General features: G+C 40.4%; 2 protein-coding genes across 3 annotated transcripts in view; both read left to right on the forward strand.

Annotated features, from left to right (window-relative positions):
• The first annotated feature begins 3546 nt into the window (after positions 1–3546).
• On the forward strand, positions 3547–29231 carry TPH1 (tryptophan hydroxylase 1). The gene is made up of 11 exons (XM_072985698.2): positions 3547–3752; positions 9662–9799; positions 13954–14137; positions 16553–16653; positions 17527–17594; positions 18838–19034; positions 19916–20051; positions 21818–21944; positions 23795–23890; positions 25389–25522; positions 27082–29231. Exons 1-11 carry the CDS (start codon positions 3627–3629, stop codon positions 27254–27256), a joined length of 1482 nt encoding a protein of 493 aa, XP_072841799.2. The 5' UTR covers positions 3547–3626; the 3' UTR covers positions 27257–29231.
• A 1179-nt stretch (positions 29232–30410) lies between these two features.
• Positions 30411–72089, forward strand: part of SERGEF (secretion regulating guanine nucleotide exchange factor) — a 127868-nt gene continuing 86189 nt past the window's right edge. For both annotated transcript variants that reach the window (XM_020811344.3, XM_072985699.2), the window contains exons 1-9: positions 30411–30520; positions 34483–34621; positions 37593–37748; positions 38453–38547; positions 39088–39148; positions 40865–40978; positions 42406–42468; positions 43127–43285; positions 56624–56790. In XM_020811344.3, coding sequence (XP_020667003.3) covers positions 30473–30520; positions 34483–34621; positions 37593–37748; positions 38453–38547; positions 39088–39148; positions 40865–40978; positions 42406–42468; positions 43127–43285; positions 56624–56790 — 1002 coding nt within the window. In that variant the 5' untranslated portion in view covers positions 30411–30472. The remainder of the gene's footprint in view (positions 30521–34482; positions 34622–37592; positions 37749–38452; positions 38548–39087; positions 39149–40864; positions 40979–42405; positions 42469–43126; positions 43286–56623; positions 56791–72089) is intronic.

The raw sequence follows: 72089 nt of genomic DNA on the forward strand, positions 1-72089 counted from the left end.
GACTCTAGGACGCGGTGCTCATCCACGTCTCCAAGCCATTGAGCCAGTGTTTGCCCATAGACAGTTTCCGTGGTCATGTGGCCAGTGCGACTAGACATGGAACCTTTCCACCATGGTGGTACTTATTTATCTACTCATATTTGCATGCTTTGGAACTGCTAAGTTGGCAGGAGCTGGGACAAGTGACGGGAGCTCACTCCGTTGCGTAGATTCGATCTTACGACTGCTGGTGTTCTGACCTTGCAGCACAAAGGCTTCTGTGGTTTAACCTGCAGCGCCACCACGTCCTCTGAAAGTTAGCCTGGGCTTAATTTTGATTATTGGATACATAAGGAGTTTAAAGAGTATTTATCTCAACACTTAGGATAAACAATGGAGAGGAGCAGGTGAGTATTGTATAACACTTCCTACATACAACTAGTCAACCCATTATTGGAAAAAAAAACTGGAGGAAGACTCAGTGCTACAGGATGTGACCCTCAGCATTACTACTGTTTATTGTAATGTGTTACCAGTTTGAACTTCATTTTCATATCAATGAGCAAACATTATATCTGATGGAGCTTTATTTTCTCACTGTTGACAGGAGCTTATTTAAAAGAAAAGCAAGCTAAATTAATTGGTTAGAAAAAGCAAGCAAAGTATATAGAACTGGAGTCCATGGTAATGACTTCTATACACATGAAACATCTAGAGATAACATACAGCTTTTTCCACACATTTATTATCCTGTGTTATTAATACTACAGTCTGGTAATATTTGAAGTGAATTCTAACCAGCAGCAGTACTGATTGTGCTGAGGACACCCAGTCATAAACTGAGAATCAGTTTCAGAACCAAAACATGGAGAACAGCTCCTTGCTAGATATTCTTTCTGCAGTGGGCAGAAGGTAGATCAGATCTCTTAAGTTATTTGTGGTAGAGAAGGATTTCTGACAATAACAGCACCTCCCTTACCAACTACCCCCCTCCCATTGCTGAGAAGCAATGCTTGGGAGAAAACCAGGAATGGATTTTTGTGTGAAAGGACGTGTAGACTTGTTTCTCAAACTGATCCTAGGTTGCTGGGGTCATGATGTCTTAAAAGCAGCTTCTCCTAATTTCTGCCCACTGGATATGCTATTTGCATTTGGTTCATATTGGTGGACATCAGGGTTTCTAAACAGATCCCACACCCTGCCCATCACCATAAATACATATGTGCGCATGGCTACAAATATGCATGCACAGATAGCATTTTTCAGCGCTAGTGATAGCATAGTTACAATGCTGTATGAGTGGAACAGTATTATGTCAGGAATCATTTTATAATCTGCAAAACATTTCCTCTTTCCTCATTTTTTGTTTTCACACAATATGCTGAGTATTTCACATAAAAACATTTTCTATTCTTAAATGGAATACACTTTCTAAAGGGAACACATTCTATAGAATTGAAAGGTCTGGTACATATGTTGTGTTGCATCTTGCATATAGATTTTGTTTTGTTGTTACCAAAATAATATTGGGAATCCAGTATTAATTTCAAAAAATATATGGGATTTTGCTGGGTGTGCACATTAGTCTGGTTGCAAAGAAAAAGTGAAATCCTTCCATCAGAAAGGATTTCCTGCTTTCATCTGAGCCTCCCTCCTGACTCTACGCAAAGACATTTGTTCTCTGAATGCTCTTTTCAAGGGCCCATGTGATGCTTTCATGATCTGAACTGGTTAGTCTTGGCTGTGAATTTTCCTTCTCCACATAGCCAGCTGTTCTAATGGTTATGGCATTTGGAACAAATATTGTGCTGAGTGGGGTGTACAAAAGACTCTGAAGAAGAAGAAGGACATTTGATGTGGGAGGAAGGTGTTAGGGAATATCACAATTTCTGTGCCTTATTTCTTTCACACTTAAAAATCATGCAATCCCAGGGGAATCCTATTATATGCTGTCAATTCACGTCTGGACTCACAGTGGCCCTATGGATTAATGACTTCCAAAAGATTATCTTTAAAAGCACAGGTCCTGCAAACTAGACTGTGGCTTTCTTTATTGAGTCAATTAATCTTAGATTCAGTCTTCCACGTTTCCAATGGCCTTCAGCTCTTCCTAATAGTACTGCTTTATTGAATGAGATTTGTCTTTTCATTATATATCCAAAGTAAGATACGTAGTTTGTCTACTATTACTATTTTATGATTAGTTACATACATTTATATCTTACACTTCCTCTAATAGGTCTTCAAGTCCAACTCTAACTGTGCACTACACTAGCTCAGTGTGATGATTATAATGATGTATATACTTTGCTCAGTGTCACTTATCTCCCCAGTAAGTTAAGTACTGTATAGGATTGATAGGAATTAAACCAAAGAACCCCAGAAGAACAAGTTACTCATGGATATGGAACAACACAACTGTATTCCAGATAACATCAATACTTCTGAGAGCTTCTGCATTTCTGTCTCTTAAAAAGGGATGGCATGTTTTGCTCTAGGGCCACTTGTGTTCTGTTTGGGTGGACATCCTGTGTTGAGACATTGGGCTAAATCCACTTATGATTACCAGTTGGTGGGAGATACATAAATATGGACTTAACTGGTCCCATTCACTGAATTGGACTATTCTAATTAGAACCGACAATTGGATTTAGCCTACATTTTGCGTAAAACCATCTGATCTCTTTACAGTCCCAACTTGTCAGAGAAAGTTGACAAAAGAGAGGAAGAAGGAAAAAGACTGAGAAATGAGGTGTAAGAGAGATTTGACTCCCATCACTTGCGTATAGATTTAAGAACCTCATCTGTGGCCAGCTGCAAAGTCCCTGATCATGAGTGGGCAAGCGTTATTTCTTCTGCTTTATTTGGCTGAGTGGTGCCAGTGATTCAAACACAAATCTAAACCCAACGACTAGTGTTCTGCCAAAAGTAGCACCAAGTGGCCTGGGCTTTCATTTCTTGATATACTGTATGTGGTAAATGATATGCTACAAAATAGGTTTGCCTTCAAGGGGCTGCATGACTCTGCCTTGCTTGTATGGAACACAGATTCGTTGTCAGTGGGGCTGCCATCATCAGTGGACAGGGCAGAGAAGGAACCCAGCCCTTGCCTGGAAGGTATTTAAGTTTGCTAGAAATAGTAGGATCTGGTTTGCAAAACCAATGGGAGCCATACTTTCAAAGTCACTGAGTGTGCTTGGACGTGTTGAAAGCTGCTAGCAAACAATTTACAGAATCAGGTAAAGGGAGATAAAAGCATATCACTGCAGTTACCACTTTCCCCTGGCAAGGTTCCTTCACCTTTAATAGTTGCAACAGTTAGATAGATCCCCAGTATTGCATCTGTTGTTGCTGCTGGCCCCCTTTCCCATCTCTGCCTGCCACACAGCTAAAACCTCAGGCCCAGAATCTTTCTGGCCAGCCCGACTGAGCGCTCCACGACCCAAGGACAGAAGGCACCGTCAGGCTGGCCTTTTCCTTCCCGTTCCTCCCCTTCGCATCTCCGGGATTAGGAGAGCCGCCTCCCCTGCCGCCGCCCCCTTTCTCTTGCCCATAAAGAGGCGAGCCCCAGGAGGCGCGCGGCAGAGCAGCCACCCGGTGAAGTTCCTCGCAGCGAAGTCTCTCCCGCCCCCAACACAGCTCCCATCATGTACTCCAGCAGGATTGAGGTTCCCAGGAGGGGGCGATCCTTCGACTCCATGAGCACCAGCTTCGATGAGAATCAGCTCAACAACGTGGTGGGGAATCTCTCGTCTCTCTCGGTCCTGAACGAGGTAGGTTTACAGAAGTTCCGTCCCTTAGATGTTTTCTTCGCCTTTCTGACCCTTTCTCGTAAACCAGGGATCTTCTGCACTGTTCTGTCTACACTGCAAAAGTGTCCACATAACAGAAAAGTTTTCTTTGTAAGATAAAAGTTTAGGGACAACTACTTAAACGTCCCTGAACAACTCCCTTCTTGAGTTTTGGTGCTGGAACTGAGATTTTTCCGTTTTCTGAGAGAGACTATACTGAAGATGAAGACGCGAAATCCTCTCTGGCTAGGAATGTGATAATGACTGTTTTAAAAAAGGTAGCTCGGGAATCATGAAGATTAGTAGATGGGAACTAATTATATAGGGCATCTTCTGCTTGCTGCAGAATTCTGTCCATTTAGAAAATGCAACTGGAAGATGACGCTAACATAAATGATCATAAGCTTTGGATAATTCTGGACACCTAACATACCCAATTATCAGCTTCCTAGAGCTGTAGGCTGCACCTAATTAGGAGCAGATGTAATTAGGAAAAGGTAGGGTTGATCCTTATCACGGATACCTCTATGGAAACCATGCCATGCAGTTTGATCTCTGTGGAGGTGGACTCTTCCAGGGAACAAGAGTAAGTTCAGTTTCCTTGGCCACAGACTCCGAAGGTATGATTGTCTAATCCCCTTGTTTTGTCCATTTGATACACACCAATCCAATGTAATCAAGAGGAGCAAAGCTTTGAATTAATGTATTATTAGGAGCAACATATATTGCAATGCATTACTTTTCAGGACAAGGGGATAATATATTCATAACCCCAGTGACTGGTAAGGATGTTACTTCTTCTGGATAACTATTAACATATGGTCATAAATTTTATCCATTACTCTATCAAGGACTAAATTCCTTCTATGAGGCATGGTGAGGGATTTTACACACCATTCTTCAGGTTTAGGCTATTCCCCCCTCCTCTTAGATGGGTCCTCACCACCACCACTAGAATTAAAAGGTAAGGAGCAGTGCAACGAGTAGCTGTGAAAATGGAGGCTAATGTTTGTGGAGGATCATTATAGTTTGCATCCACTGATTCTTCATGGTGGCTTACTGTGGCATCAGACATAATCTTCCATATTTGAACTGTGTGCTTTATGAAGGGCTCCGTTACTTGATCCACTTCCTGTGAATTCCAAAAGATTAACCAAAATGTTTGTATTGTAAGAGTGTGGAAAGAATCTTTTCCTACTCAAACTCTCAACATCAGTAATATTGTCAACCTCTATTATAAAACAAGCAGTGTTCGGATTTGTAGCCCCTAAACACAAACTTGCACACTTCTGTATAAAACTGTAATTTGAGCCCTCTGAGCTAAACGTGGTTTAAGGTTTTGTTCACATAGAAGATGAATCCACCTGTCCCTGCACACGGATGAAAAATAAATATACTGTATTCTATTAGTCAGCAGTTGGTTCTCCCAAAGGAGTAAGAAATGAAAAGGAAGAGGATATGAAGCGTAGATCAGGTTATTGACTCCCAGACCCTGGGGGATCTGCCAGAAAAAGCCTTTATCATATCTGCTACTTTCCCTATCTATTTACTTATTTATTTAAAATACCTTTACCCCACCTTTCTCATTAAATAATACCTAAGTCAGCTTAGATCATTAAAAGACAACATTTGAAAGCTAAAAACAATAAATATACAAATATTCAAAAACAATTAAACAAATATCAAGAATGGTGACTAAAATCAATACTAATATACATTTGTATCTATTATATATTGGCCCCAAACAAAAAGATGGAGAAAATGCTGTGATACCATTCAAACCATATTCAAAACAACAATTTCAAAGCTGCCTGTTTCTTTGAGAGCAATGCAAACTGTAAGTGCAGTCTTTATAGTAATCATCTGCTAGCAGCTGACATTGGCTGGAATATGCAGTGAGCTGGGGTTGCTAAGGTTTAGTGGTGCTTTGGGAACATTTGAGAGACAATGCCGGGAAGGGTAGCTTAGGAGGTAAGAAGGAGATTTACCTTTGCTGAACTTGCTGTTGATGTCAGCAGTTTGAGGATCCTCTGAGATTTTGAGCTGATTAGGGAGATGGGGGTCTATGGATTAGCAAACTAACTTGATACTTGCAATTAGTGAGCTGTCCATCAGTGGCTCTCAATGTAGTTGAAATCTACGCTGCAGGCTGGACCTAACACTAGGCAGCATAAGACAGCTCCCACATGTGGCTAATGCAGAGGTGGGGGGAGTGGACAAAGTTGTGTGCCCAGTTGGCACTCCCTAAATTAGCTTGCTGCCTTCATATACACAGAGGATTGCTCCATTGCCAGTATTTAAAGAAGATTCACCATGCAGTCTGATTGGGTTTCATAGGTGGAATGCATGGTGCCACTATCCCCAGAAGCTCTTGGATTAACCCAGTTTTCACGGTCGTTGCCATTACTTGTTCATTCTTGCTACTGATTTTAATGCCAAGTTAAACCAGTTGTGATGCATCAGTGTTGTTACAGGTTCATAAAATTAAATCCTGGCTAGTTCCTTTATTGCTGACCATAAAACTACACCTTTTGGAATCTATTCAGGCTGAACTAAACTTTTGCCAAGCAGCAGAAATTCATAATTATGTACTGTCAAGTCAATTCTTTCTGAATCTAGAGTACTCAGAAGTGTTTTACACTTCCCTTTTCATATTCTCTATCTTCTGAAAAAGTCCAACTGCAGGCTTTGAGCATTTTTGCTCAAATGAGACTTACATCTATTTTTCCTGTGATTACTCTGTAATGCAAATGTGAACTCTCTATTAGAATTAAAAGCAGACTTAGGCCACCTGAAAGGCCAACATATTTGTTCCAAGGTACAGTTTAATGGGTTCATATCACAATCCAATCTATAATCTTTGAATTAAAGTCTACTTTGGCACTTATTTGTAATCCACATCAAGTTCACTTTCCTGATGCTGGCTTTACAACAGCTGCCTTCTTTTCTCCGACTACAACCTTCTCACCTGGCACAAGCAGCACCAAGGCATCTCAGAGATTCTTTTTAGTGTTGTGTGTGAATATAGTATTAACAGTCAAGATTTTGTTCTCAATAAGCTGGGTTGCTTTTAATTAACGAACTAATTAGCTCAGAAACCTTACTCATTTAGATTACAGCTCTAGAATCCCCCAGCCAGCCATGGGCCAGAAAATTCAGAAATTGTAATCTGAAAAATTAACTTTTCTGAGGTAAGTTAGTTAGCTGTTGACTAAGTCACAGGATCTCAGGTAAAGACAACTGTTTCTATAATAGATCAGTGAAGACTTTTTTTCTGTTTACTTAAAGCTAATCACCCTGATCCTTTTGAAATCCTGAATCTGCTATAAGCATTATCATTATAATGTGAAATGTCAACACATCTGGGCATAAGTGACTATCAGGAAGGATAAAAAAGGCATGGAGGGAAGAAAGACTTAATATGCATTAGTGGAAGTGGGAAAGGAGGAGGAGGGAGAATAGCTCTACATAGAGACACATAAAGGTTTACTTTATGAGCATGGAAGGCTCTTCTGAGGTGCTCCTTGGATTCTTTGCCTTCAGGTGTTTCTAGATCTTTTTTAAAACTGTAAACTTAGAAGTATAGAACAGGGTCCTGTCAGTGATCTGTGTGTACATACATTAAATGGTGCAGGTCATTGCAGTGAATTGCTGCTAATTAACAGAGTGTCAGTCATGTTACTGGTTATATGCATGTTACCCAATCACACATGTTCCTCTTAGTGTGGCTGCTGATTCATTAGTTAGAAGCAGTTTGTCACAGTTAGTTGTGTAATTGGACTTAGACATGGGTAATGACCATAATTCTATTATACTGTATATAAAAATAAGCTGGTAGAAGGTTGCCCACTTTTACGCCAGAATGACAGGAGGTGCTTCTTTTGTTAGCCCTGCTATTGTTTGTTCTAGGCATGAGGGTTTCAGATGGACATATGGAATGCACATATTGTAGGCTGGATTATATTAATTCTCTTTTTATTGGGGTAGCTGTTTCTCTGAAAAAGTAGTTAAATGGGTTGTCCGTAAAACAATGGTACAAAAAGAGAAAAACTTTGACTCTGCACAATCAAATGCCTTATTGGCATCCAAGATTCCAAGCTACGTATGTGTATGTTTATGACAAGATAAGCTTAGAGTTCATTTTGGGGAATAGACCACCGTCTCATGTCAGGATCACTGTTCTTGGAATTTGATTTTAACCATCACATTTCTATCCCATCCTTCTTCTAAAGAAGAATGCATAAAGACACTTATGACCATCATAGAACAAAATACGGTAAATACAGATGAAATAAGGGAATTGGATAGGTAGGCATAAGGAGAAATTAAGGAAGTGGGCTAAAGTAATCATTGTCCTACAAATTAAATGTGTAACACTTCCAGCAGTCTTTCAGTTGCAATTGCTGTATTAGTTCTTGTTGTTCTTGAAAGGCAGTTTAAAGATATAGTTAATAAAAGAAATGAAATAGTGTCAGCATTCAGCATTTATAGGTTGCTGTGCTGTAAACATGATTGCCTATGGAATGTGATGCTTCAGTAAAAATCGAACAAAAATCAACATTCATTTCAGCTGTGTTTAAATGTTGGCATTATTTTCATTCTTATTCTGCAGTATTTCTTTTATTTTGTTTTAGGGCACTAGCCATGACCCAGTATAACATTAAGTGGATTTATGTCCATTGAAATAAGGGGGATTAAGTACACCTAACTCTGCAGTGAACTTTGCTGTAAAGTACTGTAATACACTTTATCACTTATTATTTGCTGATGCTGGTTAGACTCATAGGAGCATGAGCAGTTTATAAAATGGCAGTTTTATGATCCACACAGAATATGTCAATCACTTACACTTGATTGCACTTTAATTAACATAGCTCTTGCAGGTATTTTATAGCACAACGCTATGCATATATGGTCAAAAGTAAATCAGTGTATTCAACAAGACACAGGATTGCAGCTTTAATTACCATTTTAACTATGAGTACAATTCTGAGTCTGTTACCAGTGAATGCTTTCATGGAAGTAATTCCTGCTGAAATAATTGGAAGTTACACTTAAATACATGTGAATCGGGGCACATGGAACTTTCACATATGACACTGAAGAATGACAAATGTCACATATTCTATGATTATGTTGAAATAAAATGTGAAAGAAAGCATTTTATAAGTTGAACCTATAGCCATATGTTCACAGATGAGGAAAATGCAAGAACGGATTTAAGGATTTTGTGTAAATCAAGGTAAATCTTAAATCTGGCATAACAGGGATGAGTCTTCCAAAAGTGATTTATTATGACCATAGGTCCATATACATCTACTTTGGGTTGCCATAACTTCTAGTGATCTCAGTAGAACCAACTATTGTGCAAGGACAGTCAAAACTGAGCTGTAATATTTCATACTTGTATTCATTAATATAGGAGAAAGTCCCATTTCGAGATTTACTTCTGAGTAGACATGGGACTGCATCAAAAGTCCCATTATTTATTTTAGGCATATGGCTAAAGGAGAAGTGGCTCTATAAGTTTTCTCATAAGTCTTCCTTGTGGAACTGACCCTTGGATGCTCACAGAAATATCTGAGGGATGTCCAGTTCTGTCTATGGAATAATTTCAAAACATCAGCTTATCGGGTCCAGTCTTAAGGCTGTAGTTCTAGATGTACTTCATGGGAAGCATGGGTCATCAAAATATACTTTTTTAAAAAAAATTGGGATTCAGATGCATGAAATAATGACTATTACCACTGGGAAGGATCCACTGTAGAGTTCTGCTATGTAAATCTCTTTGAAATGAACAGGAGGTCTGACATTTGTTTTAAAAAAGCAAGTTCTTAACAACTTTTATTATCATTGTTTTTAACAATGATTCCCTTACTATTTATTTTCAGATCTACAAATCAAACTATACTATGAATGAGGACAATAAGGAAAACAAGGACAATTCTTCTGAAAGAAGTAGAGCTGCTGTCATTTTCTCTTTAAATAATGAAGTTGGAGGACTTGTCAAAGCTCTAAAACTCTTTCAGGTAAGCAGTTGCTGTTATACATTAGAGGCGCAGTCAAGTAGTAACTGCATTTGTAACAGCGGAATACACTATGATTCTGTCCTGTATGCTTTTCACACACTCCAGGCAATTAAGCATGGCCTACATTTATGGTATTCAATATGTGAACTGGATAAGCGGTGGAGCAGGATCTAAGAGACTTGGGATTGAATTCCTGCTCGGCCATGGAAACTCATTGGACGGGTAGTAATGTTAAAACCACTCCTTAAACATTTAACTTGAAAACTCTCTTTGGGTTGCTATAAGTTGGATGCAACTTGATGGCACATGGCACACATATAGAATTTTGTCCCGTAAAGGAAGATGTGATTAGACACCAGAATCTGATGTGAAAAAATAAACTCCAAGCACCTTCTAAGAACTTAGGGAAGAGAATCAAATAAAAACACTGCCTGAAACCCTGTTGCTTAGTGTAGTAAGTTGCAATGCACCCAAAGGTTTAGCTATCTGGCTGCATAGCCAGAGGTTCAGAGTTTGATTCTCTATTGTGCTTCTTGCAAGAGGAGCTAGGTTGTGTAGTCATGGGAAAGCTGCACAATCCTAGGGCCCCCGGAAGAACGAATAGTACACCACTTCTGTGCAGGATAAATCAGAATTGACTTGCAGGCACATAATTATTGTTATTAATGAGCCGGCGGGGTGTGCTGAGTCATCTCTTAAGTTCCATTGATTCAAATGGACCCACACTAGCTGTGATTCACTATGCTATGCAACAGGATTGTAACTATTGTTTTGCTTTCAGATCAGAACTTGGAAATATTTATTTATTTATTGAAAATATATTTACCTCACCTTTCTCCTTGAAAATGATCCAACATGGCTTATAACATTGAAAAACAATATTTAAAGTGGTAAACAATGATTATACAATGGTGGTTAATGTCATTAAAAGGCAATATTTAAAGCTAAGAACAATGAGTATAGCATCTCATATTAATAAAAGGAAATATTAAAGCTGAGAACAATAGGGATACAAATATTTTAAAAATACTACTCTGAAAAATGAAAAAAAAATGGAAAACACAAGTAGTACTAAAAATCCAGTCAAAGCGACAACACATTAATAATCCATCTAAAAAATCACACATAGGTAGTTACTGTATTTTTCTGTTTATAAGACAACCCAATGTATAAGACAACCCCGCCTTTTCTAACCGCAAATTAGAAAAAACAGGGATCAAAGGGCTCCCTTTTTGCTAAGCCCCGTGCCTTGGCAAAAGGCAAGGCAAGCGGCTGTCAAAGTGACTGCCGCTTTTCTTCGCCTTTTGAGAAGGCATGGAGCTTAGCAAAAAAGGAAGGGAACAACGCCTCCCTTTCCTTTTTGCTAAGCCCTGTGCCTTCGCAAAAGGCAGCAGTAAAGAGCTACCTTCCATATATAAAATGACCCTCATTTTTTTCTCAAATTATTTAAGGAAAAAGTGTTGTTTTGTACACGGAAAAATAAGGTAATTACTGAGGAAAGGCTTGCCTGAAGAGAAAGGTCTTTGCCTGCTTGTGGAAGGACAACAAAGATGGGGCCAGTCTGTCCTCCTTTGGGAGGGATTTCCAAAGTCTGGGAGAAGCAACAGAGAAGGCCCTCTCCGATGTCCCCATCAGACTCACCTGTGAAGGTGGCGGGACTAAGAGAGAAGCCTCTCCTGATGATCTCAACACCCAAGCTGGATCATAACAGGAGATACAGTCTTTGAGATAGCTTGGACTCAGGCTATTTCAGGCTATTTAGGGCTTTATAGGTTAAAACCAGCACCCTGAATTGTGTTTGGAAATTGATTGGCAGCCAGTGGAGATGCTGTAACGGGCATTATGTGATCCCTGCATCCAGCCCCAGTCAGCAATCTGGCTGCTGCATTTTGGACCTGCTGAAATTTCCTGACAATTTCCATCAGCAGCCCCACATAGAGCGTGTTACAGTAATCTAGCCAGGAAGTATCCAGGCCATGTCTCAAGAAATGGACATGGCTGGCACACTAGTTTCAATTGTGCACATGCACTCCTGGCCACAACCTGGGCATCCAGGCTCAGGAATGAATCCAGGAGCATCCCCCAAGCTGTGCACATGTTTTTTCCCCAATGGGAGTGTAATCCCATCCAGTTCAGGTTGCATCCCTATTCCTTGATCTTCCTTTTGACTGGCCAGAAACATCTCCATCTTGAGTAAGTTTCAATTTATTCACCCTCATCCAGTCCATTACTGATACCAAACACTGATCTACAGCTGAAGCAGCTTCCATGGATTTACGGTAGATGGCAGGGAGAAGTATTGCCGGGTGTCATCCACATATTGGTGACACCGAGCCCCCAAATTCTGGGTAATCTCTCCCACTGCCTTCATGTAAATGTTACATAACGTAGGAGACAAAACAGAGCCATGAGGGAACCCACAGGTCAGCAGCCAGGATGTCACACATGAATCTCTCAGCACCACCTTCTGAGTGCTCTCCTCCAGGAAGGACTGGAGCCACTGTAAAATGGTGCCCCCAAGTCCCACTACAATTTCCAGAATTTTTCAGCCACTAAAGCCATGCTGTCTGGGGATTTGGGGAGTTGTAGTCCAGACTTTTCCAAACTCTGGTTCGGACGCACACTGAAGACTTGCAAATCAGGGGCACTTTGCGTATTTTGTAGAAGTGCAGATTCAGGATGTGGTGATTCATTTCACTTCCTTTTGTCACCCACTTTCCTGGAGGATGGACAAAGAAGGTGAGTTGTGTATTTTCTGGGAAATGAATTCTCTGACTTGCTCATCATGTGCCCTGCATCACATCACACATGATGCAAGGCATTATAATGGTAAATATTACCTCATTTTCTTTCCCTGAATAGTAAAATGTCTCTCAATGCGACTGGTAATTTAATGCCAATAATTCCTTTCTTTGAGGCAAACCATATGCCAACCTCCGAAACTAGTGCTTCTCAGGTGAGAAAATTGCTAGGATATTACGACAAGAAAAGTCAGGCCTGGCTGCTGAGAAGAATAATTTAATTAACACCTTTAGGGGAAAGGGCTCATAAATTGCACCTGTTCCATATTGAATGAAAACTATCTTACCTTTGTCTGAAAGACCTAAATGGGATTTGGGGATGTGTTGCAGATGGCAGCTTGAGAACCTAAGGCCCTGGAATAATGGTTGTTAGCCTTTGGCTTTATTTTGGCTTTGATTCTCAGAATCTCTGAATACTGGTCCTTCTGGCTGGTGCTTTGGGAGGTGAAGTCCAAAACATCTTGGATGACCAAAGTCTGAGTACTATTGCTCTGGAGGATGGGGGAGAAGATATTATACAACGTGAGCAATAAATACATGATAGCCAAGAAAATGGTGTCTGAAGAGGCAATTCTAGAGTTTTATTTTTGTTATATGCTCCTTACATTGTATACCACTGTGCAGAATAAAAACAAAATTAACTTATTTAGAAAGATTTTCTAGGGTATCAAGCTTTATTCTTTGGCATGGGTACTATATTCATCCTATGTGTTAACATATGGGTTGCTGAAGGCTATAACCCCCATTAGACCTATTTAAATTGATGAATGCTAGGAATAGTTCAGAGGTAATGAAAAATTACAGTTTCCTGTTACACAGAAGTTCTGCACCCCCTAAATAAAAGCAAGGAAACAGTTTCCTGTCACATTGTTAGAGAGAAGATGGCAGAATCAAACTGAGGCATCAGATCGTGGCTTGTTTTCAAACCATTATTTAAATAATTCCAAGTTTCCCAGTTTGAGCATGTGCAGTTAGCAAACATAGTTAGTTTAAATGCTTCTCGTCTGGGACATTTTGGAGAAGGGAAGAGTATGCAAACTCAAGATGTATCGTGGTACATTTGCAGTGAGAAACGTTTATTTCCTATTATATTTGAACATGATCAAGGGACATACATACTATGCTGTACACTCACATTATGCAAGCTAATGATTATGCTGAATATGAATGATTTTATCACAAGATTGCTTTTACTGTGGTGGGGATGCATTCAAAATATACATTATTTCTGTGGTGATTAGTAAGGCTGAATAAATGTATGCTTACTAAATAGGCACCAGAAAAGAGCTGAACGCAGATGTTGCTTCTCAGGGGCTGTTTAAAATCTGACCCAAATGCTCTCTCATCCATCAGGAGAAACATGTGAACCTTGTGCACATAGAATCTCGAAAATCCAGAAGACGAAATTCGGAATTTGAGATCTTCGTAGACTGCGACAGCAACAGGGAACAGCTAGATGAAATCTTCCATCTGTTGAAATCCCATGTCAATGTTGTGTCTGTGAACCCAATGGACAATTCCACAGTACAGGAGGATGGTAAGGATGAAAATAAGAAGATGACTGGTTGGAAAGCCCTGTACATTAAAAAGAGGTGACCCCCCCCCTGCCCATATTTATTAGGCTGGGTTTTAAAAACCAATCTGGTTTGCTTTTCCTCCAGAAAGGCTTCTGATTTTTCTCGTGGAAAGAAAAGACAGTAAGAAGAGCTGAAGAAAGGTGTATTTCCATGATTAAATTTTTAAAACTAATTTGTATAATCTCTTTAGAATGGAGGAGTAGTGATTGGGTACCAGGAAAGTAGGCAGGGTAAACATATACTGTACTTTGGGAAATATTCATACTTTTTTTTAAAAAAAACCTCAAGCACCAAATGAAATTTAAAAAAAAAATGCATTGAGTCAATTGTGGACTATTTATGACCTCCCTGAAAATGGCAATGTCCCCATCCTGCATAGGACCCACATACCAAAAGCCAGAGCATGCCACCTGCTTCCTGGTATTAACGGCTTGCTGAAAAATGGCATGTGGCATTTAAAAAATCTCCAAATGTTATATTCTAATGATGATAATGATGACATGATATCAGGCTGAGCGTTCAGCCTGGAGGCAGGCACTGCATCACGGCCTCTCCCAATTCGAAGAGACCCTTGCCCAGCAGGCCGAGGCAAAGAGGAAGTCGCAAAAGCAGCAAAAGCAGGGAGCCAGACAGGGGACAGATTGGATTTGTCTTCAGTGTGGAAGGGACTGTCACTCTCGAATTGGCCTTCTCAGCCACACTAGACGCTGTTCCAAATTCTCCATACAGAGCACATTACCATAGTCTCTCGAGACTGAAGGATGCCTATGATGATGATATCAAGTCAATTTAGACTTACAGTGACCAGTTTCAGGGTTTTCTACATAAAGAAATGCTCAGAAGGTGGTTTATTGTTCCCTTCTTCTGGAGACACCCTGGGACTGTGCAGCTTGCCCAAGGCTACACAGGCTGGCTTTGGCGGAATGCCCACTGGCGAATCGAACTCCCAGCCTCTGACTCCGCAGCCAGATTCTTCATTTGCTGAGCTGTTTAGTCAGTTAGATGGTATATTACCTGGGCTGAAAAATACTCCAGTAACAAAATCTAATAGATTTAACTTTCATCCCAGCTTTTAAAACACACCTTGATGGGTTCTCTGCTTGTGCCACTCTCTGATCTGAATTAGCATATGTGCGGGAGGCAGTTGCTGATGAGTAGGGTGTACTGGTGGCATGTGTGGTGTAGAACAGTGGTTCTTAACCTTGGGTTACTCAGGTGTTTTTGAACTGCAACTCCCAGAAACCCCAGTCAGCACGGCTGGTGGTGTAGGCTTCTGGGAGCTGCGGTCCCAAAACACCTGAGTAGCCCAAGGTTAAGAACCACTGGTGTAGAAGCAGCAGTAAAGATAATGGTTTAATGACTGGAGGAGCCTACCTTAGGAATCATAGTTATGCTTGATGAGGTTAGGTAGTCAGATGAAAAGGAGGGCAGAGCGTAAGCCCCTTTGACAGCTGGGTATAAGAGAGAAATTCACTCCTGCAGTTTCTTGTGCAAGCTACATCTGCAGAAATCACTTCTTCTGCCCAACAATTAAAGGTGCAGGAGTCCTCCCTCTTTCATCTCTGGCCTTGCCAGATGTGTTGTCGTTCTGTTTCAACAAGGTCTGGAAAAGGATTGTGCCGAATTCGACAATTTTGATGAAATCAGATTATTCATAACTCCCAAGACTCACTGAGAGAAGAAAAACACTTCAGCTCGAGAACTCACACTTTTGCATTTACGAGCATTTTGAGGAAGTAACGCAAAAATAAGAATAGCAAAAGTGCACACAGACACGCTATACTAAGAAAAATGTGCGTGTAAGCTGCATATTTAGATAGAGCTAATCAACTTTTTTCTTGAGTCTCCCACTTATGTGGCATCTCCATATTCAGGCTCACATTTAGAACACATGTCTTAGTTTTGTTCTTATAAAGCTTTTAAAAAAATCTCTGTTAGAGATTTTTTTGTCCTTTCCAGCCATTTCAATATTTCACACTCAATAGTATTTTAAGCCCATTGGGTTTATGAGAACCATCCTGTAGGTCGATCAGTTTCTTTGGACATGTGGTATCACGGAAGAAAATAGGATTACACTGCATAAGGTTACCGTAGTGTCTTCTCTGCACAAGTACTGTGTCTGTTGGAGAAAATGCTAAACAGGAGGCTTTCTATAAATTTAATACAAGCAATAAAATCCACCATAGTGCCAAGTTATTTTTAAGAGAAGAGGAAGTGCTCTGTGTTGTGCATAAGAGAGATAGGGATATATCTCATTCTTTTGCCATAAACTTCTAGATTTCACTCGAAGCTGTCATAGCTAGCTATAAGAACCATTTCCTTTCCCAACCAGGATCATTTTATTAATAATGATGTGGGTTTTGCCTCTCCCCTAGTTATGGAAAATATTCCTTGGTTCCCTAAGAAGATCTCGGATTTGGATAAATGTGCAAACCGTGTTCTAATGTATGGATCTGACCTTGATGCGGACCATCCAGTGAGTAGAGTTGTATTTGTGTTTTTGTCCCACTGTTTTAAAGAGTTGATTCGACCATTTACTTACTTACGGAAACCTATCTTTGGACATCCAACACTTTAGATCTGTGCTCCACTTGGCAAAGCTTGCTACATATCCTGCTATACAGAATACTGAAGTTTCATAGAGTTGGTCTGGGGCTGAACTAAAAGTATATGCTCTGCAGATATGTTGGAGGAGGAAAACTTGGGAAGAAATGTGACCTCCTACTGCCACTGCACAAAAGGGCCAATATACCCTGTTTTGACAATAGCTGTTTTAGCCTTCGCTCCTACTTACCAAGACAGGCATATTACAGTGCTAAGCAGTGCTTACTTGAAACAAACCTGAAGCAACTCAAAATCAGGAGACGAAAGAGGCTGATAGTTGGGAGACAAATGCTCTTTGCTTCTGCTTCCTAACTTATAGTCACATTCATAATCAAAGAGCAAGGACCAGAAAATTCCATCCCTTACTCCATGGAGGCAGATGTTTTTAGAAGACCAAAGGATATGAGACAAGGAACAACACAGTCCCTCTACTTTGCTTCTCCATGATTCTCATTACTTCATTTTCAGTGGAGCTTATGCAGAGGGTCTGAAGTTTCTGGAGCAGACTCTACATCAGTAAAGTGTTGGTCCCTGCTTCTAAGTGAGAGTGTGTGTAATGCAGTTCAAAACAAGTTATTGTAATCATGCTGTGTGCATTCTATGCAAAAAAATACTCCTGAAAGCTCATCTCCCTCCCCCCCAGCTTATTTGACAGGCAGAATGAGCCCTCCCTTCACCCAATTTTGGTATACACGTGTTAATCCAAAAGACTCACCTGAGGTTTTTCTCTCCATTTCACTCTTAGGGTTTCAAAGACAATGTTTATCGCAAGAGACGGAAATACTTTGCAGACTTGGCTATGAATTACAAACAGTAAGTGTCAATGCTTGATTCCCTTGGCTGAAGGCAGAACAGCAGGCCTGGGTTATGGGTTTGTACAGACGAGAGGGCACTGGGGAACCCCGAGAGAATGTGGTTTCTTTTGGTGGGGATATGGGATGATAGGGATCAGACAGTGCATGAGTGGGAAGGAAAAGAAGAAACTTTTGCTTCCTCCTGTTTCATTTATTGTTTTATTTTATTTGTCTTATTTACAGGTTGCCTTTCTCCCCATAAGGAGACTCAAAGCTGCTTGCAGTATTAAAAAAAATAGAATTAAAAACACATCAAGTTATATGTTAAAAACAATTAAACTATAACAGGGATTAAAATACATTGAATAAAAACATGTAAACTTTTAAAAACTTTCTGTTCTAAAAACTGCATTCAGGGACTCAGTCGTGATTGTGAAATGACTGAAAAGGTGGATCTTCAGCTGTTGGTGGAAGAATAAAAGGGAGGGGCCAACCTGATAAAGAACAGTGACGTTCAAAATCTGCTGGAGCAGTCATTCCCAACTTTAGATCCCCATATGTTCTTAGGCTATAGCTTTCAGAAATCCTGGCCAGCAAGCTGGTGGTGAAGACTTCTGGGAGTTTTAGTCCAAGAACATCTGGGGACCCAAGGTTGTGAATTACTGTTCTGGAGAATATTGGGGGTTCCTCTGAAGGAAGCTTTCGAACGTTGTTTTTGGACTCCAATTCCCTGAATCCCATATCCATTCTGGTTGGGGGATTCTGGCAATTGTAGGCCAAAACAATAACATTTATTAGTGCAGATCAAAGCTCTTGATATATTAGGATTCATGGACTACCTCTAAAAAAATAACTCAACTGACATCAGGCTGATGTAACTGCAAACATGGTTTGCCATGGTCTCCTAGAAATCCCAACCAAGTTCCTTCCAAATTGAGAGATGCTTCTGAAATAGATAAGTGTTAATTCTCTCCCCCCCACCCCCCAGTATTTGGTAATTTAACATCAAAGCTGGCAGAGCCCAAACTCAAAGCCCATTGGCTGATTCAAATTTGCAAGCAACAGCTAGCTAAAAGTAGCAGGAAGGACCCAGAGACCTTTGGGTAGTGTGGGCAGCATATAAATAAAATAAAATAAAATAAAATAAAATAAAATAAAATAAAATAAAATAAATAAATAAATATTTTCAAAGGGGAAAACATTTTTTTTAATTGTAGCAAATGTTTATGAAATTAACTGTATATTCTGATTTCCTATTATAGTGGTGACCCAATCCCAAAAGTTGAATTCACAGAGGAGGAGATCAGGACTTGGGGCACTGTATTCCGTGAGCTCAATAAGCTCTACCCAACCCATGCCTGCAGAGAATATCTTAAAAACCTACCTTTGCTAACCAAATACTGTGGGTACCGAGAAGACAACATACCCCAGTTGGAGGATGTGTCATGCTTTCTCAGAGGTAATAGTCAAATGTCTATCCAATCAGATGTCTTTGCTTAATAGAACAGGCAACCATTGAGGTAAACCACATGATCTATGAATAAAATGCTCACATTGATGTACAATAGCATGATTAGAGCCATTAAGTAAGAAATAACTGGGAAATAACAATGTCATTTAAAAAAATCTGACATCACCAGATTTCACAGTATTACAAAATAAAAGGGTTGCCTTAAGACAGAATTGACTTCATGCCTTGTGATTATTTTATTTACAAAAAAACCAAATTGTAGTCACGTCACACAATATTATGCAGAGGACACGCTTTTCTGTAGGTCCCTCCAAAACTGTAAATATCTAATCTAGTCACCTAATTGTATGAATTAAGGCAGTTTACCAAACATTCAGAAGACATGTCTGATGAGTAATGAACAAAAGTGAGAGAAGGCCACTCCATAGGAGAGAGTGAGCAGTAGATAGACTCAACAGATACGTGACTTGTTCTAGATGAGTTCCGTCTCCGCAGCCTGGGTGTGGCACTGGAGCCAGGATTGCTTCCCAATTCTTAAGCAGTAGCTATGGGCAAGTGTTTTTTTTATTATTTTTTCATGTGTCACTTAAAATTGATGTGCCATTATTTCTAATGATATTTAAGACAACCTGTGATCTCAGCAGTGTGGGAGTAGCTCTCCATTCCACAGTGGGGAGGTTAGGTACCCCCTTGCTTGGGCCTTAGACTGTGTTTAGCTTTCATAAAGCTGCAAATATGCACTCTCAGATTAAATCTGAGTGTCACCCCTGTTATCATATGCTTTAATCTGAAGATTTATCTGAGTAATTTTAAATACATAGTATTTTATTTCTCATAAGTGCATCATGGTTCATGTTTTGGTTTTGCAGAGCGCACGGGATTCACTATCCGCCCAGTCGCTGGCTACCTGTCACCCAGAGATTTCCTGGCTGGCTTAGCATTCAGAGTATTTCACTGCACTCAATACGTTAGGCACAGCTCGGATCCCCTTTACACACCAGAACCGTAAGCAACCAATTCTGTCCCTGTTCCAACTAATATGCATTATTATCCTTTTTTGAAACAAAGTGTACATAATTTGATACCAAGGTGTCTAATGTAAGCCTTTATAATAACATTGTGAGTACGGCTATAGTAATGTCTCATTTTGAAATATGGAAGTCATATCCAGTTTATGTCAGCACTCATGAACTGGCAGTAGCAGACAGGGAAGTGAGCTGAGTTCTTTCAGGTGTGGACTTTCAGTAGACTAGCTGTTGTAAGACTAGCTGTTTTCACTTTGGTATGACAAAATAAAAAAAAAGATTAGAATTTTTCTGATCTTCTTAATACAGATATGACACACTAGCATAACTTAGGAAAAAATGCATCTCCCAGAATCCCACAGGCAGCATGAATAAATTCTGGAGACAATTTGTAAGTTACGTCTTTTCATAACTGTCAAGATGTGGTAGACTATAATTCCCCAAAATCAGTCAAACTGGTTAGGAAGTTCTGGACCATTGTAGAGCCCCAGACTAGGGAGGATTGTTCTGAAAACATGTAAACTAGTTGAGTTTAGCAGGTTCATCACCCTATAGCACTGCACCCAATACGTTAGACACAGTTCAGAACCACTATGTGAATGAAATCTATCTGAAAACATGCTCAGTTACCTACATACCAGTAAAATAAACTTGGGTCTCCTTTTGGCACAAACCCTGGATAGAAAGTAAATAAAATCAAGACCCTGGGATTTTAAAGTATACAATTCATGGATACCTGTTACAGGTCAAAGACAGAGGGATTTCTATGGCTTGTCATGTACTTTTACATATTGCTAGAACGAGGGCTGAGCTCGGCAGTGAAGGAGGCAGCAGCGTTTTCTCCTGGTTGCCTCCTTATTTTATTTTTAACCCAGTCTTTTAAACCTTTTACCTTTACATATTACTCTATGTCTCTGTGTGATACCATTTCCCCCATGAACTGGCTAGGTGAGCATGTGAAAAATGGTTCATGTTTTCTCAAACAGTTGACTTTCCATATGCCTATCGAATTTGTAAGTCAGCTCATGCAGTTGACAAAGTAGAGGGTAGCACAACAGAAGCTTATTTCCCCCCCCCCAAAAAAAAAGTATTGCTCTAAGGCAAGAGGTAGGGTAAAGGGTAAAGGTTCTCCTTGACAATTTTTGCCCAGTCATGTTCGACTCTAGGGGGCGGTGCTTATCCCCGTTTCCAAGCCATAGAGCCAGCGTTTGTCCAAAGACAATCTTCCGTGGTCACATGGCCAGTGCGACTTAGACACGGAACGCTGTTACCTTCCCACCAAGGTGGTACCTATTTATCTACTTGCATTTGCATGCTTTCGAACCGCTAGGTTGGCGGGAGGTGGGACAAGCAACGGGCGCTCACTCCGTCATGTGGATACAATCTTACGAATGCTTGGTCTTCTGACCCTGCAGCACAGGCTTCTGCAGTTTAGCCCGCAGCGCCACCACGTCCCCCACTTCTTGAAGGCAAGAAGACTGATACAAAAAAACCTCCACAATCCCTCACCATTGACCAAGCCGGGTAGGCCTTTGTGGAGCTGAAGTTCAAAATATATATGGAGAATTAAGCATTCCCTACCCTTGGTTTAAGGGACCAAAGGATTTTTGGAGGCGTTTGCCCCCCCTTCATGCTTCACAATTCTTCTCTTAATACCTCATTTTATCAGATGAGATTGCTTTTATGAAACAACTGAAAGAATCGGACTGCTTGGGTCAATGTTGGTTTGTTTTCCCTACTTTCTAGAGATACCTGTCATGAACTTTTGGGCCATGTCCCTCTTCTAGCTGAGCCCAGTTTTGCTCAGTTCTCCCAGGAAATTGGCTTGGCATCACTTGGAGCATCTGATGAAGCTGTTCAAAAGCTGGCAACAGTAAGTAGAAGATGGTGCTCAGTGCAACTTGCTCTGTGGCAATAATATGGCAGCATACTCCATTTACTATGTCCCCATTCAGCGACATCATGTATTTTGAAAAGGTACAAAAACAGAGATTAAATTTTGTATGTATATAGTAGACTTTGAGATCCTGCTGAGGATTATGTGAACCAGACAAATTAACTTATTTTAATACCATTAATTAACGGTGTCTCACTAAAACTAATGAGACCTACACACATTCTATGCTGTGTAGGGGTCACAAGATTTCTCTTATTTTTACCCACACAGAATCAAATAACACATAATGGTGCTTTCCAAATGTTAATTTGTCACAGCAAAAACAAGACTTGTGTCATACCTTTTAAGACATCCAAATGGCTGCTGTAACCCTGATTGTTCATTAATTAAAAAATTGTTACAGCTCTGGAGATTTCACGGACTCTGTCTAACAACAGCCAGAAGTACAACTTTGCAAAGGCTGCTCTTCTTTTTTCATTACAATTTTACTTCTATAGGGGGATTATTAGATACAGTATTATATTTCTGCATTGTAGAATATGGTTATCCCAGCTTTGACACTTTTGAACCTTACTTTGATAGAAATATTCAGTAACCTCCTAGGACTGTCCACTCAAACCCAAAAGACCATGAATCCTGTTGTTAGATCCTCTGTCTCTTAGAGCAGTGGTTTCTAACCTTGCGACCCCAGATGTTCTTGAACTACAATTCTCAGAAATCCTGGCCAGCACAACTAGTTCTGTAGGCTTCTGGGAATTTTAGTCCAAGAATATCTGGGAGAACCATTGTCTTAGAACAGGGGTGTCCAACCTTTCACTTTACCTGGGCCACATTAGAAGATGAAAATTTGGTTTGGGCCGCACATACATTTGGTTTGGGCTGCATGAGGGGGCAGCCCTAGCCGTTCTCCACAGCCCCGCCCCAAGCACGCTTACCGGCAGCTGCGATCTCAGACAGCAGAGGCTGGCAGCTTCAACTCCGGTGGCTTTATGGGGCCGGGAGGGGGTCCACCTATTGATGGGGATGGTGCAATGCAGTCACACACACCCCTGTCCCCTCCCCTCCCCTCCCACTCCTTCCTTCCCTCTCTCCCCCTCTACTGTTGTGACATGCCCCGGCCACATTCTGGCCACAAGTGCCGGCAATGCAACTTGAAACTTTGGAATTTCTTTAAAAATAAAAAATTTCGCTGGGCTGCATTACGAGCTGACCTGGGCCGCATGCAGCCCTTGGGCCGCAGGTTGGACAAGCCTGTCTTAGAACATCCAAATGTGTTGGAAAACAGTTTCACCTACATTGTTTCTGGATTTGTAACACATAAGGTAGATGAGAAGTGGCTAAAAGGGATGGATGGGGGACAGAGGGAAAAATCACCATTCTTGCAAATGAAGTTGTGAACTAAAAAGTAGAAGATAATTTAAAATCCTGTTGTCCTCACAAAATAACTATGAGGCAAAATGACCTCTCTGTATGGAGGAAATTTCTGTTTCCCAGTGTGATCCTTTAATATTGTCATTACTCAATGATAAGCAAAAGTGCAAGGGACTCTGGGAGACTTTCAAGAGCCTGGGAGTTTTACATTTACATTAAGTGGGTCAAAGGTAGAAGGATGTTCCTATGCACAGGGAAATCCCATGCAAAAGGGAATGTCTCTTGTTTGTTTGAAGCAAGGAAAGTGAAGCGTGTTTCATGCATTTGCTGTAAAAGCTTGAGTTTTCATGTTATTTATCATTATCAAAGGAAGCATGGAAATCTTGAATATCATCATGTTACATCTCTGCTTAAAGGTCATTGTCTTCCTGAACTCACACCCTTTTCTTTCTCAGTGCTACTTTTTCACTGTGGAGTTTGGCTTATGTAAACAAGAAGGCTGGCTGAGAGCCTATGGAGCTGGTTTGCTCTCATCTATCAGTGAACTAAAGGTATGTCCTGAAGCACTAAGTGTAACACTCTTTACTTGAGGCAGGGCTTTTTGTATGAACCTGTCTCCCATGGTTACCACATGAAACACTGGAACTGGCCAGTCTGAACCTGCTGTGCCAGTATTAAGGAAACAAAGCAGCAAATACTTAACTGGCTTCCAATGAGTTTCATGGCACTGGAGAAAAATTAATTGCTATTTGACCACAATTATGATAATTAATTCTCACTTCTGGGAAGGAAACAGAGAAGTAAACAGGTTTATTCAGAAGTCAAGTGAGTGGGTCATAATGTGGCTAAGTGCCAAATGATACATTACAGAGAGAGTACCATTAGAAGAGGGAATACCTTAACTGCTGAAGACATATGGTCATCACGGATAGCAATATGTTGTCCCTCTTACCATTTCTAAATTACTTTGTTTTGTGATTAACTAACCATTGGTAGGTTAAGAGACTTCATTTGCAAGTCTTATCTTTCAAACATGAAGATGTGCAAGAAGCACATTTCTTGAAATCTAACATGATTTCAGATCCTAATGGCACCATATCTGTAATGTGTAGTTTGGCTATCAAGTGCCTATCAATATTTAGTTACTAAGTATTTTTCAAAAATCTAGCTATGTTAGACAAGCTATTTTAGCTTGTGTAACAAAAAAAATGAAAACTAAAGAGTTGTGGAATCAGAAAGACTTTCGTACAATACACTTCCTTAGATACATGGATCATAATAAACCATGTTTTTATATATTTGGAGATTGCAGTAGATACCAATAATCTAACTGTGTCTGAGGATTAAAATACACAAAATATCAGAATAAAATAAACCTGTTAGTCTAAGGCACTGCAGATCTTTTGCTCTTAACTATTGTTAGTTATGTCATCGACAAGATAGGTATTTAACTGTCCCTCTAATAGTATGCAGGGTATCTTAACAGCCAAGAAACTGTTACTTACTACATAAAATCTGCTAATGGCACTTCCCCATATGCTTTTATCATACACTTATCCTGTTTCAGCTCTCCTATGTTTCGTCACTGCATCTTCTGTCATCGTTTTTGTTGTACCAAAACAAACAAACAAAAAACAAAAAACAACCCCCTCCCCCCCCCCCAAAAAAAAACCCTTAAGGAAGAAAAGATGGCATGATGGCATTTGTCTGGTAGTGTTAGGAATCCATTAACTGCAAACACAATAAGCACATGAAATTGCTCATGCCAATTAGGATAAAATGGTCATTAATTACAATTCCATGAGATCTAGCATGATGCTTTATATAATAAGATTCTGCTGAGTTTCTATAAGAATGGCAAATGAAGCTCTGCAAGGGTGCAACTTCTTAAGGATCGCATAAATGAGAGGGGAAAAAATATTACTTAACATCCAGGCTCCAGCTACAATTTAATTTTGCAATTTTCAACCACTTGCTACATCTCAAGATTTGTTGTCTCCAGTACATGCCCAACTTAATTCCTGCCATTTTCTTTTGCCTTATCATCAGCACGCACTCTCTGGAAATGCTAAAGTCAAGTCCTTTGATCCAAATGTCACCTGTAAGCAAGAATGCATGATTACGACATTCCAGGAGGTTTACTTTATTTCTGAAAGCTTTGAAGATGCAAAAGAAAAGATGAGGTAAGTTGTTGAGCATCACTGGGAGAGCGGAAGATGCCTCTATTTAGCTATTTCCTTTTTTAAAAAGGGAAAATATTCTCCTCATCACTGTGAAGATGGTGTGACTAAGCAGTGCCCTGCACCGGCTAGGACTGGGTCATCATTCTGAAAGTATCCAGTTCAAATGTCATCTTTTCACATGTTAACTGGCCTTCGACAAATCACTGTCTCTTGACCTTCGCATCCCTCATGTGCAACTGAGATATATAATAATACTCAACAGCCCTGCAGAGCTGTTGTAAACTATACAGAAGCACTGTGTAAACGCTGTCATTGTCTACAATAAATATATTTGCCAGTGCAGTTTTGGGATTTGCTGAAGGCAGCTTCACGTCACATGGCTCTACTATTTTATGCCGGCTGGTAAAAAATACAGCTGAAGATGTGGGAAAAACAATACCTTCCATTACATTTATGTATGGTTTTGAGGTTGGTGGTTAGGTTCTCCTTATATCGTAAGTCTACTTGTAGCTGACAGTATGGATGCCTCACTAGTTCTGGGCTACGCATCACTGGAATTCCTGGACCCTCCAGCCTGTTGTGCTATCACTGGGCAAAGAGCCTTTTGGCCATCTCGCTAGCTTTTCTGGGCAGTAAGGCACGAACACCCCCACTATACCCTCTCATGCTTTGGGTTAACCTCCCATTGTCCCCTCATTCTCTTCTTTCAGACTCACTTCTGCTTCTTAAAGCCAGGAGCCAGAGGTTCTGCTATTTCTCTTCCTTGCCCTGAGTTAACGGGTTGAGTACTCTTTGTATGCCTCTTTCTAAGGCTACCAGGGGCCTCCCCGTTTGTGATTATTCCTGGCATCAAGGACAGGGCTCTGGAATGCACAACCTGCTCGATATTGCTTGTCTCTGGCTCCCATTATCTGTAGCCAATCTAGCTAGTGGTGAGGTTTGTCAGAAGCTGTAATTCAATACATCTCAGGTTCAGTAGCCTCTGGAGAGCTACATATCCCCTACTGTTTGCTCTGCACCAAGGAGCCTGATCTCTAGAAGGCCCGGGCCTCACATGCCTCGGTCTGGACCTTGGAGCCCTGCCCTCTAATTTTTACAGCAATTTTTTTTCAACTGAGAAAGCTCTCATGTCTTTCAGTGCACAAATTAAAGGGCTCCTCAGGTGGTAGAGGCCCTTCAAACCAAGGCAAAATTGTCCCATGCCCCTAGAGGGCACATGGGGACTTTTTTTTGGGGGGGGGAAAGAGAGCTTGGATGATAGAAGTCCCATTCTGCCTATACCCCTGTTCTACAGGTTCAGTATTTTTCTCAGTGCTGTTGCAACATTACCAGTGGATCCCCACAGCCAGCATCACACTGGTTTTCGCCATAAAATGATTATTTTTCCCTTTCTCTAATGGGTTATAAAGTCCAAATCATTTTCAGAATTTCTGCATAATTCTTATGATACTGCAATGCTATATTAAGAGGAATAGTAAATGAATGAAAGCTACATTACAGTATTAAGGTTTAAACTGATATAAAAATATTTTTCTCTCCCCCCCCCCCAATCTGAACAGAGAATTTGCAAAGACTATCAAGCGTCCCTTTGGAGTGACTTATAACCCGTACACACAAAGCATTCAGATCCTGAAAGACACAAGAGGCATTGCTAATGTGGTCAATGAGCTACGGCATGAACTGGACATTGTCAGTGATGCCCTCAACAAGATGGGCAGGCAGCTGGGAATCTAATCTACCTAATGACCATCAGTCTGCATCACAGCTATGGAATCTGTCTTCAAGACAAAAACACTTTTTGTGTGTCATGCGGAATGCCATGTTTCAAAAACTAAAGGTGAATGAAGGGGAAAATTATTTTGATGAATCTACGGCCTTCTGGAAGCACTCATATCAATGATTACACGCTACTTTCTTTTCTCTGGTGCCCATTTCAGTGATTTGGAGGGGCATAATTGTTTCTAAAATATTGATAAGAATAAGATTCACTACAATGAAAGCTTGGTGATCCATTTAGTCAGTTATACCGTAACCAGTGATGGCTGTGCACATGCAAAATTGGAGTGCACATTCCATTTCTCCATTAAGACTACTGCACTGCCTCCAAATGTGAATATACTTGCATATATGGGACAAAGAATTCATAGTATAGGGACATATAGTATAGGAAGCTGTATGAGTGCTGGATGATGGGTAGCTGACGCTCAAATGGCATCCTTTTACTACCACGTAAAGTGCATGCTTATGTACTTCTTTATTAGCAAATATATTCACATTTTGGGTTTTTGCATGCATACATTCTTTACTTGGTAATTGTAAGATTAACTGAAAATTTGCTTTTGTGAACAAATCAACAAGTTTAGGTAAAACTGGAGTTATCTCCTGCAATTAGTTCAGATATTATACGTACTAGTTCATGGAGACACTTCACACATTTGGTTAGGCATCACGAGTTGTATACCCAAGAGAAATTCTTGTTGTGAACCAGCATTTAGGGACAATGTTATATGAAAGCCTCACATAAATCCTCAAAACCTGAGCTCAAAACTGTGGGCTTGAGAATCTCACACAGCTGGATGTGAATTGCAGAAACACTGCAGCCAATACTTTCACATTAAACCTATCTAAGAGTTGTTTTATACTGATGCCTATCAAATTAACTAGTACTGAGGTTCTCTAACTCCATCTCAATGACTCAATTAAGTTGTGAAAAACATTATGACATCGCCAAAGATAATAATGTGACAGTGGGCTGGCAATTATTCTTAGATCTTTGTCGAGCTCTAAGTCTGAAAGTCAGTAGCAATGTGCTGGTTGGTGCCTTATCCATGTTATGACCTTGCTTGGCAGCAGCTGAACTGGGGACGTTTCTGCTACACTCAGTTCCCCATTGTGTGTTCTGGGGAGCTGCAAGACACATAGAGAATAGCAGGTGCCAGAAACAAGATGGTGGACTGGTTGGCTAACATCAGGTTGCTTTCTGGTATAACCTTTTGCTATACAACCATATGAACAACTGGCATTTAGTTTAGTTGCATGCAGAAGATCCTAGGTTCAACTTTTTCTCCATTAACACCAGCTAGAATTCTGAGATACTTCTCATTAAGTCCTAGAATTATGTAATTTCAGTGTAGCCATTACTCTGCTAGATGGTCTCACTCATTATAAGACAGTGGCCTACGTAACATATGTAGTTGTCTGCTTTCCATATTATGGCTAGATTGTTCTTAAGATGACAGCGAAATTGTGCCTGATTTTAATCTTTTGTTTAGCCATCCCTTTGAAATTGCATCTATAATTGATTTGCTTTTCACATTTTCACAGACCTTACTTTTTTGGATACTGTAACACTTTGTCTTAAACCATAATTTTATTTAGTTCTTTAGAATTTGAAGTTTTGCAAAAAAGTGAAACCAGGGGCCTGGTTTTCTGGATTCTTTTGTCTGTGTGTGTTTGCATTCTGATTCAAATTGGAGTATTGCAATTGTCTTTGAAACATCCAGGAATCCACTTCCAATATGTGTTGTCACCATATGTAAGCATTTATATTCAATTTTTAGCATGTGTAAACTTAAGTCATATGTGTAATTCCAGAGTGATTTGCTGTGGTGCTGGAATACTGAAGAATCCAGAGTACTGTACTTAGTCAACAACTTTGAAAATGTCAACAGTATTGTCAAATACAAAATACAGAAAGCTAAATGACGAATCATGCGTGGTTTATTTTGATTCTACTGCTTTAAAGTTTTTGAAAACTCCACTTTTATATAGCACTGCTTCATCACACCTGTGATTCATGAACATTTTTGTCTCATTTTTTATATAACTCTTCCTCCAAGGTCAAAGTGGTGTTCACGGTCTCCTTGGCTCTCATTTTACCTTTGCAACAACTCTGCGTGATGGGTTACGCTGCTGGTAATTTCCCCTCTGCTAACTTCTTCAAACTTAGTGTAATAATTAAAATGGAATTCTAGCTACTTTTCAGAAATGAGCCTACCACTCATCCTCCACACCTTCATGTATTGATAGGTGTAATTTGACACCTGCATACCTACCAGTGATCTATTCAGTCACTAACTTCCAGCTTGGGAAGAGCAGACTTCACAGTCAAAACACATGCCTAAATTTTGGACCCTGCTTCTCTTCCTGTTTTTTATGCTGACATCTCTGATGAAGAATTCTGGAGGTTTTGAAAGCTTTCACATATTTCTAGAATTTTAGCTGGTCCTGATGAAAATATTTCCTGCTTTAGGACTCTGATTTTTAAAAACTTTCAGTTGCTCCACAAAAGGACTGATGTTGTCTCTTAATAAACGACAAGTGTATTTGATGGCCTGACAGGTCCTTCCCAGCTTCCTCTCTCATTCTATGCAATTGGGAAAAGGAATTGTCATTTGTAACTAATTACTTGTAGGTAATTCCCTCGTTAGTCCTAGTTACTAGTTATTATTAGTTCTAAGCTCTTGCTTTATTACTTCCCTCTCCTCTTCCTCTCCACATACATGTACCCTCATCCAGTGACGCTAACCTATAATTCATATGCACATTGAAGGCCGATATTTATCGCTAAGTAAGCACCATGGAGCTAGAACACAGGTCAATGTAAAACAGTGCACAACACCGTGTGCCAACGATTACAGGCAACCCGTGATAGGATTGCAGCTCCCATGACCCTCATTCTGGGGATTCTCGCTGGGATTGACGGGCGCTGGAATTCCACAATATGTACCTAAAGAACCAGAGCCTCCCCACCCCGACCCGAAGTCTTGCGAGAATAGAAGGAGCACAACGCATGCGCACATGCACGCGCGCTACCCCCGCCCCCTTGTCGCTACTGGCCAATCAGGCAGCGCCCGGCGACAACAAGCGCCGCCCACGCTTCACCCCTCTGGGAGGATTCAGAAGGGGCGGGCCTTTCCGCGAGCCAGTCTTCCTGATCGACCACCTGGGATGGAGGTCGCCCCCTGCGCGGGCTCGCGGCGGGCTCTGTTCGCCTGGGTAGGTTCCTGAAGCCGCGCGAGAAAGGGCGGAAGCGGCCGCTCTGCGGGGAGAAGGATGGGCTCCTCGTGGTCACTGGGGGACTGCTTTTTTGCTCTTTAATTTTCGCGATTCCCGCAACACAGCTTCTTTCCAATTTGATGCTGTTAACTTATTTTCATAGGCTTGATTCCTCCGTCCCATCTCCCTCGGTCAGGTTAGGTGCAACCCCGTGTTTCAGATGCAGAATTTGGCACATCAAAACCTGTTGGTTGGTTGGATCCTGTGTCGAAATGTCTTTAAAGCACGGCTTGTGTTCCTAGCAGGAGAAAGACAGCCATCCTTCTCAAAAGTCAGTCATACGTTCATTTTAATTTAGACTGTTTCCAGAAGCTTTGAAGGACATAGTAAATTGAGACAGAACAGAACTTCTTGGGTGCCTCTCTGACCTTCTAAGATTCATGTCCGCACGGTTTTTAGTCTCATTTCGGGAGCTGGAGTTTTTCAACATCGGATCTAGGCTTGTGAGGTGGTTTTAGCCTGTGCTGCTCCCTGCTGGACAAGAATATGAGTGGATCTCCATGTTATTAGCACTGACACCACGTTTTGTTAGTGTTTACTTAAGAGTTGCCAGGTCAGCAGCACATCATTTCAGGGTTAAAAACTCTGAGAACAGGTGACAGTTCTTGTAACATCAAGTGGGGAAGACCCTTGTGATGTGGATCCTTTTCATGTCATGGAGGTAGGGAAGGAAGCCAGGGTAAGCTACATATGTAACAAAAGTAAAACAAATATAAAAACAAAGTTTCCTGGTATCATAAAGCCTAACAAAATTATTTCAGTGTAGATCCTGTAGATTACGGTCCACTTCCTAAGACACAACACCAACAGTGAAATAAATCTGTTGTCTTCTAAGTGATGAAAATACTTTCCCCTTTGTTTCTGTTTTCTTTTTCTTCTACATATTGAAACAGATTAGTGTGGCTATCTTTTTGAAAATGGAAACATCCTTGCCACCTCACACATACACAAAAATGAGACTTTCAGCTTTTCTAGCAGTATGATGACCATTCTCCTAGATTTCAGATGGTGCCCTGTGCTTGATCTCTATCCATTGTTTAGGTTTGAGCAGGGGTGGGCAATTAATTTCTATAGGGGGCCACATGAAAAATCTGAACTGTGTTCGGGGGTGGGTAGTAATAGGTCCCCAATTTGTGGGTAGTAATAGGCCCCCATTGGGTGAGGCCCTGCGGTGAACGAACTACAAGGCTGACCTAGTTAACTCCGTAAACTTTTCAGGAGTTAACTATGTGAGCGTTGTAATTTGTTCACCGCGGGGGGGGGGAAGCCGTCACTGAGCTAACTCACCTGTCCTCTGTTCCCTCGCGGCCTTCCTCTCTGACTGTTTTCTATCCCGTGCAGGCGACGTGATACGTCATCATGTCACCTGCACAAAGATCCCTTCCGGCCTCTTGAGCTGCAGGCTCCGCAGCCTGCGGCTCAAGAGTAACAGTCAAAACTTGCAAGATCCCAGCGGCGGATCTCATGAGTTTTGTTTACTGCTGTGCTGGGTGACTGGAGCCGGAGCTCCGGCTCACTCAGTGGTGATGGGCAGGCTGGACTGGAGTGGTGATGGGCAGGCTGGACTGGAGTGATGACTGGCGGGCCGGACAGGAGCGGCTCTCAGGCCGTATGTGGCCCACGGGCCGCACTTTGCCCAGGTCTGGGTTTGAGGAACAGAATTCCATGTCAGTGACACAGATGAGCCTCAGACCTTGAGTTATAATAATAATAAAAAACAATCAAATGTGTTAAAGCTCATGCTTAATGTTTAACCTGAGATAATCTAGGTTTTCTTGTCGCATACCAGTCCTGTGTTGGTTAGCTGATATAAAACACATGTAATTGTAGAGATAAAAGGAACAATGATGGCAGGAAGCAGTAAAGCAAATGAAATGTAGACAGTTGTATTTACATTATCACATGTTATTACTGTATATGCTGGCAAATCAGAACTGACTTATAGCAACCCTAGTAGGGTTTTCAAAGTAAGTGAGATACTTAAGGCGTGGTTTCATCAGTTTCACACAATAAAAAGAACTTTAAAATGCCATACAGAACTCTCTCTGTGTATAAATTAAACGTTAATCGGGATTAAGCCTCACATGTTGTCCCTTCCCCTCCCCCGACAACTGGAGGGCTAAAAAAGAGCTGATTTTTAGATGGTGCAGAAGGCTGCATCAGGAGGAGAACAGTTCTGAAAACTACACAAGGAGAACAGTGGTTTCAGTCTTACATTTCTTTCTTTCAAATCCACTTCAACTCTGTTGTCAGATCACATCTGATGTGCTGTCACTAAGAGCGTCTTCCAGGCTTATGAGAATTTTCAGGACTGGTTTTACCATTGATACCCCGCAAATGATACAAATGGGCAAGTAGGGATTTGAATCCAGAGCTCCAGAATCCTAGCCCATCACTCTATCCAGTACACCACACTTGCTCTCTTATGCCAGTTAACTATATGTTGTGTGCATGAGTTCTGTGTTTCTGATCAATTTTGTACCCATCTGAAACACATTCCCTGTTTCTCCCGTTAGCACTTTAAGCAAGTGAAAAATGCAAGGATACTACAGAATTCTCCCTTCTACTGGATTGGTAATAACACATTCCTGTATGTAAAATGGATTATAGTGGCAGTTTGCAAAATAATGTTGAGAAACATCTTAATACCAGTAATTAGATGATACCTGTAGCCGAGGGGGGCGGGGAAGGAACCCGCTCTCAGTTCAAGTGAAGTAGCAGGAGCTCTGCTTGTGCTGCACTGCAGTGCAAGGAGAGTGGGTTTATGATTTGGGCACTGAGATGACATCCTGCTAGGGCAGTGGTCTCCAACCTTGGGCCTCCAGATGTTCTTGGACTTCAACTCCCAGAAATCCTGGCCAGCAAAGGTGGTGGTAAAGGCTTCTGGGAGTTGTAGTTCAAGAACATCTGGAGGCCCAAGGCTGTGGACCACTGTGCTAGGGGACAGAGTTTAGAGGGCATTGAGGCAAGGCATGGCACACAACAAAAGAAAATGCCATCTGTTCAGTGCTGAAGCTGTGTGTGTGCTCTTTGAAAGATACACATTTCCCCAAGTGTGAGCTATTCATTGTGTTGCTAATTAAAGACTGCTTGTCATTGTACATGGTCAATGAAAACATCAAAACAGGGAAAAGGCAGACCTCATGTGGTTCTGGTGCCCTCCCATTCCCATACAATTTGTTTCTCACATTCTCAGCTTGTGGTATGAACATCAGGGTGGTTTAAAATGCTCTGCCGACAAGCCATAGCTTGAAAGTTTTTTTTTGTAAAATTTAAAACATAAAAAACCCATTGTCTTCATGTTAAACCGAAGGATAAGGAACTGGATGCATCTAATCTGTTAAAAAAAGATTTGGAAGTAAACAATCATAGAAGTTAATGTAACTTACATCCAAGTAATGGCTAGACCAATAGCTGTGTGTTTTATGTAGTTTGTGCTTTGATTTGGGGATTAGTATGAACTGGACAGATAGACACATAACCAATCTAAAGATACATACAAGATACAAATTTATGCTTTAAGATATATACTAATGTATGTATCTTAAAAGATAAATTTCTCACAGGAGGGCTAGTGATTTCACTAAATCTAGTAAGATTTATGTTCTAATCAAGACTAGACTGTCTTGTACTGTTGGCTACATTTTACACTGCAGAAGACTAAAATTTGTGATATCAGAAGTATAAAACGTTAATGACACAGGATTGCTGATAATGACATTTTGTCAATTCTTTGAAGTAAAGCAGTGACATAAAAGAGTGGCATAAAATAAGTACTGTAATAGTATAAAGAACTTGAATTCAATTTCCATTTTGTTTGCAAAATGCAGATGGAAGCATAGGAATCCCTGAATTAACCAGTGTTAAGATAAATGTACCTCATTTCTCTTTCTTTCCTACAGGGAGCAAACAGTTATGGACAGCTTGGTCTTGGTCACACAGAAGACGTACTCCTGCCTCAGGCCTTGACAGGATTTTTCTGTAATGAGGAAAACATTCAAAACATTACTGGAGGAGGGGGACATTCTGCAGTTCTCACTGGTAAAATAATATTAATGACTAATGCACATTTCCAAAGTAGTATACTTGGAAATGTTTTGTTTATCTCAGTATTGCACTGCCTCCTATGTGAACCTTATAATATGTACTGTATGTATATTTTGCTGATTTTGCATTTCTCAGGATTTAATTGAACATAATGCTTAAATCTTTTTTTTTGGGGGGGGGGTCTCATTTTCATTGCTATCCCATATGCACTCATGGAACAAGTTTATTGTTAAAGGAGTGATAGATCAGTTTGCAAGGCTCAACTGATGTTCCTCCCCCATTTTCAGTTCTTTCCCACTAGTTGCTGAGATCAGAGAGACATGGCTTAGCAACTTATGGTGTCTATTTTGGGGTTTTGTTTTATGGAATCTAGAGGAAGTTGGACACATGTGCCTCACCTCCTTTACTTTTATTCTACTTATTTATTTAAACCTACAACCCACCCATTTAGTAGACAAACCACTGCTCTGGGCAGCTTCCAGGAAAATAACATAACTGTACAACATAAATTAAGATAATAAAATATATAAAAACAAATATCCCTCGTAAAACCTCCAATGTAACAAATATTCCAAGACTCAGGATGGACGAACACAAAGTTGTTACAAAATTGATATTTATTTTTAAACATTTATATTCCACCCAACTTAGTGTGACCACCTACCAATCTTGGCAAGAAAGGTCTTCAGAGATGTTGTAGCATTGTTTTGCTGTACTTTGTTACAGAGTGATAAAGCCTAGTTCCAGATGATATGGAGCTTTGTAATTTGGTCAATTGAGTTTGGTTACAGCTCCTTTGCAGTTTTTCCTTGTTCACACAGCAAGATGGTTGATTGGAGAAATGTGGTCCCGAATCTCTTTATCCAAGTTAGAAGCTGAACTCCTGAAAATGGCTAATGTATTCAGTTTGAATATTCAGTGCATCATGGAATTCAGGAATGATTCATTGGGCAGGGAGATGACACGTTGCTCCATGCAACTTCTAAATCATTTTAACGATTTAATGTTCCAGCATGGGGAAAGGGGAGCCTGTAGAGTTTAGAAGGGGCTGAGGGCTTTACTAAAAGTTCATAAAATGAAATGGCATTGCTGGGGTGGTAGTAGTGCTGCTCTTTCTCATTTTTTGCATCATGACTGGATGAGGACTTTTCACTGTTCAAAGACACTTCCACAGGTTTAGATCACAGATAGACAAAATGTAGCACATGGGTCACAAATGCAACCCTAGGTCATTTCTGAGGCCTCCCAAGCCTCCACAGGAAACTAAAAATAAAAAATGAGTGGGAAGAAAATATATATATATTTTCCTTCTCCTGGTGCCTGTTTTGTGTGCAGGAGCTGCAAAGCAACCCAAGGCCTGGAAGAGATCAAAAACAGAAAAATTCAAAACTCAAAAGGAACCTTTGGTTTTTTGTCTTTCTTTCTTTGGTCATTTGTGGTGTGATCCCATCAAAATTTTACCCACCCCTCGGATACAAATATAACATTGATAATGTGATTCTGTGAACTGTGCAGGGAATATTTATGTTGTTTTTTGTTAATTACAGCACTTGTTACACTTGCACAGTTGCGTGCTGCATAGGAATTACATTTGGATTAAATTCTCTAACTGGAAAAAAGGTGTCATGCTTGGAATGCTCAGAACTGGAAGAGATGATGCAGTAACTGCATGGGCTGCAAACCAGAGTTTAATTCTTTTCCATGTGTCATCTTGGAATCCAGAATCCAGAATCCATTCAAAGTAATAGCTTCTATAGCTTTAAGATACCTCTTATTTCTGAACACTGAGGAGTGAACAAATTAGAAGAAATGTACAGATCAATGACAACACTCCTGTGATCTGATTTGGTCTCTAGGATAGTGCCTCCCTGCCAGTAGGAGTAGAACTGTCTTGAGGAAAATTTTGCATGAATTGAATGATTACAGGAGCTTGTGAAAAGTTTTATAGAGAGATTTAAGAGATTTGCTATATTTCTGTTATAATAATCCTGGTGTCTAACAATTTTCTCTCCCCCACCCCCCTCTTTTTGCATGTTCAGTGACTCAAAGTAGTAGCAAACTAACCTAGTATTAATCTGTATGAGATTTCTTCAGTAGTTAGATATGATTCTGAGTGGTGGGACTGCACCTGACATGGCCCCCTGCTTTTCACAGTGGTGTAGTGGAGGCAGATTTCCTGAGGTTGAAACCCTAGGACTTTCTGATTAACAGGGACTATAACATAATAATCTGCTTCCTCACTTAAGCCTTCGTTCTTGCCTTTAATATAGGTGCAATCCTCACAGTAGTTGGGAGAAAAGTGAATTTTCTCAGAAACAGTGTATTCTTACAAGTTGTCTTTGTTGTATTTGTCATTGGTTTGTTATTGAATGGGCAATTAAGAACCATTAGCTTTACAAAATACCTGTCCTCATTTGATAATATGGACTAATGAATCTGTTTCCAGTTTTTTTTTACTTTCCCTGCCAGGGACAGCTATGGAGAATCTCCTAGCCATACTACCATATTTTCCATAACACCTCTTTTTTGTCACAGAGCCTGTGCAGTTTCAATTCTGGACTGAAGTGCTGACAATGGATTTTACACACCTGCCAGGCTGACTTGTCAGTGAAGTTCAGTGGTGCATTCCTGTGCTGTCTTTCACAGTTTGCGTCATGCCGTTCTGAGTGACTTGAATTAAAATGCTAATGGAGAGGAACTGCTCTCTAGATTTTAGTAGATTATAGTTCCCATAATCTCCAATTATTGCACATATTGTTTGGAACTGATGGGAGTTGGAGTTCAGCCACAGGTTCCTTGCCATATAGTAGACATAGAGTGGCCTTAGCATTATTAACATGAACATTCCTCTGGAAAGAGGCTGTCAATATTTGCATGTGAAAGTGATTTATTGGGCCAAATGTTTGGTATTTGTTCATTTTGCAAATGTGCTTCATATTTGCAAAATATTTGTTCATTTTTGCAGACACTGGAAAACTCTTCTTCTGTGGCCAGAATAAAGATGGGCAGTTGGGGCTTGGTCATGCCAAAGACGTGACACAGTTTACGTTATGCACCTCTCTGTCCGGATGTCCTGTCGTACAAGTTGCTTGTGGTTGGGATTTTACAATCATACTCGCAGGTAAAATCTGTCATTGGGACTAAAACTAATAGCACTTGCAGTGAAAACACCATGTTCTCTGCAGGCTCCTGTGAAGGTCCAAGACCTTTACAATGTACTGTATGTAAATAACAAGGATAGAAATTGTAGAGCGTTTGGAAATGGTAAACACTCGTACCTTATCCAGTCACTGAGGATAGGACTAACCTGAATTCATGAAGAGGGAGAGCAGCTGTCCTCCGTGCCTTCACCACTGCTGTCTTCATGTCAAAGGGTGATAGTTTGAAGTTGACAACATCCACTGTGTGCAGCCACTCCCTGCAAATGGAAACCATGAGTTTTTGGGGGGGTCTGGAACATCTGTGGCACTATCACATGTAATGAAGACTGCCCCTTTCAGATTATTGTTCTCCCTTTAATGACAATACGGAGAGGAGGATTGAGGTGGGTGCTATTCTGGATGCCGGAATATGGCAACTGAATGGTGGTGTAGTATAGTGGTTAGGAAAATAAGCTGTGGACTAAGACTCTTGCTTACTCTCATGCAACATTGATTCATACACCCGATTTAGAAAGTGTTATAAATGGGTAATAATGATCCCATCTGATAGTTTTCAACGTGTTCCATCATGCCTCCTGTTCCTAATGGAAATGAATTATGATGCTCTGGATGTCTACCTGAGGCTGACAATTAAGCTATTGCATTGCATGTCTACACCTTGCAGGAAGCGGCCAAGTGCTGTCTTGTGGATCTAATTCTTTTGGGCAATTGGGAGTTCCTCCAACGTCAGCAGGATGTTTTTTTCCACAGAAGATTGAGGTAAGGTGCTTGAAAAATTGATGCTCTGCCAGCATCAGCATTTAGGAACAGAGGAATCTGGGTTATACTGACTCAGACCCCGAGTCCATTTAACCCAACACTGTGAACATTTGTGAGGCAGCATCTCCCAGATTTCAGACAGGGATCTTTCTCCACCTTTGCTGGATATTGAACATAATATCTTTTGCCCGCCTTTCCCTTTAATTAGTTATTCCGTGGGTGGAAAGTAGTAGTATTTTTCAGTTATATATATCATTGTACATCAGTTTTCTTCAACCTTGCATCATTTAATTGTTTTGGACTACATCTCCCATCACTAGCCATGCTGTCTGTGGGAGACGTTAGGTGTAGTCCAATATATCTAAAAGATACCATGCTAAGGAAGGCCATTATAGTTGGAAGCTGCAGGAGATGATGTTTTAAATAATGTAGTATGTAATACAGCTTTGTTCATTAATTTTGAAAATCCTAGTGTTCAAAGAGAAGTACATTCTCTGGCACGTGTTCCTAAAGAGTATGTCTTCCCTCCATATCCCCCAGTCTTTACAGGGCAAGGTGGTAAATGTTGCTGCTGGACTCAGGCATGCGCTTGCTGTCACAGGTGAGTTACATTTTAGATGTAGAGAGGAACTAGGATATTAAAGAACACAAAAATTCATCACTGGCAAATGTCATTCCATTCTTCTGCCAATTTTTGTACTGTAATGACTGTGCGGAACATAGTTATGTGCCCCGGAAATTTTCAGCATAGAGCTTGTGATATCCATAGGGAGAAGAGTATGGCAACATCATCTGATAGCTAGAAGGATAGTGGCCAGATATTTTGATTTGGGGTGGCCTGGGTATTAAAGGCTAGCCAACACAGATAAGTGAAAAGGGAGCGAGATGTGATGCATTCTAAGTATTTTGTCAAACAGGCCCCACGTCATCTACCAGGAAATAAATATATACACAGGCCGGGCAAACACAGCCTGATGAAATTCGTGGCTGGGTCTGTCTCTGCCCTTGGAAGGAGAGATCAGAGGGATGTTAGGGGTTGCTGAACATCCATACTTCTCTTTCCATGGCCATTTCTGTCTTTCTGCCTGTATCTGCACTGTTTTCGGATTTCTTAAGGCAACTCTTAAGGCAATTCTGCATTATATTTACAATACCTCTGAAATAAGAGTTTGCCTGTTGTGCTCACATACTTGGCCTTTTCAAACAGTAACGGGAACTAAGAAGAGAGAGCACATCCACTGCCTCCTGGATTTTAAGCAACGTTTTGTTACTTGAAGATTGGAATGCACGTTGATTCTGACTTTTTGTTTTGCTTTTCTGTAGCTGTAATGGGCAGGGCAAACCCAGCAGCAATTCAGCTTCCTTTTATTCTTTCCTGGGATGGGCCAATGTTCAGTTTTAGTTGGATTGGGAACAGGATGATATTGCCAAATGCAAATACTTGGTGTTTGTTAAATGCAATTATATTTATTTCCGCCGGATCTTTATAATGTTGGTCTTCTCTCAGGAAAAGAAATACAAAGGTACAGTATTCAGGAGAATTTACCAATATATAAAAACCTTACATCAGCTTTACACTACTAAGAGTAATGCATAGTTTTGTCTAAACTGATACCTTCTCAATGTGTTTGATTGGCTGGAGACAGCATAGTTTGGTCAATAGCTAACTGGCTAATGCTGAGAGGAGTTCTAGTCTAAGCACAGCTGGTGGGCACCATGTTTGAGAATATTGTGTCAGGAGAATCCTTCATGACTGCAACTAGCCAGGTACACATAGGTGTAAGTGGGACTCATGTATGCACCAGTTCCTAATCATTGACTTATGGAGTGGTACATGGTGACTCTGGAAGCTGCACTATTGAAAAGGTTTTGTCATAATTAAAAATAAGTAGAAGTGGCCTCATACACATTTCTTCTGTAGCAGAAAGCAGTATTGCCTTGAGTTATGAGCATCTTGGTATCATTTCACAAATTACATAGAGACAACAGGGAGTTTGCCACTAAAAATGAAATTGCACTCAATTAGATTTCTGTAATTTCTTTGTCCTATATTGGTGGCATTTTCAACTGTATATTTTATACATTTAAAGCGTGGACCTAAAATAATGGGATGTGTTAAATCACCTTACATAGAGATATAGCTAATTTGGGTAGTTGAAGATTTTTACTCCTGAACCATTGTACTGTTATAATTTATGTGTTAACACATCTTTTATGCTGCCATTAATAAAAATATTAGCACACTCTCCATTGTGTGTAAGTTGGGGAATGGCATCTTTAACAATAATCATTCTCTGTTCCTTTGCATGACGAAAAGACGGGGGCTCCATGTTCCAGTGGGGAATTGGTATGGCCTCTCAGGCAAAGCGGGCTTGCCAAGGAGAAATGGTTCCATCCTTTTTGAAAGCAAAAGAACCTTGTGAAGTGACAGGTGTGTTTTCCAATAGATATGTTGCATTTGAGTATGTCATGTGTTAGGTGCTAAAATGCTTCTGTTATATATAGGTGTCTTGTATTCAAAGAACCACAGATTTAGTCTTTGCTTAGAAACTAGTCATTCGCCATGATATTCCATTAGTCCCTTTGACCAGTAATGGCGTTTTGAGAACTTTGGTTGACATGAAAGTATGTCTTAATGGCATATCCAATGGTAAATGTCCCTTGTGACTAGGTAAAGGTAATAGTTCCCCTTGACATTTAGTCCAGTTCCGACTCGAGAGGGTGGTGCTCATTCCTGTTTCTAAGCTGTAGAGCCAGCGTTTGTCCAAAGATAGTTTCCATGGTCACGTGGCCAGCACAACTAGACACAGAATGCCGTTACCTTCCCACCATTGTGGTACCTATTTATCTACTCACATGCTTTTGAACTGCTAGGTTGGCAGGAGCTGGGACAAGCGATGGGAGCTCACTCCATCGCATGGATTTGATCTTACGACTGCTGGTCTTCTGACCTTGCAGCACAGAGGCTTCTGTAGTTTAACCCACAGCGCGAACACGTCCCTTCCCTTGTGATTAGACTCATCCACTTGGCCATAGAAACAACTTTCTTTGTTTCTTATTGAATATATTTCTGGCCCCCCTTCCACTAAAAGATAGCATTCAAAATAGCTCATCATAATAATCATGTGCTATCAAGTTGAACCTTTTCAGGGTTTTCTAGGTAGCAAATCAGAAGTGGTTTGCCGTTCCTGTCTTCTGGGGACGCCCTGTGACCCTGTAACTTGCCCAAGGCCACACAAGCTGCTCTTCTCCAGGGAGACACAGTGGGGAACTGAACTCCCAGCCTCTGGCTCCACAACTGGATCCCCAAGATGGCTAAAAATACAACTAAAAAGAAAAACAGATGAGACAGTAAGACCATTAAACAAAATTATCATGATGCTCAGGAAACATCTAAAACAATTCTTAAAAGAGATGTGTCTTCATAGCCTTGCAAAAGAGCACAGAGAATGGGAACTGATGACAAATCTGAGAGAACTGCAGTTGGCAGAAGAGCAAGGTTTTCCCACATGACTGTCAAATAGTCCTATGCAAACCATCTCACGACGGCCTTTCCTGGAGATCTTAACATTTGGGCAGACTCCTAATGGTTCTGATATTCTACTCTGGTAGCCTCATTAGCCAAGCCACAGTTATTGAAAATTTTCCTGAATAGAAGCTGGAAAAGAGACTACATGTCTTGTAAAATTTATTGCAAAAATATTATTCCTCCGCAATCTAAGCAACTTCCTTTCCTACATTTGTGTCTTTTGTGAAGTCTGGCCATATACAGCTATGTTGCATATAATGTCTTTACAAATTCTGCATTGCAAAATTAAATCTCTTCTGCTGATTAAATATAACGGGCTATTATTACAGGTCTAGAAAATATGACTGTAAAGAGTGTCACATCTGGCTCATTCCATGCCACAGCACTAACAGGTAAGTTTCTTTGTCATGATCATCTTTTCTGTTTGGCTGAAATGTATGAAGGCTTTTGAAGTATATTATTGCTGTGACTGAGTGTAACTTTCCTGTGAAATGTGTGTATATTGTGTGTGTTGTTGCTAAAGTTTAATTCAGGGACCACAAAGTTCACTCTTCTTGTTCTTGCCTTCTTTTAACAGATCTGTGTCCCACCCCAAAGGTGTAGCAATTAGGACATTCCTTTTGCCATGTTAAACATAAAGGATTTTTTTTAAAAAAAAGTCATTGTATATAAAGCTATTTGTTGTGTTGAGTCTTTGTAAAGAAGTCATGTTTGTCTCTATGTTGCATGGTTCGTATGAAAAATACTAAATTTTGTGTTATGTCAGTTTGAGTTGTGGTTTTGGAGTAGAGTAAGGTTGCAGCTGTGGTTAGTTGTATACATTGCAGCTTATGCTTCACTTCTTGCACTTTGTGTTGGGTGTGTTGCAACTTCTTAAAATTTAGCATTGTCTTTTAAAACGTTTGTTTGTTTTGCTATATATAGACAAGACAGAGAGCAAATCTGTAAGGAAACAATGACATTTAATCAATATTCCAGTGTCCTTAAGGTACCTTGTGTTAAGTCACTTTTCTCTCTCCTTTCTTAAATAACTTTCTTTTCTTGTTTCAGAAGAAGGAGAGTTGTATGTTTGGGGAAGCAACAAACACAACCAGCTGGTGAGCAAAGATTATTTTCTTTTAAAACCACAGAAGATAGAAAGTCATTATTTTTGGGGTGAAAAAATCAGAAGAGTCTGGAATGGATGGACGCACATGGTGGCACAAACAGGTATGACATAAAAACTCCTGAAGGTTACATGTAAAATATTTAAAGTCAGTCTGATGAAAGATAAATTTTTCAGGTTGAGTTCTGTGGAAAGTGTAGTAAAATTCTCTAACTCAGTGGTCCCCAACCTTTTCTGAACCACGGACCAGTTGGAGGGGGGCGGGGTCCATGTGGAGGAGTGGGGCACCCCCTGCACTTACAGGTGGGCGGGGTGCACTTCCATGTATGCTCAGGTGGGTGGAGCACCCGTGTGGGTGGGTGGGCAGGTGGGATATGCGTGCATGTGTGCATGCGGGGGAGAGTGCGTGTGGGCCCCCCCGGGACATCTGGGTCCGTGGTGTGGTCCTGCCAAGGCCACAGACTGGAACAGGCTGCAGACCAGGGGTTGGGGACCCCTGCTCTAACTGGAAAAAATCTAAGGTGAGAGTTTGCTTTAACAACTAAATTATGTTGGTTTCCATCTTGCTGAGATCCTGTGATAAAGAAACAGAGTCCACAACACAGTAAAGGAAAAGAAAACATTAGAAATACCTGTGCGGATAGTGTTGTGACCTTGTGTGCTGTTCTCTTCTCTCCTTCTTCCACTAGCGTGGTTCTGAGGAGATCACAGACTTCGTCTTCTATTTTCAGTACTTTAGCATCTCAATGAGACCCTAAACTGGTTGATGTTAATTTTTACGCTGCCTTTGTGGATTTTTCATCAGCCTTTGACCTGATAGAGAGCATCTGTGGTATAAATTGGGAGAAACAAACATTGATAAGAGACTCCTGTGGCTCATACAGCAACTACATAAAGAAAATACGATGCAAGTGCGTATAGGCTTACAGGGAGCTCTATCACAACAGGTTCACATTAGCCGAGGGGTGAAACAAGGTTGCATTTTAGCACCTTTTCTCTTCAAATTTTATATAAACAGTCTTATCCCTCAAATGGCTTCCCCCACATTCTTCCCTCCAACCATTGGCTGTAGGAAGATCTCAATACTGCTTTATGCTGATGACCTGGTCTTGCTATCTTTGAATAAAATTGGTCTTAAAAGAATGCTGTCCAAATTTGGGCCGCTCTGTAAAGAGGAATGGCTAACAATCAACTATACCAAAACAAAAATCATGGTCTGTGGGAAGAGAGCCCCTAAGCATAACTGGTCTCTGGATGGGCATGCTATTGAGCAGGTACACTCATTTAAATATGGGCCTTCAATTCTGTGAGAAACTCTCTTGGAGACAGCATTTAAATGCTACCATCTTACTGAGCACCAGATCAATAGGGCAATAAAAAAGATTTTTCTACAGCAGAGGAAGCCAGCTGGTAAATCCTGCCCTCAAGGAGTTCATTGTCAAAATTTGAGCACAAATGCTCTACGGGACAGAACTATGGGAAGAGGCAGCCAAACCCAAATTAGAAATCCTGCAGAACAAATTCATGAGGTGGATACTGGGGCTCTCCCCAGGAACTCCTTCGGCTCACCTCAGAGCTGAGCTAGGCCTACCCTCAATTGCCGCTAGAATCGATCTGGCTTATCTTAGATATTGGCATAGACTGAACAATTTGGAGGACTCCTCCCTGACAAAGTGCTGCTGGTTAGAACAGCAAAAATCTGGTGGATGGGCATGACAATGTCACCAAAAATTAAAGGTCCATAACCTTCTGATGGAAAAGTTCCTTAGTTTAAGCTTTCGCGACCTTAGGAACTGGATCTTTGATCTTGATGCTAGTCAGGATAGGGCGGCTATTGCTGGGTCCTGTTTTTCTACCTGGTATCCCCAACTTCAGGTGGATCATGCAAAACCAAATTATTTTGAGTCATTGACTTTTCCCTAGATTCGCAGAGCTTTTACAGAACTTATATTTAGACAGATGGCCTCAGCATACCTTGACAGATGGCCTCAGCATACCAGTGGCTTTCAGTGAAGCTGACACGAGTCTTAGGGAGACCAGAAAGACTCTTGTATGAAACGTAGGAGAACTTCTGGTAGATAGCACAATGGTCCGCCTTGGCATAAGAAAGTGTCCTCTGATATGTTTGAGTTACATCCTCAACTTGCCATCAAGGCAGAAATATATTTCCGCATACAGTGGGGTCTTGACTTAAGAACAGCTCAAGTTAAGAACATTTTGACTTAAGAACCACTCTCATAGGAAAATATTGACTTGACTTACATACGTAGATTTGAGTTAAGAACTGAAAAAAACCCACGTGGGAGGCAGGGAAAGTGCAAAATGTGAACTTTCAGTTAACTGTTGGCCAGTGAAAAGGGTGCCTGTCTGCTTCCTCACTCCTCCCAGCGTTTAGAGAGTTGTTTGGGAGACAGTCTTCGGACTGCCTGGTACTGTACTGCCTGGACTGTATTTTCCCTGCCTTCCCTGAACCTTTCTTGACCTAAGAAAAAAAGAAACAAAATATCCCCCTCTAGTGGTCGAAGACAGAATAGCAGCTTCCCATTAGTTTCTATGGACGGAAAAGAGCAGATACGGATCAAATGGTTTTCAATGCATTCCTATGGGAAATGCAGATTTGACCTGAGAACTTTTTGACTTGAGAACCGCCTTCCAATACGGATTAAGTTCTCAAGTCAAGACCCCACTGTAGTTTGCAATTAAAGCAATGTGATCCTGTAGCACTTCAAAGACTAAAGAACCTGCTTTTAAAGTTCCACAAGATCCTTTGTTGCGGCAAAAATGACAGATTTGGCCACCTCACTCACCTGTACCTGAATGTGTTGCTTCTTTTGATGGTTCCTGGCAGGACATGACACCAAATGAACTGCAGACAGTTAAAACTCATGGCAAAAGTTGTGGCTTAGAGTTACATCTCTTCACATGATGGGAACAAGTTCTATAAGGCTCCAGATGTAAATTAGGTTAAGTAAGGACAGCATAGCAGTTGTTTGACTGAAAGCAGTCCTAAATATAGCAGATGGGTGGTAAAGAAAAAAGAGAGGATGAGCATCTTACACCGCACAAAAGGTGAGTCATCCTCCCTTCAGAACAAGTGCCTTCCTCCTTAAATTGGTATGGCTGATAACAAAGGCAGCCTTAATTAAGAAAGTTTTATTTGTCTTGGTGTTCTTCAGTGTAAACCTACTAATCTGTTTCTCATGTACTATCAAATCAAATTGCCATAAAAATGGGCAAAAAACTTCTTGGTGCAACCAAAGATTTGTAGGTGTCTTCACCTGAAGGTTGTCTGTACTTATATTGCCATTTCTGCCTCTTGCAAAAATCTGACTAGATCTGCGGGAGTCCCAGAAGAGCCACAGACCATCAGATCCCTGGGAACACACCATTACATAGTCTCATATCTTGCTTACAAAATCATTTGTGGATTCGTGCTTACTTAGAAGTCCCTGAGTAGCATTCCAGTAACAAATTTTGGCATTGCAGATATCAATAAAGGAGGGGTGATGGCTTTTGGATTAGGAGTGCAGAGGGTCAAAGTGTCTACACTTCAATTTGTATGCTAGGATCTGGTTTTGATCTGCCGTCCTTTCATTGGCAATTTGTGGAACCGAATCCTGTTTTCCAAGATAGATCTGCTTGATGTAAGTTGTGTGTAGTTTGGCTCACAGAGAAGCATATCCCGTTATTGTTGTTGTTTACCTCTTTCAAGTGTTGCACAGCAGAACTACATTGCACATTTTGTAATGTGTTAGTTATTTTAAGTAAAGATTTGTTTTATTTGTCTGTTTAATTAATTTGCAGGACCTAAATATCTTGCTTAAGAAGCAATGGGTGACCAACTGTTCTAGACAGTATACCCAGGGAGGAAGCAAATAGCACTAGGATAATTTAGTACAGTAAGTTGCAGTTAGAGTAGGCCCAAAAAATGCTCGCCTTCTGCCCACTTTATTATCTCATCATCATCCACAATAGAGCACATGGCAGCAGGAGGCATAGCACAAGCTACCGGTACTGCTTGAACTGAGTGATATTCCTTCTCTACTGTTTAGTGGTGCTACACCTATGTAACTGTAAAGGTAACAAGAAGTTATGCTACAAAGAGTGAAATTATCCCCCAGTGAATTAAATTATCATGGCAACTTAATTAAACTTTAATGACTGCAGAAAGGAAATACATAATTATAAATGACTGGTTAGTAGTTAGAAGTTGCTTTACCTATGGATAAGGAGACGGACGATTACGTCTGCGTCCCATGAGATGAAAATTGCTTCCTCAACCTGATTCTAAAAGAATGCGGACTCCATTTTGGAACTAACTTAAAAGAAGAGAGCCTGGCCTCAATATTTAGCCAGGGTGACTTGCACTTTTTCTGCCCCCCAACACACTGTAACATTTTTACATTGAAACAACATGTTTCACCCCTATTCTAGATGGCTTTATCTTATTGAATTTTTAAATTTATGCATATTTGCCTCTTGTGGCTCTTTGTTTTATCTCCTTATTCCATTTATGGCATGCCTTAAGGAAGTTAAAAGTGATGTACATGGTTCTTCCCCTCATTTTCCCCCTCAGAATAACTCTGTGTGATGGGTTGGCCCAAAACATTGTGAGTCGCCCAAGTTCATCCATTGGGTTTCAGGGCCTACTTGGCATTTGGATAGAGATGCAACATTCTTCTTCTTCAGATCCCAGAATTATCCGAAGAATTCCCCAGGCATATTTCTGGGAGTTGCATCCTTCATACCTGTGCTTACAGGTGCCCACATTTTGCTGACATGGGCCGGAGCCTATCTGAAAAGCTCATGGCTGCCCTATGCCTTCTTTTCTGTTGTAAATGTACAAAAAATGGTGTGCTTCCTACATGTTGTAGTTCTGACAGAGGTGCCCTCTATCGAACTGAAAGGGCAGTGAGACTATCACACCTAGGAAGCACTGGGCAACATCCTTTGTGTGCATTTACAACAGGATAGGAGGCTCAAGACAGCAGTGAGCCTTGGAGATAGGCCTGGTCCAGGTGAGCAAAATGTAGGTGTCCGTAGGTTTGGGTATGTCGGCTGGAACTCATGGAATTCTGTCTGAGAAATCCTGCGAGTTGGAGTAAAAAAACAACCCCAAATAGCATATCCCTAAATTTAAATCCAGTTTTACCCAGACATCGTAGTCAAGGCAACTATTTATGACTGTCTGCTCTGAAACCTTTCTAATGCTAAATGGAGATATTTTCATTTTCTTCAGTGTTTGATAGATGAGAAGTTTCACTATTTGATTGTTTTATTACTGCTTTCAAAGAAGTAGCTGTGTTACTCTGCCTCGGTATGTTGGCAAAATTAAATGGTGAGAGTGAGGGGAGAAGAAAAAGACAGTATATTGTAGCACTTCAAAGACTAATGGGGTCATTTCAGTGTGAGCTTTCATGGATCAAATCTACTTGCTGTACTCTTTTCTTACAATCATTTGTTTTGGGTTATATTTTTAAGATTTTACTTGGTACGTTGGCAAGTTTTCGTGGAATAATGTTGTAGATACACTTCTCCCTTGAATTGCATGGATCTGAGCAGCGGCTCCACTCTGATGGTGGCAGCCTGGCTGGCCCCCTTTCCTGCCCTGGTGGCTACATGTGACGGTTTATGTGTTGTAGCTACACATTTTGGGAGGGGGGAATAAGAGTTATTTGTGGATTTTGAACTATATGGGAGTCTGTCACCCTGAACTCCAGTGTTGTTGAAGGGAGAAGTATAAACCAACCTGCCTCGCAAGTGGTTTAAAGGCGAAAGAATCCACCTGCTTCCCAATTGCCATAAAACTATTTCACTCCAAAAAATTACTTCTCTGAAATTATTGTGATAATATGCTGTCAGGTCCTAATGATTTTGCTTAGAGGCAAGTGGCTGACTTGAGAAATAGGAATGAAGACTTGCAAGTGAGACGGAAAAAGATTGAGCAGTCATACTCTTTTCCCCTCGAAGGGTTTTGCCACACAGTGAACAAGCCAGGCAAAGCTGGACTGTTCTGGACAAGAACTGAAATAGAAATGCATTGTATAAAGGAGAGAATTCTAGAAACCTTTTTGTTAAAATCTCATCGGAACTTCTGTATAAAAAAGCATTACTGTATACTCAAGGGCCTCACTATCACCTTCTCAGCATCCATTAAGTATGATTCATCCAAAGTGCAGTGAAAGATGGCATCATTTTCTTTCTTCTGTATTAACAAGCTCATTCTTGATTGGACCCTTTGGAATACTAAAGCCTTCTTCATATTGCACATTCTTTTTTTAGTTTATCCCGGGTGTAGTGTTGGAACCCCCTGTTTTTGATTCTTGTTTCCAAGGGAGAGATTATAAAAGGAAAGATTAGCTGGAAAGATGCAGAACCTCCTTTTTAAGAATATTCCTTTTTTTTGACTAATGATGTTCTTATAGTAAAGGATGAACGAAATGAGCCGTTATCTAATTGTTTACCTTATGGAAAATACTGTAGTAGAAACAATTTTTGCTTAGGATTTCCTATTTACATATATCTTATTTTTTTTTCAGTGAACAGATATAGTTAGACCTTGGAATTGTATATATATATAGTCTGAAGGTAGTCTACCTTTGGAGACTTTCAGTGTTTGAACGTTGCTGTTTCAGGATCTCCTTTTGATTGGAGAGCATCCATTTGCAATAGACTGCTTCTCATTTAGACTACTACTTTCCATGCATGGTGAATGGCAGCAGATGGGTTCGGGGGTGGGGGTGGTAGCACTCTTCCCCGCCTCGCAATTCTTTTGAATGCCTGAATAGTGCTAGAGTGATGGACCATTGTTGGGGAGGGGAGGGATGAATAAAAGTAGAGGCTGCGTTGAAATGAAGAGTAGCTTTTGTGGCAGGAGCTCAGTCAGAGGTAGGTTGTGGGTTAAAACAGAGGAAGAAAGGGTTTTTAAGACGAGAGAGGTTGTGTTGACTATTAGACACATTTATTTTGCTAGTTCAGCAGATGATTGCTAGTTCTGGATGCTGACATAAAATACAGCTCCCCTCTTCTGTTCTTCTAGGTGAATTTGAAAGTTAACATATTTCGCTCTATGTACTGGGTTTGAGGTAAATCTCCAACAATATAAAGAAGAGACTCCTGTTTATTCAGTCAGCTGGTATTTTAAACTTAGCCCAGCATCTACCTACTTGATTACAGCAACTACTGAGGAAGGTTGTTCAATTAAAGAAACAGCAGGTTCGGTTAGCTTTTGATTTCCTGCTGTTGTATGTTACTGCCAGGAATAAGAAGAGGAGCCTATGGGATTTTCTACTCCAAGTGTCAAAATAGAATGGTTGTCTTGGGACCCTGCAGACATAGGCTTGAATTGTGGGGGTACCATTTCTTGCTTCAGAGCTTCAGATAGCAAAATATCCTGTGTCTGTATGTATGTGGGTAAAAGAGAGAAACTTGCCACAAGGATTGTGAGCCCTTTGCAGACTGTATTGTAGGTCAGCTGACTGCTTACCTGTTTAGGCATGTATAGATTTAGGAAGTCCTTCACAACTAAGCCACAACAGCTGCTGCTGTTCTTATATGGCATCAGTCACAGACAATTGGTCTCAGAATTACTTTCACAGCTCAGGCCATGCTGGACAGATGGAGTCTGATTTGCATGGATATCCTCAGTTTACTTTAAAAAGCTTCCATTAAGCATGTTGGAACTATTTGTGTAGAGTTTTCAGCGAGTGGTGTGCTACTCATGGCCATGTAATTCAGATCAGTTTTATGGAACTGCTTATTTGTTAAATTATTTATTTTTTGTTGCTTTTCAGAGGCACTTTTATAATAGAAGGGTGTGTCTATTTTAAAGTAGGACTGCAAAAGTGTAAATGTAAAGTTTCTTTATTTCAACCTTTGCCAAATCAGTGTAAGCAGTGCCTACAAAATATACATTTTATAGCACTGGCAGAAGGAAATCTGGAGTTTCTTTAGAACAATTTTAATCTCAGAAGGAATGAGTATCACTACTGTATATGTTTTGCAAAACTAGGAAGACATCTGGATTTACAGAAATATGTTTTCAGTCATAACCTGGAATAATAATGAGGTGTATGTTTTTAGCAATAACACACTGTAGGGGATTCAAGTGTTTTTATTTAGCATGAGAGTCTCTAGCATTTGTCTGGCTTCTAGTTTTCAGTGTACTTAGATACAAAGTAGTTCAGTGGCTTCCAGGTGAAAATTCAGGTTCCTCTTAGCCATGTCATTGCCATTACGACTGCAGCAAGCCATTTAGTCATCATAGAGTTGAGTTGTCATTGAAAGCAAGGTAGAGCGGTTGCCTGATGTATCGTGAAGTTTCTGCTTTAAAGTGCAAGCGAATGTCAAATGGTGGTGCTAGTTGAAGATCCACAGAAATCTGTGGACTTTGCACAGAGAAAATGTATAATAAAGGCTGAAATCTTAAAACCCAGGGTGCCATATATAGGGAAATACTGGTCTTTCAGGTAGCTTGGACCCAAATCATACAGGGTTGTATATAACCAGAAATTTGAATTGGGCTAAGAAATGGTCTGGTAGCCAGAGAAGTTGTTGTAACAGGGGAGATTTGCACCTGTTTGGTGGCAGAATTATGAATCGGCTGAAGTTTCTGGACACTCTTTGATATGTGACTGTAGCCAGATCAGACATCTCATAGAACAGGTGCCACTTGTACAATAACTTTGACTATGCAAATACATTTCCGGCAACTACTCAGACTTGGGCATTCAAGCTTTGGGATGAATCCAGGATCAACCAGATCTGTCTCTTCCTCCTGTTTGTATTAATTCATACACCTTTAATTCATTCACCTTCATCCAGTCAGTTACTGACATCAGACAGCTTGGTTTTCTGTACAGCAGCTTTGTCCAAAGAAATTAACTGATTATATTCAATCTTTCTGATCCTGACAATCACTGCAGACCCAATGGGCTTTGTCAAAACATGTTAAACTGAATAAGGACTATACAGTGTATTATTTATCTTGATTGTCATTTTGCTACCTCAGGATAAAACTGAAAAAAATTTAATCATAAATGTTGCATCTTATTACATCACATTAAACCTTTGTACGTACTTGAAGTGCCATGAGACTGACGGGCTAAAATTATGGCAATGAAATACTTCAGAAATAGAAAGCACTGATTTTAAATAGCTTGAAGAGGAAACTTTTAATGCTTTTTAAAAACATGTAACATATTCTACCTTTCCATCAAATGAACCACTAAGTGGCAAGGTTTGATTGGTGAGATAACATTTCAACCATGAACTTCACTGTTCACAATTCAGATGTTGAGCCCATTACAAATTTACTCTTTGGAATCACTGTGCAAATATTATAGGAAAGGTGGGCTTAATAATATGTAAAAGTGTCGTTGTTGTCCCGTATCCTTATAAAGCAGCAAGAAGACGTGTCTCTTACCTTATGGACCTTGCATTCTAGAAGTCAGCAGAGGGGAATATACAGAAGTCTGGGGACTTGATGGAAGATTTAGAGCAATGGTTCTTCATCTTTGACCTTGCAGAAGTTTTAGAAGTCAAGTCCCAGAATCCTTGACCTGGGGCTTCTGGGATTTCAACATCTGAGAGGGCCAGAGTTTGAGAACTAGTGGATTAAACAACACATCAGCCAGGAAACTAGACATAACCCTTGACTCACGCATTGTATACAGTTAATTAGGTACAACAACCCGTTCCATCTAATGAATACCCCAAAAACCAGCATGAAGAAAAGCAACAGAATTGTTTGTTCAGCTGCATTCAAATCTTTCAGGAAATGAATTATCTGTGTATGCTATTCTATTTTAGAGGTTTTTCCCCCCCAAAATATTGAAAATGATTAAAGCTACGGTACATGTACTTATTTTTATTGTTTAAGCAGCACACTTTATTTTTTGTATAGTAGATGGTTATACCAAATACTGTTTTCAAAGAGCATTTTGAATTAAGCTGTGAAGTGCAGCAAAGGAAACTACAGGAAGCCTTGGGAAGGAAGGTCTATGAGTGGACTGTAACATTGTTTGCTGGTACAAAGAGTATATTAGGAGAGGAAGGCCAAGGAGAAAGATGAAAAGCTTTGACTTGGCCTTTTCTTGGCACATAAAACCCTGTACACTGGGGTGGAGAGATGAAATGGAAAATGGGCATTGAAAAGCATGGTAAATATTATGTTCCATTTTTACATGTTTTTGTGGAGTTCCAGCTGAAGAAGCTGCAGTGTGAACTGATAAGGTGCTAGCTGTATGTGACCAGGCACACAACTGACACCTCATCAGAAAGCTATGGCAACTTCTGCAACTGGAGTTCTGTGCTTGTATGAAAGGAAATTGGCTATGTAAATTTGATGTGATCACCTAGATACAGTGCATATGAATACAGCAGTAGAAGAAAGGAGCAAGTCCATGAAAGATTCCAGAGGCAAAGAGGAGGAATAATTTCTCTCTATGAAATCATTGATCAAGAAGATAGAAAGAGAACCAACTGAGAATAACTACAGATTTCTAGTGGAGAGCTCGACAATTCTTTTCTTCTAGATATTGTTGGGTTAGCTCCCATTGATCATACTGAAGTTGTTGGAATACAGAATCCAACAACACCTGGGGCCAGAGGTTCATATACACCTGAGATAGGTGACCAAAGCGTGGACTCTGTTTTGCATCTGGTCCAAGTTGGGGCCTTTTTTGTTCCAAATGGCTGATTTCACCATCTAGAAAGTATAATTGTCCATTTCGCTCCATTAACGTGGTGGCAACCTGTTTTCTGGTGAGCTTTTTTGAAAACTGAAAGTGAACATCTGGTCACTTCTTATTGTGAAAGAATGCCCCTACAAACCTAAGTCATGCAGTCTTTCCCCAGATTGAAATGAAATGGCTAGTTGGGCATGATGAGCTGTTCAGAGTCCAAATAAATTTTGGGGTAGTGTAAGGTTCCTGGAGCTGGTTGAATAGTATAGTGAGTTCGGTATCAGGTTCGGGAGCCAGTGGTTGGGCATTCAATTCCCCAGTGTGCCTTCTAGAAGAAGAGCCAGCTTGTGTAACCTTGGGCAAGCTTTATAGTCCCAGAGCATCTCTAGAAGAAGGGAATGGTAAACCACTTCTGAGTACTCTAAACCTAGGAAATACCTGAAAAGGATTTAATAAATACTTTACTGTCCTTCTGCAAGCAGGTGAAGACTTTTCTTTTCAGGCAAGCAATGAATGGCTGCTGAGTGGGGTTTTTGAAATGAATTGTTGTACATTACCGCATGCAATTGAATGTATTTTGGTTTGCTTATGTTTTTTGGTGGTGTATCTGTTGATCCTTTTAGTGTGATCCTTTTAGTGTGGCAGACTCACTGTTATTATCTTAAATACTGTCTTTTAATTATTGCAAGCTGCCATGGATCCTTTTTAAGGAGAAAGGCAGGTTAAAAATATTTTAAATAAATAAAAAATAAATAAATATGCAGATATATTGTTCAGTTGCCTATTGGAATTTCAGCAATTTAGACCTGAAAATCTAGTGTGTTATATTGATAATTACTCTCTAGAGGGCAGCATTGATAACTACTGTACTTCAAAACATTTCCTTAACTGTACCATATCAGTAGCTCAGACAAAATAGTTTACTCTCCCTCTCTCTCACTTAATAATTTAGAAGTATGTCCAGTGCAAAGCAAGCAAGGCTAGCATTTTCTCCCTTTCAGTATCCAAGCCTTAAATGAGGCTTCATTTCTTCAAATGTTGTTTAAAAGCCCACCCCACCCCCAGAAACAGCTGAAGCCATAGAAAAGTCATCTCCTTAAAATGTCAAAGTAATTTATAAGAAAGGCAACCCGCTTATTAATTTAAGAGATTGGTAGAATAAATTTAATCAGTGTAAGACCTCTATCTCTGAACAAGATGGGGGAAAAGTTGTTTGCTGCTTAAAGTTTTTTTTTTTTGCCCGTGCCAGGTCAGATAACTCCCGAGCTGGTAAATACCATATCCTTGTTTACTGCCCTCTGTATGTAAGCATTTTTATTTTTAGAATGTTGGAAAACATTTAAGGTAACCTATAGTTCATAAAAGCTGCAGTAAGTTAATGTTATTCAGGACCTCATCTGAACATATGGATGCAAAGAACAGTTTGGGTTGTTCATTTTTTGTCTTCTACCTCTGCCTGTGCACATGTTAATCATCAATACCTGAAGGAGGCTATACCTGTTCATTTAAATGTATGTAGGAGATAGTCACACAAGTGGGCTGCCACTACATAAGCGTGGCCCACGACTGTATGTGAGTGAATAGAGTGAGAGACTGGGACTCAGGACATGTGGGTTCAAATCCGTGATGGATGGTGGAGACTTCAAATGTCTTCTGCCGAAGTGTTCAGGCTGAGTACTAAAAGGACTCTAAAGCTGCTTCAGAATAAACTGGAAGATGATGAAGCTATTTCAGAATGAACTTGTTTTATCCTCATTGGTATACCGCTGTCAAGAGTCAGGCAGCTGCCTCTTGAATCATGTGAAATGTATAGACCATCTTGAAGGGAAGGAAGAGTTCTCTATTACAGCAAGGGATGCAGCTGGTGAACTAGCAAAACTTGGTGAAATACTGTGGACTGTACCTGCTGTTCTGGTGTCCAGAAGTATTGCTGGATACACTTCTGATTATGATATCCCTTCATTTAAGCATCATGAAAAAAGAGGACAAAAGAGCATACAGATCCACAGAAAATGTACCTGTACTAATTTACATGAATGGGTAAAAATTTAGAGATATTTCCCATATTTGAAAGGGAAATACAACATCTTTAACTGTCGCAAGGAGAACAGTGACAATTAGATGGCTTGAGTGCTTGCAGATTCTTCTGTTTCTGTATCAGGCAGTGATGATCAACTTCAAAGCCTCTGCTTTTCCTACTTAATAGGTCAGGCTTGGATTGGATAGTCCTTCAGGTAGAGATAATCTTCAAATGGACTATCCTCTTGAGTGTTTCTTAGATAGAGGCCTGTCCTCTGTAAAGCAGGATAAGTAACCACCCTATTTCAGGCTGTCAAGCTCCTTGTCAAGTGAGACTGGGATTCGGAACATCCATTAGGATATCAAGTTTGCCTGACAATGAGAATTTCTCCATTTTCTGTCAGCCTCACTTTATCCACCACTTTCTACTCTGTTACTAATCTTGATTCAGAAAAGTTACAGCTGCTGAATGAGACAGGTGAGAACCACAAAGAATCTTGAGCTGCAGGGAAAAGGTAAAGGATGGTTTTTATGCATGCAGATAAATATAAATGAATCTTAGAAGGAAGGTTGAGAGGTGTACTGAGCAAATATTTCCCATTCAGAATTGTGTTTTTAAAAAACATTTTGAGTTTCCAGTTCTGTTTCCCGTATTTTAAAGTGATTGATGTGAGTGCAGTAATTAAAAATGTTTTGATTGAAAAATTAATGCCATACAATTCTGTGTTTTGTATTTAGACACAGGGAAGATCTTTACCTGGGGTAGAAGAGACTATGGCCAGCTTGGAAAAAATGGACAGTTATCTGAAAGGCAGATTCAGGATGTAAAGATATCATCCGAGCATGGTTTGAAGGAGCTCTTTCATATTCCTGCTATAGTGCCAAGTCTCACTGGAGCATCTCAGGTAAGAAAAATCTGTGTATGTTGTTAGTACTGGCCCTTTAGCCTTGTGTTATTAATTGGCAAATAAGACTATAACTCTGGTCCCAGAATTCAAGGCATAGACATCTATGCACTCAGGCATTTACACATAGAAAGGAGTGCGTAGTGGCAGGAGTGGCCCTATCATTAGGCAGAGTGAGGCAATCGCCTTAGTTGGCATATGTTGAAGGCAGCAGCTGTTCTTCCTACTAACTTCTTGTTTTGAGTGTGCCACTTAGCAAGACTTCCCCATTAGAGAGAGGATATTTGTATTCATATCCCTTGAGATATGAATATGAATATCAGCACCACAGGTATTTGGGAAAACTGGACCTTCCTCCCAAGAACTGGCCAGTCCACTTACTGTTCATCATGCACAGTGTCATCATTCTCATCACGCCAATTGCAGAAGTAGCCCAGCTGGTGCTACTGTTGGAATCTCCGCACAGCCAGCCACTCCAACAAGGAATGATGAGTCTCCCTGCTCAGCTGCTGAGCGGTCGGCTGTGCGGGGAGGTGGGGGAGTGCCAGCTGGGCTACTTACGTGATTGGTGTGATATGAATGATGACAGCTGTATTCACCACACAGCAAGTGGTAAGTGGATTGGCCAGTTCTGGGGGAGGGTCCAGTTTCCCCAAGCACCTGAGGTCCTGGTATTTGTATTCATATCCCCAGAGATGCAAATATGAATATCTTATCTCTGTTCCTAATGCATCTGTGTTTCACCATTTCCACGTACTGTACAAATTTTACATTTGGTAATATGGCATTGACTGGGGAGGCTGTTAGTTTGTGTACTGGAGAGCATCTAAGGACTATGGAACCCTAGGCAAAGGCTTCAGTAGCCATAAATCAAAATGAAAGAAGCAGGTGCCAAGAATTCATCCAATTAAAAATAGAAATATTGATTACTGTAACCAGTTAAATGTGAAGCCAAGAGGTAAGAGTTTATTTTGTTAATAAACGTCTTAGTAAGCTCAGATATAGAAAGAAATGAAGCATACAGGCTGAATTTGAAAGCTAAAACTTAGAGATGCCAATTATAATTGAATAGTGAAAAAACTAAGTGGAGCTGATTCTTTAGCAAAATTGACAGCTTGGCATTCACTGCCACTGGCCACAGTCCAAGACTGTCACTAAAAATTGGACTTAACCAGAATCTCAGGGAAAAAAAAGCATCTTATTACTTCAGTGTCTGAGTCATCAGCCTCATGCTACTTTGAATGGTGAAAAGGGATGTATCACAGCACAGAGACCCCACCCCCAATTTATCAAGGAGACAAAAGAAGAGGAGACAGGAGACTGGAAAAAATGTGAACATTTATTTGTATATACAGAGGTGCTCAAATAAACAAGGCGGGGGGGGGGGGGAAGCAGAAAGAAGGCACTCTCAGGAGAAATTGACCCAATTACAATGGGTAGCCTGTGGCTGACCAACTGCACCATCTAACTTGCCATGGATTTAAAAGCACTGCATTTAAAAAAACCCCACAGATTTCCTATATTTTGTCTTTGCCCTATATATTCTGATGCATGGATAGATCAACCAAAGGGGTACATTCTTCATATAATATGTATAAGCTTTTTACTCCAGCAATAATACCACGGTAGTGGAAAGCATCTGGGCCACGGAGGCAGTTACAGTGGTGCCTCGCTTAACGAGTGCACCGTATAGCGATGTTTCCGTATAGCGATCCCTTTTTCGGGATCGCTATACGGAAACATACCCGATCTTCGCAATGGGGAAAACCCGCATTGCGAAGATCGGGTATTGCGGTGGCCATTTTGGAGCCGCCGAACAGCTGATCGGTGGTTCCAAAATGGCCGCCGGAAGCCCGGAAATGGCTGCCGGGAGCCGTTTTCGCGCCCTGCCCTCGCTTAGCGAAGGCGCGAAAATGGCTGCCGGCACCTGGAATCCTCGCTGAACGGGTAAGTAACGAAGGTATTGGAACGCATTAAACGAAGTTTAATGCGTTCCAATACCTTTCCCCTACCCGTTTAGCGATGATTCCGTATAGCGAGGGTTAATCCGGAACGGATTAACCTCGCTATACGGGGCACCACTGTATTCCTTTTTATATTGACCATGTGCTATCGGATCCGATCGGATGATGGGGGAGGATTATGAGGCAGCAGCCATTCTGTATAGTCCATATTATGGGTATATTTGACTTTTGCTTCCTTCAAAAGAACACAGTCATAATTTTTATGTAACAGGGTAAATAAAGGGGGGGGGGACACACACATATTTTCATTGAGTGAGTTGTGGGGTATTTCATGACCCCTTAAAAGATTCTGAATATTCTGAATATTGAGGGTTAGTGTTCGTGTTTAATGCAAATGTCTTCTATATCCTTATTAAGTGGGAGACCAGATTACATTTACTGCAGTTCAGGTGGGGGGCACTGGTCTGAAGAGAAAATACAGGTTTGAGGAGTGGAATCCTATGCTGAAGTTGTACTATTCTAACTGTTTGTAAGCAGTCACATTCTTTCTCTCTCCAGCAGTTCATATTTTCTGTCTGTTGCCACAAACAATTACACATAAAAAGATTAAAAATGCTTAAGGTTTGGTTCACAAAAAGCAGGAAATATCCAGTTCCATTTGCAATCTTCCTATATGTTTTATAAGGGCAGGATGAATAAATGCCTTATTTATTTGTTTGCTTAGTAACAGTTTGGTCTGCCACTTACTGCAAATAACCTGCCCAGTAGGCAGTATGCTTACCTGACTTGGCTATGCTAGCAGAAGTTTGCAGTTCACCTTCATGCTAATCGCATACCATTGTTCAGCCAATGTGCACAGTTTCTACCGAAGCATAGGTGTGATCATGGTAGTGATATCTTAAGTGCATGAGAAGTTGTGTCAGCATTGCTTTGCTATTTCTGACTGAACAGGCACTGTATATCACAACAGGGTCCCAGGTTCCATATTGTGGCTTGGAGGATGGGTGGTGAGTAGGGAAACCCAGCCATTGTGTTTATGGTAAATGGAAATGGAGAATGAAAGGCAATTGAATTATTTATAATGAGTTGTGGCAACATATAGGAGAGATGCAGGCAGGAAAACAGCCATATGAGGAGGGAGCATAGCGTTATCCTTCAGAGTGTGAGCTGTCTTGACAATTTGTACTGTGAGAGAATATGCCGTTTTAAAAAAGTAAATGGACAAAAATAGTATGTAAAAAAAGAGACAAGTTAATATTATGTCACAGCATTTTGTAAATAGTTGAAGTATCTGTTAAGCATTCCAGATGTATTGTCTTAATAGTGCTCGCTATAATAGACACTGGGCATTTTCTATTCTAGTTCTAAGGCAAACTTTTACAGTGGTGCCTTGACTAACGAACTTAATCTGTAATGGAATGGTGTTCGTAAGTCAAAATGTTTGTAAGTCAAAGCAGCATTTCCCACAGGAATGCATTGAAACCCGATTACTCCGTTCCGACTGTTTTTGTTCTTATGTCAAGGCACGGTTTGTAAGTCAAAGCATTCATTCCCCCCACCTCGTAATGAGGGTGAAAGAGGAGAGTGCAAAAAATGGTCTGAAGTTCAACATCAAAAAAACTAAGATCATGGCCACTGGTCCCATCACCTCCTGGCAAATAGAAGGGGAAGCTATGGAGGTAGTGACAGATTTTAATTTTTTGGGCTCCGTGATCAGATGGTGACAGCAGCCACGAAATTAAAAGACGCCTGCTTCTTGGGAGGAAAGTGATGACAAACCTATTATGACTTGTCAGAAAGATAAATAAAGCAAATTAAGTGTGAGCTTTCACTAGAATCTAAAATAACCAAGCAAAGGGTATTGTACTACAGTGGCATCATAAGAAGACAAGCTCACTGGAAAAGGCGGCAATGCAGAAAAAAGTGCAATGCAGTAGGAAAAGAGGAAGACTGCACATACGATGGATTGACTCAGTAAAGAAACCCACGGTCTTTTGTTTGGTGCTGCAGTCAAAGTAGGACCAGGAGCAGAAAGACTGGGGTTCAGATTTTGGGAATAAACTATGATACTCTTGTCTGCTTTGGGTATGAGAAATAGAGAAATGTGATTGCTATACACTTCAGACTTCTGCTGTTCTCAGCAGAAACTGTAAAGCTAAATGCCGTGGAGATTAAATTTTAGAAGGTCCCTTTTTCATGGTTTTATGAAAGAATCAAGTCTCTCTCTCTCTCTCATGCACACACACACACACACACACACAAACCCTTCCTCCCTCAATTTTCAACAATTACTGTAGTTGCTTCAATTCAGTATGTCCATTTCCTCTAATATTTAAACAAGCTTAATGAAGTGATCGTTTCCCCCCTTAATTCAAGCCTTCCGTCCTTCTTCCCTGTTCCTTTTTTCAGTTTTGAGTCAGAATCTCTCTCCCTCTCTCTCTCAATTTTCTACATACATTTAAACAAGCTGATAAAGCCACCCGTCACTCTCTCGCACCTTTCTTCCCTCCTTAACTAGAGCTTTCCCCCCTGCTTGCAGTCACCTCTGGCAGAAGCAGTAATCACAAGCCCGATTGACTGCCGGGGGCTGTTCTACAGCTGTAATCTTCTAAGAGCCTTATCTCTGATCTCTAAAAGAACCAAGGATTTACAAGTGCCGCAACCAAGGAAGGAAGGAGAGGTAGCTTCCAGTTTGAGGTTCAGCTGCAGGGGGTGGGAGTGGGGGGGTAGTAGAAGCACAAGTGGACTTGTGATTGTCACTTTACTCCTTTCTTTCTTTCTTTCTTTCTTTCTTTCTTTCTTTCTTTCTTTCTTTCTTTCTTTCTTTCTTTCTTTCTTTCTTTCTTTCTTTCTTTCTTTCGCATTGCATTGCACAATTCAAAATCACCAGGGCACATGAAATATAAGCAAAATGAAAAACAAAATGTCAACACAATCAAACTGTTTTTGATTGGAAATGGTCAGAACATGAGATGTGTGCAGAAACTTTTCCTTGGCTTCACCTGTTGTTCGGGCGGTCGTCATCCATGAAGTGGGTAGATTTGGTGCTCTTCCAGTGCAACGCTTCTACTGCTGACTGCATGCTGTTGTCCAGGGGACACTTGAGTGTACTCATAATGTTTTTCTGGTTTTCGGAGAGGTTCCTTCTGTGTTGCTCTCTTTGCTCTATGCCAGTTACCCACTTGTTCCAGCCAGGCTGTATGAAGATAGTGGTGATTGTGGACCAGCAAAGAAGGCCTATCTCTTTGTATCTTGCTATTTGGAGTTTCTTTCTTAATTTTATTACGGTCAGGAGACCAGTTCTTAAACATATATGGCTAAAATATACAAAATATAAATTAAAAAGTGTACAACAGATAATTAATTGTGTACTAGTTTTAGTATATGGAGAGAATCAGTTACAGCATTTTTATAGCCATCCTTTGAACCATTGGATCGTCTAGGGCAAACTGGTTTGGACAGGCTCTCTGGGGTATAGGGAATCCTTCATACATATTTGTAAGCATTTGTAAACATGTCATCTCTTCAGCTGGGACCACAAAGTTTCTCTTTGCTCGACAATAAACTACTCTCTTGCTAAAAACCAATCACCTGTGACCTCAGGAGACTCTAAGGGAGCGCTGTGCCATGACTGCTGCACAAAAGTTTGCTGCAGAGCGTGTAATAAGGGAGCCTTGATCGGAGCAATGCAGCTTGATGTAAAATTCATTGGATTTCCCTGGGTATCTGAGAGTAATTGGACTCAAGAGGTTGGTGCATAGATCTCTGTAAAAAAAAAAAGACAGTACAATAAAACATAGCCTACAGTTTCCACTTGGCCGTCGTTACATGGACAGAAGCAGTCCGAGATCAGTATACTGTATGTTGAAATCTTCCCTCCATGAGTTATTTCTTTTGTGAGTTGGAGTTTCCAATCTGATTGAAAGGAGTCAAAAAGTGACAACTGTGCCAAGCCTTCAGAGGAGAAATAAGCTTTAGCCAGTCATTAAACGTAAGGACGTTGGTGCGTGCTTTTATGGTGATTAGGCGACCGGAGTTTAATGCACGCACCTTTTACAGTCATTTGGCAAAGATGTATATGCCTCTGCCTCACCTTATTTATTTAGCTATTTATTTTTTTTAAAAATTGCCCTGCCTTTCTCCTTAAAAAGGACCCACGGTGGCTTATATAATTAAAGGACAGTATTTAAAGCTAACAGTGAGTATACAAGTACTAAAAGGGATAAGCAAATACCACATTAAGAAATGGTAAGCAAAAGCAACCCTAGAACACATTCAAAACAGTGAATTTGTTTTTAATTGGATTAATTAATTAATTACTCTAATTAGAAAAATTAATTGATTTTTAATTAGATTTGTTTGTCCCAGCATCCAAATCAGCCCTATGTATCTGCTGTAGTAATGCTGACACCCTGCCTGTAAAGGTTTATATACCTCTATGAAGCACTTCAGATACTCACCAAGCGCTAAGAACAAAGAACCTGCTAACTGAATGCACCCAGCAACTTGGAGGCCTTTCATGACATGTTTGATAGAATCATCTCTGTTTATAGCCCGAAAAACCCACAACAGCCATCTCTGTTTAGTTTCTTTCTTCCGGCTACTAAGAGAACATGCTTTTTAACTTCCTCCTTCAAATAGCAATACACTTTCTATGTTATTTAGTGACTTAGTGCCTGTCCACACAGACTGGCTCTTCCACACAGACTGTGTGGATTTAAGCAAACAACACAGTGACAGATAATCTACCCACCTTACCATAACAATACACAAACAACAAAAAACACGCTGATCACTATAATCACCCATCTCCTGAAAAGGACAAAAGCTGATCCCACAGTTATAAATACTCAACTATCCAAACAAACTGCACCAGAGCACAGACAAAGTTCTGACTCCTGTCCTCTGAAGGTGCCGGCCACAGAGACTGGTGAAACATTAGGAAAAACAACCTTCAGAACACGGCCAAAGAGCCCGAAAAACCCACAACAACCATTAGTGCCTGCATTTTCTCCTGAAAGAGACCACTACTATTCATTGCATTCTATCCAGAGCACACTCATTTAACTTATACTGTGTTGTATAGGAGAAGTGTCAGTCTGTGTGGATTTAAGCAAACTATATAATCCCACAGTGCCTCTAGAAAATGCTAAATCACTTCTGAATATGGTATTCTAGACCTAGAAAACTCTGGAAAGAGATGCCATAAATTAGATTTGACTTGACGAGGCATAACAACAACTGTTTATTATTATTATTATTATTATTATTATTATTATTATTATTATTATTATTATTATTATTATTATTATTATTATTATTATTATTATTATTATTATTATTATTATTATTATTATTATTATTATTATTATTATTATTATTATTACAGTACTTTGCAAATAGGGGTTTTTATTTAAAAAAGGATGAGATCCCAAAGTCCTATGCATATATGCCATCTGTCAAGTCGATTCTAATTTTGCATACTGTTCGATAGTCTCTCTTGAGTTTCAGTAATGACGTTTTGAGGAAAGCCAGTGGCTGGAAGGGAGACAAGGGTTGCCCAAAGCCCCTTTGTGTATGCAAAGCAGGATCCTGTAAGCATTCCTCTAAAAATAACAGTGTGAATATGTAATCTAAGAAAAAAAATTCAGAGTTTGGATTAGCCTGCTTGTGTATAATGTACACTTTGATTTCTGTTTGAATATGTCTGAATTCTGTCTTCTTGGGATTTATTATGGGGTAAGTACCTTGCAGAGAAGAGCACAATATTGTGCGGGACACAGGTCAAGAATTTGTACACTGAGCATTGCCCTCCTTTTTTGTACACCTTTATTTTTTTTCCAGATCTGTTTGCTTCCTGCCAGTGCTCACACCATGCCTTACAGCTGTTACTCTTCCATCCCCACTATACACATGACACAGGATCCTTGCTGTGTGCTAGATGATGCTGTGTCTAGTTAGCTGCTAAGAATGCTGTTTGTTTGCTTCTTAATTTCTTCCTGTTATGACTGGAAAGAGTGCTGCATCTGTAGAGGTGACCTTAAGTTTGGGTGCACTTCTCAGTGTGTAGGCATACTGGCAATGAGCCAGTGAGGAAATAGGCAATTCACTCACACTGATATTGTGCTTAAAATTGCATACTGAAAGTAATTAAAAAAAGATATCTAGTTATATCCATTAGGTTTCTGACATTTGCTGTGCCATTCATGGTTTAAGCTTTTAAAACTCAAGATATGCATAAATATGGGCTGAATTCCTGTTGCATAGTGTAAGCAAAACCATACATTTCAGTTCATTCCCCACTGGTTGATGAAGAACCCTCACTGTGATTCTCAGGAGCCTGAATGCATGGACCAAGCTAGGATACATGTGTACCCTCAGGAATCATGGTAGGGGTCTTTATTTACTGGTGAGGAAAGGATATCTTTGTTTACTTTACTCAGTGGGATTGTGGCCATTGTGTTTTTTGCCCTTTGAATTAGGAAGCTCACATGAATAAATTTCTATTGTTATAGTCAGTCTCTTATTAGTGTACAGTGGTGCCTCGCTTAACGAGCGCACCGTTTAACGAAGAATCCGTATAGCGATCCCTTTTTGGGGATCGCTATACGGATCAGCCCCAATCGCCGCACTCGCTTTGCGACGATTGGGGCCTCCGGCGGCCATTTTGGAGCCGCCGAACAGCTGATCGGCGGCTCCAAAATGGCCGCCGGAGCGAAAACATCGCTGGAGGGGTAAGTTTCCACGCTTATTGGAACGCATTAAACTAAGTTTAATGCATTCCAATAGGCTTTGCTTACCCGCACAGCAATGTTTTCGTATAGCGAAGGTTAATCCGGAACGGATTAACCTCGCTATACGGGGCACCACTGTATCTGCCTGTTATTTCAAGTTGAGTAGAAAGTTGGCCACAGTGTAGTAAATTGCAATGTAAGCCACTTAGAGTAAAGCATACACAGAGACATTGCCTCATGGACCCAATGATTTAACATGGACCCATGTTAAATTGATCAGCCTAGTGTCTGTCTTCATGCTTCAGTCAGCGTAGTGGCTTTGCATGTCATCAAGGAAGGGTTAGTTCTAGTAAAGAACAAAGAAATACCTTAATCATTACACTGAGTTCCCAGTTTACTGGCTTGTCCTTTGGCAGGGCCTGCCCTGCCATGAAACACAGTGAGGTGGTTGCCTTGCACAATAAATGCCGGGGTGTGACAATGAAGTGTTAGAGCTCTCAGAGTATTGATAAAGCTAGCCTGCTACCTTCAAGCTGCTGCTGACCTGCTGCAGTAAGATTAAACTGCTGTTCTGTTACTGGAGTGTTACTTAGAAATTCTTGGAACATAGTGGGCCGTTGCATCTCTTACCCCTGGCAGAAACATGTCTTGGGTCGGTCCCAGCTTGCCATGTGAAGACTGTCGTTACAGAAGACAATTCAAATCAGCCTCTGTGAGGTGGCTTTTTCATATGCATCAGTCCTGTGTGTGGACTGTTCTTTTGAATAGACTTCTGTCTGACATCTGAGATTTATTCTTATCGTTCTGCCCGTGTAATATCTTGGCTTCCTATCTAGGCTGCAGATAGACATCTCAGTAACTCTTTATCATTATGATATTTAGAAGTCAGATAACTGTTCTTTAAGAAGCATAAACAATGAGCATTTGAATTAAGGTTTGGAGAAACTATTAATAATCAAATAATGAGTATCTTTTAATATCAGTACAGAAAATCTCTAGTTTGTTTAGGACAAAATCCTTGTACTTAAAGTTTTTTTTAAAATGAGCAGTAAAATGAAACATAATGTCTACACAATGAGCAAAAGTAAAAATAGTTTCAGAATTCAGAAGGTTCAATGTCACCTATACACAACTTAATCATTCAGTGAAGATTATATAGTGAGAAATATAAAAGAATATATATACATGAAAACATATTGTATAAGACATTGCATAGTGTGTGATTTGACTCAACTCTGGGAGGCAGTGGAAGACGGAAGGTGTGCTCTGGTCCATGGGGTCACGAAGAGTCGGCCATGACTAAACAACTAAACAACAACAAGTGTGTGATTAATTCTCAGCAACAGATACAGAAGGATGCTAGTATGGACATTTTCAGTGCAGCAGACCTTTTTGAATTTGCTGTGTGAGTTTTCTGTAGCTACCCTACCAATACATAAGATACAAAGAACTGAACTTTGGCATTGTGGAAACTTACCTGCCTACTAATCCTGCACCTGATATACTGTAGAACTTTTTGGTTTATTTCTTAACCTCTTACATAAGAAGCTGCCTTCTTCCTTCAGACCATCAGCACTGCTTTCACTGACCAACATCAGTTCCTAGAACTGTCATGCAGAGTTCTATCCTCGAGTCTCACATGGAGATAATGAAATTAAAGTGGCGGCCTTTTGCAGCCATAGCATATGCTTTTCTATCAACCTTTTTCTTTTTCTTTTTGTGATTAGTCCACTTGAAGTTACTGTGGACCTATACTTGGACGGCTTGCATTGAGTCTGAACATACATCACTGTTTGGAATCCCATTGTGTGTTTATGCTGGTGTAACTCAATTGGCATAAAACTAAGCAACAACTAATGCCTATGATGACTTTTTAACTTGTGACAATTTATCACTGAGATTTATACTAACTAAATTACATTAGATTTTGGCCACTGCATTTAAAAGATGTAAGAGGTTAGAACCAACCTCTTTTGGTTATTTGATATAGAACCAAAAAGTTCTATATCAGGTGTAAGATTAGTAGGCAGGTAAGTTTCCACAACGCCAGAGTTCAGTTCTTTGTATCTTATGTATTGGTAAAGTTCAGTTCTTTATATTATCTTGCAGAGAAGCAGAAACTGTTTTTCTCAGGCTCTTCCACACATTCCTCTTTTGGGTAAGACTGAAGGTGTAAAGTCTGTGAAGGTGCTTTTAAGAGCCTTGAATGATTTAAACCATAGCTTCCCAAACTCTTTTGCCCTGTAAACCACTTGCCGACTTATTTGTTTTCCGTACACCCCCTGCTTACCTAATATCACATTTTCCTAAACCTATTAACATGTTCAAACGTGTTCTAAGGATTTAAGTATGTACGTGCGCGATATGTGTGCCCGTATAGCTCAGTAATGAGAAATGAGAAAATGTCGTCGATCCCATTTACAACACACTGACATTTACCATAAAATTTTGCAAATAGTTTTATGCACTTACACATGAATGTAGCACACCACAATACAGATAGTACATAGTACCTAATTCAATAATATTATGAAATATTATGTACACAGAATCTGTGTTTGGTGTGATTACGGATTGCTTAAATATTTGTTATCTGCCTAATGGGATCTGCTCACGTAGACCCCCTTTTACATCTCGTGCACCCCCATTTTTTTCCTCTGTGATGCGGATCCCCTGCAAGTCGAAATTGACCCCTGGGCGTCCATATAGACCACTTTGGAACCTATGATTTAAACTGTCAGCACTGTTTTGGAACACTGATGCACCTGAAAATCAGGACAATGTAAGATATCCCTCTTTGCCTATTTTGAACAGGGAAGAATTTGCTGTTGTTTGTACAGGAGGAGTTTCCAGTGAATCTTGATTTCTGTGTTGAAAAATGTCTGAAATACAGCAACATAATTTACATCATGTAAGGCTCATCAGCTGTGGCAGTTTTTTTGGAAATTAAAAATAAAAAATAAAAATGTCTAATCCTTTCTTCAGTTGTAGCGAAGCTTTTGGGACAGAGAGGGGTCTTTAATTTCCGACACAGGATTATCCCCATAATGAAAGGTAACCCTGAGGATCTATGGGGATAGGGATTGAAAATGCTTAATTTTTGAAATTAAAGGTGTTAGTAAGTGTAACACATACAACTGAGAAACATACACACCCTTTAACCTCTCAGAGAAACTTACGTTGCCATGCTCACTATGCAGAACACATGCTAGACAGCTATTTTCCAATTTCCAAACCTTTTCCTTGGAATAGGCAATCTGAGGAAGAAAACCTGTATTGGACCAAAAGCTCTATGAACATGTTGTGTACATTTTTTTCCAAAATGTTCCCTTCTCCTTTTGAATTTTTTTTTAAAAAGGGGAGGACTTGGCGTTAGCAAATATCATCACCAGAAACCAAGATCAAAATCATCCATACTATGTAAAAGAAAGACAGTGAAGAAAGACAGGGACAAAAATCAACTCATTTGAAATGTGGTGTTGGAGGAAAACTGTACAGATATAACAGACAGCCAGAAAAGCAGAGAAGCGGGTGCTCAATCAAGTCAAGCCTGGACTCTCACTAGAGCAAAAATGAGTAAACTGAAGCTTTACACAAATAATGAAATAAAGAACTGAACAGAAAAGACAATAATGCTGGGAAAAGTAAAGGAGTGAGTAGGAAGAGAGGAATACCTAACATGAGATGAGGTGACTAAACAGAAAGCCACAGCTGTTAGTTTGCAGGACCTGAGCAGAACTTATGGGAAAAGACAATATTGCTAGAAAGGGGGTGCAGTAGGAAGAGAGAGCAATCTCATATGAAATACGGTTTTCAAGATTTGAGCAGAGCTTTTAATAATAGGACATTTTGAAGGTCAATAACTTATAGAGTCACCACATATCAGAAGTGACTTGATGACACATACAAATATTTGATTTTTCTAATAACAATCCAAGAGATGTCCCAGGCAAAAAGAAATCTGAAAATGGCCAAAGCACCAGGACCAGATGGATTAACAGCAATCTATTACAAAAGGCTTGAGGAGGAACATATAACACCCTTACAAAAAGTAATGAACCAAATAAGTGAAACAAAAGAACTCCGACCATCTTGGCAGGAAGGACATATAACACTAATCTACAAAGAAAGTAATGATGCACTACAACAACAGTCATGCGGACCAGTTTCCCTACTTAATGTGGATTGCAGAATCTTTGCCTCAATAATGATGAACAGACACAAGAAATATACAGTATTACCAAAATAATACACTCTGATCAGACGGGATTTGTTCCTAAGAGACTCGTGCCCAATTTGGTTCTGATCCAAAGTCCAGTTTCAAAGTTATATGTTTCTGTTTGGGCTGCGTCCAGTTTTAGAATTGTCTCATAGAATTTTGATTTGCTGTGTTGCATAATAACGTAGAAGAATGCTGATGGATCTTTTGTGTCTACTTGCTGATGTGACGTGTTGAGGAATGTCAGTAGTCTGAGTTTGAAGTGGTCAAAATGGAAAGGTGTGAAGATTGAAAAACAAGCCATTAAATAATTTTGAAGAATTTGATTGTTGCATTTGATACTGTAGCCCTATTCTGTTAGCCCCCCCCTCCAAAATTAGAGGACTGCAATTGTAGAGGGGATGGGCATATGAACATAAGCCCTGCTTGTACTCACTCTCCTTGAAATCAGAGAGACCATCATATGTTCAATGTGATCTGCAAAAGAATCAACTGAACACGCTTACAGTGCCCCCACCTTCTCATAGGAGTCCTGTGTGTTTAGCTTAAAATTGCCTCTTCAGAAACTTCGCAGTGCACATGCAATGATCTGATCAACATCTGGAAAGATGTTGGGGGTGGGACTTACATGCACCCCCATGTCTCCACCATGGGTAGAGCCCCCTTTACTTTCTGACTCTGATGTCTGACGTGGATTTACAGTGAACAGCAAATATTTTTTCTGTTCACATATCTGTTCTGCTACTCATCACATACGTGTATCAAGCTTTGATTGCTTTTTGTACTTCTGTTTTAAGAATGCGGTTCTGTAAGGTGGAGGTAATGAGAGGAATGGCCTTTTTGTGCCAGCTTGAGATGATCCCATCTTCTGAGCCTAATTTCTTTGAACTTTTATTTGAACTGTCAGAGAATATGGCAGAATATCTGTGCACATAAGGGTGGTTTTTTTGTTTTGTTTTGTTTTGTGTTTTTGACTGGGTGACATCTCTAGAATTTAGTGAATCATTGTCGTTCAGACAATTTACGGAATTGACCTCCTGGTGGAAAGAGAGAATTTCTTCTGTCCATCAAGCTGAAAAACAGTAGCACATAATTTAAACTGTTGGTTGCAAAATGTGAAAGTGTTTCATTTGCTCAGGCATAAAGTATGCTGCTCTGGATGATCTCTTTTTTTTCTAAAGGATGAGTTTTGCAACTGGGCCAGATCAGTGAATGCTGGTTATATAATAACGATGCACTTATTGTTTGTTCTGCTGCTATAAATGTAAATGTGTTTGACATTATAATATTTCAGTGTGTGGTGCCTTCTCTGAATAATGATTTACTTTACATAAACTTAGTATTCGGCAATGCAGCTGTAATAACTGTGGCTAATATTGCTTCTTTCTTTCCAAATTACAGTAGTCTTTCCCACAGTTCCATCAAACAAATTACTTACCTTTTAATTAGTTGTCATGTATTAGGAGCCCGTGGACCAGATCCAGCCTCTGTAATAGTTAAGTTGTGGTGGCTTTTATTGAATTCTAATGAGAATATGTTGAAAATGTTTTTTTTTTTTTTTGCTGTGTCACCTGTAAGGGGAAAAGGTGACAAATTTCTTTGGGTATTCCATTGAAAAATATTGCATGTCCTTTCTGGAAGGGCAAGAGACCAATAGTTGTTTGGAGGTCAGTGAAAAGCCACATGTATCGATCTGAACCACTAATTTTCCAGATGCTTTGTATCAGGATAAAGTATGTATTAGAATAAAGCATATATTTCATCTCTTTATATATTTCATATGCCAGATGCTTTGTACTTCTCTTTTCCAGTAGGTTCGGCCAAAATATTCTATGATAAAGAACTATAGTGGTGCCTCGACCTACTTATCACCATTTCGACTTACGACCAGCTCCGGCCGCAAAATTTTGCTTTGACTTACAGCCGGAGCTTCCACTTACGATCAAAAAAAGGCAGGGGAAGAAGGTGGGAAATTCGAACTGCTAACTGTCGGTGGCATAGAGGCTGCTTCTTTATCCAGTAGCTCTTTTGCCCCAATGGTTAGAGCAGGAGTCCCCTAGGCAGTCCAGACCCCTGCAGGCTGGGGGCACCTGGGACAGTTACCCGGAGGGTAAGGCCAGGGCGAGTGGCTGGAGCTCCCCAGACAGGCTCAGCCTCAGCCTCCTGGTGCTGGGCCGCTGCTGCAACTTGGGGCGACAAGGGGACCAGACCCGATTCCTCCACACAGGGAGGCAAAGGCTCTGGGTGGGGCCAACACTCCTGAGCGCACCACGGAAGGTGGGCGAAGCTCGGGATGGAGCCGTCTGGCGAAGCAGCTGAGAGGGAAGGCCAGCTTGGGGAAATGGTTCACTGAAGAAAGCCGTGCAGCTGGGCGAGCGCCAC

The sequence above is a fragment of the Pogona vitticeps genome, chromosome 1 (genome assembly GCF_051106095.1).
Source record: "Pogona vitticeps strain Pit_001003342236 chromosome 1, PviZW2.1, whole genome shotgun sequence".
Lineage (NCBI taxonomy): Eukaryota > Metazoa > Chordata > Lepidosauria > Squamata > Agamidae > Pogona > Pogona vitticeps.

Bases quoted from the DNA above. Each gene is read 5' to 3' on its own strand.
- TPH1 (XM_072985698.2), top strand. From the start codon at position 3,627: ATGTACTCCAGCAGGATTGAGGTTCCCAGGAGGGGGCGATCCTTCGAC. The intron at 9,800-13,953 runs GTAAGCAGTTGC...CTCATCCATCAG, and splicing joins AAGCTCTAAAACTCTTTCAG to GAGAAACATGTGAACCTTGT. The intron at 19,035-19,915 runs GTAATAGTCAAA...TTGGTTTTGCAG, and splicing joins TGTGTCATGCTTTCTCAGAG to AGCGCACGGGATTCACTATC.